Source organism: Lithobates pipiens, unplaced genomic scaffold (assembly GCF_037356315.1).
Source record: "Lithobates pipiens isolate NorthernLeopardFrog02 unplaced genomic scaffold, aLitPip1_a1.2 Scaffold_13, whole genome shotgun sequence".
Lineage (NCBI taxonomy): Eukaryota > Metazoa > Chordata > Amphibia > Anura > Ranidae > Lithobates > Lithobates pipiens.
Genome location: NW_027507718.1, coordinates 119,512,625 through 119,584,713, shown reverse-complemented (window position 1 = coordinate 119,584,713; position 72,089 = coordinate 119,512,625). Strand labels below are relative to the sequence as shown.

General features: G+C 42.5%; 3 protein-coding genes across 6 annotated transcripts in view; 2 read left to right on the top strand and 1 right to left on the bottom strand.

Moving 5' to 3' along the window:
- TMEM221 (transmembrane protein 221) overlaps positions 1-8,060 on the top strand; it is a 17,428-nt gene extending 9,368 nt beyond the window's left edge. The window contains exon 3 of the mRNA XM_077475463.1: positions 5,900-8,060. Within this exon, the coding sequence (XP_077331589.1) occupies positions 5,900-6,453 (554 nt within the window). The 3' untranslated portion in view covers positions 6,454-8,060. The remainder of the gene's footprint in view (positions 1-5,899) is intronic.
- An 11,647-nt stretch (positions 8,061-19,707) lies between these two features.
- Positions 19,708-31,630, bottom strand: BORCS8 (BLOC-1 related complex subunit 8). Its single transcript, XM_077475462.1, has 4 exons — positions 31,484-31,630; positions 27,310-27,422; positions 25,032-25,096; positions 19,708-20,685 (listed from the first exon to the last, which is right to left on the bottom strand). The coding sequence occupies exons 1-4, from the start codon at positions 31,518-31,520 to the stop codon at positions 20,574-20,576; spliced, it is 327 nt and encodes a 108-aa protein (XP_077331588.1). The 5' UTR covers positions 31,521-31,630; the 3' UTR covers positions 19,708-20,573.
- A 107-nt stretch (positions 31,631-31,737) lies between these two features.
- RFXANK (regulatory factor X associated ankyrin containing protein) lies at positions 31,738-62,664 on the top strand. 4 transcript variants are annotated; one of them, XM_077475455.1, is made up of 9 exons: positions 31,738-31,872; positions 35,391-35,519; positions 42,362-42,442; positions 47,111-47,176; positions 47,278-47,378; positions 52,525-52,650; positions 55,907-55,973; positions 57,045-57,125; positions 60,218-60,549. In XM_077475455.1, the coding sequence occupies exons 2-9, from the start codon at positions 35,393-35,395 to the stop codon at positions 60,376-60,378; spliced, it is 810 nt and encodes a 269-aa protein (XP_077331581.1). In that variant the 5' UTR covers positions 31,738-31,872; positions 35,391-35,392; the 3' UTR covers positions 60,379-60,549. The 4 variants fall into 4 exon arrangements, with proteins under 4 accessions (XP_077331581.1, XP_077331582.1, XP_077331580.1 ...); XM_077475456.1 differs by lacking the exon at positions 60,218-60,549 and adding an exon at positions 61,039-62,664 and having other exon boundaries at positions 31,798-31,928; XM_077475454.1 differs by having other exon boundaries at positions 31,798-31,928.
- Positions 62,665-72,089: the final 9,425 nt, after the last annotated feature.

Below are 72,089 nucleotides of genomic sequence, written 5' to 3'. Positions count from 1 at the left end.
GGTTTATGAGAACGGATGTGATTCGCACCGCACTGCAGTGCAAATCACATCCGATCTCTGTGCGATTCGAGTTCAGCCATACAGATAGTATGGCTGAATTCGTGTCGCACCCGCCGCAAACTCGCACGGGACCCTTTTTTTGGTCCGCAGCAGAATTGGATCGCATGGGTGTTCACACCATGCGATCCGAGTTTGCAGATCGCACTGCGATATGCGAACTGATCTGGGGGTGTCATTAACATTTCACTGACACTCCCAGCAGTTCGCATAGGGCAGTGTGAACTGCCGCCGGGAGGCATGCGATGCGGGAACCCGCCGCGGATTCGTGGCGTTCCCGCATCGCTCCAGTGTGAACCCAGCCTAATAAGCGATCATTTTTCTGATCGCTGTATTAGTGTCACAGGTGACGCTAGTTAGGCAGGTAGGTATTTAGGTTCGCCGCAGCTTTTTATAGCTCCAGGGACCCCCATATACTACCGCATAAAGCCCCCTGATTGCCCCCTAGTTAACCCTTTCACCAGTGATCACCATATAACTGTTACAGGTGACGCTGGTTGGTTAGTTATTTTTTTATAGTTTCAGGGCACCCGCCATTTATTACCTAGTCTCACTAGTGTACCCCTAAATTTAGGGGTGTCTACTTTCCAAAATGGGGTCATTTGGGGGGGGGGGTTGTGCCATCTTGGCATTTTATGGCCTTCAAAACTGTAACGCCCTTAGAAAGCCTGAAGGCGGTGCTTGGTTTTCGGGGCCCCGTACGCGGCTAGGCTCCCAAAAAGTCCCACATATGTGGTATCCCCGTACTCAGGAGAAGCAGCAGAATTTATTTTGGGGTGTCATTTCACATATGCCCATAGCATGCGTGAGCAATATATCATTTAGTGACAACTTTGTGAAAAAAAAAAAAAGTTTGTAATTTTCCCGCAACTTGTGGCAAAATATAAAATATTCCATGGACTCAACATGCCTCTCAGCAAATAGCTTGGGGTGTCTACTTTCTAAAATGGGGTCATTTGTGGGGGTTTTGTGCCATCTTGGCATTTTATGGCCTTCAAAACTGTAATAGGTAGTGAGGAGTGAAGTCAAATATTTACGCCCTTAGAAAACCTGAAGGCGGTTCTTGGTTTTCGGGGCCCCGTACGCGGCTAGGCTCCCCAAAAATCCCACACATGTGGTATCCCCGTACTCAGGAGAAGCAGCAGAATTTATTTTGGGGTGTCATTTCACATATGCCCATAGCATGTGTGAGCAATATATCATTTAGTGACAACTTTGTGAAAAAAAAATTAAAAAAAATTAAAGTTTGTAATTTTCCCGCAACTTGTGGCAAAATATAAAATATTCCATGGACTCAACATGCCTCTCAGCAAATAGCTTGGGGTGTCTACTTTCTAAAATGGGGTAATTTGTGGGGGTTTTGTGCCATCTTGGCATTTTATGGCCTTCAAAACTGTAATAGGTAGTGAGAAGTGAAATCAAAAATTTACGCCCTTAGAAAGCCTGAAGGCGGTGCTTGGTTTTCGGGGCCCCGTACGCGGCTAGGCTCCCAAAAAGTCCCACATATGTGGTATCCCCGTACTCAGGAGAAGTAGCAGAATTTATTTTGGGGTGTCATTTCACATATGCCCATAGCATGTGTGAGCAATATATCATTTAGTGACAACTTTGTGTAAAAAAAAAAAAAAAAATTTTATTTTGTCATTATTCAATCGCTTGAGGCAAAAAAATAAAATATTCAATGGGCTCAACATGCCACTTATCAATTTCCTTAGGGGGTCTACTTTCCAAAATGGGGTCATTTGGGGGGGGGGGTTTTGTACTGCCCTGCCATTTTAGCACCTCAAGAAATGAGATAGGCAGTCGTAAACTAAAAGCTGCGTAAATTCCAGAAAATGTACCTTAGTTTGTAGATGTGACAACTTTTGCGCAAACCAATAAATATACAATTATTGACTTTTTTTTTACCAAAGACATGTGGCTGAATACATTTTGGCCTAAATGTATGACTAAAATTGAGTTTATTGGATTTTTCTAATAACAAAAAGTAGAAAATATCATTTTTTTTCAAAATTTGCGGTCTTCTTACGTTTATATCGCAAAAAATAAAAATCGCAGAGGCAATCAAATACCATCAAAAGAAAGCTCTATTTGTGGGAAGAAAAGGACGCAAATTTTGTTTGGGTACAACATTGCATGACCGCGCAATTACCAGTTAAAGCAGCGCAGTGCCAAATTGTAAAAAGATCTCTGGTCATTTACCAGCAAAATGGTCCGGTCTGAAAGTGGTTAATCTGCTAATTAGAATCTTCCTGCTCATTATTTTCTAGAGCTTTCTGGTAGACATGTGCAATTCGTTTAGTTCTGAATACTTTTTTAAACAAATTTAGACAAATTTGTTAATTCGGAAATATCCGAATTTTCAAATTTTTCTGAATATTCCAAAATTCGAAACTATGGAAATTTGGAATTTGAAAATCCTAACTAATAAAAACTTAAAGAGGAAGTAAACCCTGATGAGTTTACTTCCTCTTTGATTCCTTGCAAAGGCAATGCATAATGGACTACTATGCATCGCATAGTAGTCCATTATGTGTCACTTACCTGACACAGGAGCCAGCGAAGTTACTGCTGTCCCCTGTAGTCCGGCGCATCCATCTTCTCGGTGGGGTCTCGTAGCTCCGCCGCTGTCATTCGGCGAAGCCGCCATGATGTCACTCCCGCGCGTGCGTCTTCGGGCAAATATCTCCTAAACCATGTAGGTTTAGGAGATATTTCTTGGACCTACAGGTAAGCCTTAATCTAGGCATACCTGTAGGTCAAAGTGTGTTGTAAGGGTTTATAACCACTTTAACTATTACTAACTATTAAATTATAAGTATTGGAATTTCCTTTTCAAATTTGGCTGTTAGTGTACGTAACAAATATGAATTTATCCAGTTATGAATCATCCATAATAACGAATGCCATATCTGAAGAATGGAATGTAACTAACAGAGGCGTAGCTTGAAGCTTGTGGGCCCCGATGCAAAAGTTGACCTGGGCCCACTACCAGCCACCACTTCCACCGTGGGGGCAGATACACCCACCACACGCCAAGCTACCCAAAGTGGCTTAAGAGTTTAGAGTTCCTCCTTATATTAGAGGACAGGGATCACCCCTGGAGAATCAGAGGACAGGGACCCCTGGCAGGTCATTTGGCAGAGCTCCTTTCTCATCCCAGCACTGTAAACAGCCCCCCCCCCCACCCACAATACACAGGGCCGAAATCACATTCCTTTACACACAGTCTATCAATTTTCACAGGGTGTATCTGACATTTATGTTGACGTTCTGACCTGTGAAATTCTCTGGTTGGAAGGGCAGTGTAGTTGTAGAGGGCAAATACACCCTATGCAGATCATTGCTGACTGGCTGTGTTGTAAAGGAATGTGATTTCAGCCCTGCGGAGGAGGAACAGTATAGAGTGCTGTAATGGAAAAGAAGCTCATCAGCCGGGCATTGCATCCAGGGTGGAGGGGGTGGTCAGGGGGCTTTGGGAGGGACTTATATCTGGGGGAGCAATGCCACGTGACATGAAATCTGGAGCCTACAGCCCTTCAGGGGCCCCCTCGGGAGGTGTTAAGGGATTTGTTTTAGCATTTTCTTAAGGTTTCTCTGTCAGTGTTGGCAGGTGTTGGGGGAAGGTCACCTGCGTGTCTTTTCCCCAGTTCGAAGGTCACCTGCGTGTCTTTTCCCCAGTTGTCATGGAAGTGCGGTAAGCGGACATCCTCGAGTTGGGGAGGGGAGGGTATAGAGAATCCCAGCTAGTGACTAGAAGACATTAAGCGGTGTCTTACCTTACCAGTGACATCGGTCCCATCATGGCTACAGGACGGTACTCTCCTCCTCTTAATTCGCTGAGCTCGGTTACCATTCCATGTTGCCAGCACACAGCACAGACACTTCCCCATCCTAGGTTGTTCTCATCCCATGCTCCTCTCCATTCAGGAAATGGCTAACAGCTTCTCCCCAACTAATGAGAACAGAGGAGTATGGACTGTGGAAGGCAAAGTGGAAGCCCAGTATTGGTGTGTGGCTGTGGGGCCCTAAAGCATATCGGAGCTGGACTTTGTGGAGGATATGATAATATGACAGGGAGGCTGCAGGGCCCCCCTGGAGCTAGGGGCGGGGTTGCGATTGTGACCCCTGCAACCCCTTATGCAACGCCCATGATAACGAATTAATAATAAATAACAATAATAATAATAAAAACGTATTATTATTCTTATTGCCTTGTTCCGTACCATTTGTTTAGATGCGGCATTCGTTATTTTGGATTCGTAACTTCAGATAAATTTGTATTCATTACATTCACTAACAGCCAAATCTGAAAGGAAATTCCAATACCTATAATTTAATAGTTAGTCATTGTTAGTTATTATTTAGAATTTTCATATTTTCCTTTCCTATTTTCGGATTTTAGAATTTCCGTATTTTTGAAAAAAAAAAAAAAACGAACAGATTTTTCAGTAGTGCACATGTCTACTTTCTGGACTATTTAGGGGGAAGCAGTCAATCTTGCGGCTACTGAAACCCAGAACAGAACAAACCAATCAACACAGTCACACTAGTTACAGTTAGCCAACACCAAATTTGCCTAACAACGAACAGTAGCTCCACTGGGTACAGCTAAATTCAGATTCAGCTAATCCTACCACCTATCTAGTGCAGGTCATCATAGCTCAACATGTGCGCCGTCAATAAATCTGTTTTGTTTGTTCCGTTCCGTTTCGTATTTTGTAATTCGTGTCTGAAATTCAATTTGGATTCGTACAAAATACAAATTTTCGTTAACTTTTCGTAACAATTACGAAAGTTTGTTATGATGAATTTATCATTATGAGGGGCTCCCACCATCCCTGTGCTGTGCTGACTTCCTGGGTTTTCAACTTCATCATAACGAATAATCATAATTAACGAACATTCTTATTTTGTCGGATTCTGGATTTCCCATCGACTACTAGTACCAGTCTCCCACTCCCATATTTAAGAAGGTCATTTTCCCAACCCTCACTCAGCAGCAGAAGAAAACCTCTGATTGGTCAACAAAACACCAGTCACGTTTCCGTAGCGTAATTTGGATCCGAAATTCGTAAACGAAATTTCGTATTTCGTACAAAATTCGGAAGCATAGCAATTTGTATTTCGGATCCTCCCGAATGTATGTATTTACGTAAATTCGTACAAATTTTTGGTTCGTACGAAGCTAATCGCATATGTCTACTAGGAGGGTGCTACATACTGTATGATTTATAATTATGCACAAAAAATATATTAAAGGAGAACCCAAGTCCTAAGAAAAAAAAAGCCTGTTTTATTGAAATACTCACCTTTTGGGGTTGTTACCACCACATCAGTTGAGCTATGATGACCTGCACAAATCAAAGCAGACTCAATGTCGGGGCACATAGAATATAATTGTTTTCACACCACAGTGCTGCATTAAGGTGGGTTGTTTGTTGGAAAACCATGCCAATTCATTGCAAGCTATGAAAAAAAGCTAAGTACATAAGGTTGCGTGTTCCTGGGTGTTTAGCCACACTGCAAATTCCAGCAGCAAGAATCGGCTGATTCCTGTAGGTGGTATTGACAGCTGTGTGTGGGTAGCTATGGCCGCTGACAGCCTGTTATTACACTGTACAGGTCCTCAGCAGGGACAAAGACAGCAATAAAAAAACTGAGGTTCCAACCCTTCCTAGCTTTATGCAAAAATTGCTTTTCTGCTTGAAAACGCTACGCTCAGGTGTGAATGCAGCCTTATAACCTAAATCTAGTTCATTAGTACAAACAGAACATTAATTTAGCAATCGTGCCAATTTACAGTTTTTTACTAACTTCTGTTTCCACATATTGTTTTCAGCTCTCTCACTTTACATGCTAATCTTGTTTGAAGTTGAAACGGGAATAGCCAGTTCCTGCATCCTCTGTATGGGCTCCATTTTCATGATAATCACAGTGGCCCACATGTTCAGCAAAGCCACCCAAGCTTCCTGCCACAACAATGAACAGGTCCCCAGTACACTCTATGAAAATGACTCCGCACATGAGGCAGACCTTAATGACTCCACTCCGTCGTCTGACCTGAACAATGATAAAGATATGTCTCCAGTCCGCCCGTGCCCTGAGATCCACAGAGAGTTTTCCTACCCTCCATTTCTTCATCAGCACCAGCAGAAAATGCAGCCTATTTCACCGATATTTAACAATGCACCTAATATGGTGAAACAAAGTGAAAGTATGTGCAATAGCAGCAGAGATGAGCGCTACAATATTTCCAGAATGCAACGGACGCTTTCTGTTGAATCTGGCCTCATGCAGCCTAACCCCAAGGCCTGGAATGGGGGAAATCAGGAAATGAGAACTATGGTATTAAGGAAACCAGGAGTGGTGGGAAAAGACTCAACATTAGTGTAAATACTATTACCAAATGAAAAAAAGACTAAATTCTTCAACACTTTTTTTTTTTTTTTTTTACAAAACTTACAAACATGTTTTGATACTGGTATTAAATGAAACCTTTTCCTTTGCAATGTGCAAAATCTGTTTTCATGAATCTTTTACAATATGGAAAACTGGTCATATTGATAAATACCATTTTTCATGTATGAAGGCTACTACACCTTGATTCACTACTGGAACTAAACTATATGGCCAAAAATATGTGTGCATCCCTTTAAATGAGTTCAGGTGTAAAATGCCATAAAGACATGGTTTGGTGAGTTTGGTAAGGGGGAACTGGAGTGGCCTGTGCTGTTTGAGAGCAAACTCCCTCACATACTCCAAAATCTTGTAGAAAGCCTTCCCAAAAATGTGAAGGCTGTAAGTCTCAAGAATGAGGGTGAGTGGGGCAGCATATTAATGAACATGGTTTTGGAATGGGATGTCTCACAAGCTCATTAAGATGTGAAGGTCAAGTGTTTTGGCTGAAATCTTGAAGATACCAAAGATGGCTTGTAATATCACCATCTAAATGTGTACATCACTGAATACCTTTATATTTTTTATGTTTAAAGCAGACCTTCAGTAATTTTTGAATCTTTCCATCTATTAAATCTTCTGCCCTTGTTGTTTTAACTTTGGATAGTAAAATATTTTATTTCTGCTAGTAAATACCTTCATCAGCCCACTTGCTGTTTTTTGTCTGGTCATTAGCCTAGGCTTATGACATCATGCACGTCTCTCTCTCTCTCTCTCTCTCACTCTTGTGAGAGTTTGCCAGGAAGGGAGGGGGGATGAGTCATAAGAGGGCCAATGAGAGCTGCAGAGCTGGAGGTGTGCCTCTGTGTGAATCCAGGAAGTGAGCACTCAGCAGCATCAGCTGCCCACAGTTAAAGTGGATGCAGCCAGACACAGTTTCTGTAGCATATTTGGCAAGTACAGAATTACAGTATATATAAAATAATATGCAAAGTGGTTGGAGGGAAGCTTCGGAATGGCAAAGATGTTTTTTATTACAAATTATGTGAGCAGACTGCAGTTCCTCTAAGAATTTTTAGCAATGCTTAAGCAAAATACATGTTTTCTATTGCTGGATTTTTAAATATTTGCTCAGGTTATGTTTGTGCATTTTAGTGCTCCATTAACTCGTGCATATTTTAGAAGTGTTTCAGACATTTATCTATATTGTAAAAAACACCAATAAATGAAAAAATGCATATGAACAAGCCAGAAATACAGCAAATGTAGCAGCAAATGTGCTTCCACACACCTGTAAATGTAATCATATACTAATAGACTGCGGGAGAGTACACAAAGGCACTTCTGTTTTGTGAATGAGACGTATACATAAAAGCATGTACAAATTTCCATTTTCAAAATGTTTTATATTTTTAAGGATGTTAGCCTGAGAGCTCAAATTTATAAAGGAAAATTTACTATTGAATGTTGCCTTGAGGTAAAAATTCCCAGAAGGCAGTGAAATATCTTTGAGAGGGCTGAAAAGTACCAGTTATGAAAAAAACAAAAATCCAAATGTGTGTGTTTTAGTATTTTGAATAAACCTGAATAGATATGTGTTGGAACATTGTGGCAAAAACCATGTTAACTTTTTAATGTGTGTTGTTCTTAGTCCATATTCAAACCACATGACATAGTATTTTTATTTGGAGAACTGTAATGGACACACTGGTAGGGTGGTAATAAGATATCTTCTGTGACGTACACACGACTGGACTTTCCGGCAGCCTAGGTCCGACAGTCTTCCCAATGGACTTTCGATGGAGTTCCTATGGACTTTCTGACTGAACTGACTTGCCCACACACAAACGGACTAGGTCTGTTCGAAAGTCCGTTCATTTTAAACGTGATGACATAAGACGGGACTAAAAAAGGAAGTTCAATTGCCATTAGCCAATAGCTTCCCTTGTGTGGTATTTGGTCCGTCGGACCAGCATACAGACAAACGGTTTTCCCGATAGGAATTGAGTCCGTCGGACAGATTTGAAACATGTTCTATTTCTAGGTCCGTCAGATTTTTTAAACGAAAAAGATCGGATTAGCCCACACACGATCGAATTGTCCGATGGACTGATTCCGTTGGACCTAGTCTGCCAGAAAGTCCGGTCATGTGTACGCGGCATAAGAAGCACAATCTATAACAGGGGTAGGCAACCCCCGACATGCGAAGCCTCTTTTGCGGGCACTCGCCTCCCACCCCATTAGCAGAGCATAGCAGGAAAGTGTCAGTGAAACAGTAATGCATTCCCATCTCAGAATTCCCCATGCCACACCTGCACTGAGGGGGGAGGCTCTGCCCCCCCACATATTGTAAAAGATGGGAAACATTGTTTGGTTCTCTAACTTTTCTGTAGCTGTGATCATCAGCTTTTGTGATGGGGAAGAGATTGGGAGCAGTTCTGCTGGAGGGGGTGGTGGTTCTTGTATACAGGAGGGGGGAGACTGTCATGGCTACTGCTAAAGCCAATCACAGTCCTGCTAGCCCCGTCCACCATCTGGAGGAAGATGACTTGCTTGTTTGCCACTAAGGATGAGCTTCGAGTCGAACATTGCCTGTTCAGCGAACAGTGAACAATTTGGGCTGTTCGCGGTAAATTTGAAAAGCCAGGAACACCCTGTACAAGTCTATGGGAGAAATCTAAAGTGCTAATTTTAAAGGCTAATATGCAAGTTATTGTCCTAAAAAGTGTTTGGGGACCTGGGTCCTGCCCCAGGGGACATGGATCAATGCAAAAAAAAGTTTTAAAAACTGCAGTTTTTTCGGGAGCAGTGATTTTAATAATGATTAAAGTGAAACAATAAAAGTGTAATATTCCTTTAAATTTCGTACCTGGGGGGTGTCTATAGTATGCCTGGGAAGGGGCGCATATTTACTGTGCTTAGAACTGTCCCTGCACAAAGTGTCATTTCTGCAGGAAAAAAAGTCTTTTAAAATCACTCGCGGCTATAATGAATTGTCGGCTCCCGTAATACAGAGAACACTCATTGAAAGTCATTGATAAAAAAAAAAAATTACGTGGGAGTCCCCCTAAAAATCCATACCAGACCCTTTATCCGAGCGCGCAACCTGGCAGGCCGCAGGAAAAGAGGGGGGGCGAGAGAGTGCCCCCCCTCCTGAACCATACCAGGCCACATGCCCTCAACATTGGGAGGATGCTTTGGGGGTCTGTGACCCCTCAAAGCACCATGTCTCCATGTTGATGGGGACAAGGGCCTCATCCCCACAACCCTGGCCGGTGGTTGTGGGGGTCTGCGGGCGGGGGGCTTATCAGAATCTGGAAGCCCCCTTTAACAAGGGGAACCCTCAGATACTGCCCCCCCTGTTTGAAAGTACCCCTACCATTTCACAAAGAAAGTGTAAAAAATAGTTAAATAAGACAAACACACTTTTGAAAAATTTCTTTATAAAAAAAAAAAAAGATTCCAGCGGTGGTAATCCACTCTTGCTATCCAGCGACGGATGATCATCTCTCCGGGGTCCAGCGATGGCTGATCTGATCCAGCGACGGGTGATTTTCAGTCCAGTGCAGTCCATCCATGCATCCATCTTCTGTCTCCACTGTCGGAGACACTGTGGGATGCCGGCGCCTGACGTTTCTTATATTAGGAGGGCGGGGCCACCCGTCACCTGATCCCGCCCCCTCTGACGCTAGTAAGGGAAGCTAGGGCTTCCCCAATGACGTATGGGTGACCCCGCCCCCTCTGATGTAATGCAGGTTTCCGTTACATCAGAGGGGGGTGGGGTCACCCATATGTACTACCCATACTTTTCATTTGCAGGCTTTGCAGGGAGCAAAAGAGGAAGTAAAACCCATCAGGGTTTACTTCCTCTTTAAGCCAGAGCTAGTATTCAGCACAATAAAAATCACACCCAATCACTTTTTCTCAGCTGTGGGGGCCAAACTTATGATCCTGCACACAGGCCCACTGCTTTCAGAAAATGCCCCTGACCGGAGCTCATCATTGTGCATCCATTCCAGATGCTTGTATGTGACATCACATACAAGCACGTGGGCTGGATGCGAGAGTTGGATCAGCAGGATGAGTGTTCCAGGACAGGTAGATGTATCCCATCTCTGCTTCCTTTCACCACTCTCCATATCACACATATTATAGATGAGAAGAGGGTACAGTGGTGGAGCAGATGAGCAGGAGGGTACAGCAGTGGGGAAAATGAGCAAAAGGGGGCAGATGTGCGGGTAGGTACAGTGGTGGAAGAGATGAGAAGGGGGTTCAACAGTGGGACAGAAGAGCAGGGGGGTACAGTGATGGGTCAGATGAGCAGGGGGGGTTCAGTGTTGGGGCAAAAAAGCAGGGGGTGGGGCAGATGTGAAAGGAGGTGTATTGGTGGGGCAGGAGCGCAGGGGGTACAAAGGTGAGACAGATGTGCAGGAGGTACATTGGTGAGGCAGATGAGAAAGCGGGTTACAGTGGTGCAGCAGATAGGTAAAGTGTTAGGACAGATGAGAAGTTGATTCAGTAGTGAGACAGAAGAGCATGGGGATACGGCGTGGAGCAGATGTGCAGGGAGGTACAGTGGTGGGGCAGATGAGAAAAGGGGTACATTGATGGGGCAGATAAGCAGGGGGTTACATTGGTGAGGCAGAAAAGCAGGGGGAACAGAGGTGGGACAGATGTGCAGGAGGTACAGTCTTGGGGCAGATGAGTAGATAAGTTCAGTGTTAAGAGAGATGAGAAGATGGTTCAGTGGTGGAGCAGATGTGCATGGAGATACAGCGGTGGGGCAGATAAGAAAGGGGGAACATTGGTGGGGAAGACAATCAGGGGGTTACAGTGGTGGGACAGAAGAGCAGGGTGGTACAGATGTATAGGGGGTTACAGTGGTGGGACAGATGAGCAGGGGGGTACAGAGGTGGGACAGATGTGCAGGCTAGTACAGTGGTGGGGCAGAGGTGTAGGGGGTTTACATTAGTGGGGCAAATGAGAAAGGGGGTACATTGGTGGGGCAAATGAGCGGGGGGTTATAGTGGTGGGGCAGATGAGCAGTGAGGTTACAGTGGTGGGGCAGATGTGCAGGGGGGTTCAGTGGTGAAACATATTTGCAGGGGGGCAGTGTTCTGAGGTGTGAAGGTGCATGAATTGGGGCTCATCTGAGGTGTGAGAGTGCAGGATGTTAATTTCTCACTACTAAAGTAGTTTACAGCATTTACTTTATAGAAAATCCTTTTCATGATTCAGAGTGTGAAGTTAACATTTTTTTGTTATAAAATTGTCACCCTCAATTTCTTTGAAAACATTTTTCGGCACACTGTGCTCAAAAGGTTGCCTACACCTGAGCAATAGCATGCATGAATTTTGGGTTGCACTGTAGAACACACCAGCACATGTGTGAATTCCTTCATTTCCAAACGCCGGAAAGCATTTTAAAGAGCAGAGGCATATTTGAAAATATATTACCTGGGGAGATATTTACTCTTTACGTTCATCACTGTCTCTTATTGTTAGTCTTGACATCATTGTAGCTGTATCTTTTATTTATTTATTTCTCTCTTTTTTATAATTTTTTTACATTTTATATATGAATTTATTTCTTTTTCATTAAAAATTTTGAAATAGTTTCTTCATACTCCCGTTATAATTATTTTAACCCCTTCCCTTCCCCTCCACCCTAACCCCATCATGTCAGTAGTATTCCTCTCCCGGATATCTTCCTCTTATAAAAGTCTTTATGGTCTTAATTGTGCTATGTAGCTCCATTCTCGCTTAAAAACTTTCCAGCCTCTCCATTTTTTTTATAAATACTGCTCTTTCACCTTCATCTCCCATACTTAGGCTTTCCATATTGAATATTTCCTCCACCGCATCTACCCACTCCCATGTCGTTGGGCATTCAACCTCCTGCCATTTCCTGGGGATCAGTTTTTTCGCTGCATTAAGAAGATATGGGATGATTGTGTCTTGATATTGTTTAACCCCTCCCTCATGCTGCAAGTTTATGCTCCTCCTGCCCCGCCGTGATTCCTTTTATTTCTGGGTTGTTTCTGATCGTCGAGAGTAGAGGTTCCAGCGACAGCACAAAAAGAAGGGGCGATAATGGACAGCCCTGTCTAGTCCCTTTTTCCATCTCAAAAGGAGGGGAGGGTAACCCGTTGATGTTTATGGTTGCTGTAGGATGATGATACAATATTTTAATCCATTTGGCCATCCTTGGACCAAAACCCATTTTATCAAGTGTCTGAAACATAAATCCCCAGTCGACCCTGTCGAAGGCCTTTTGGGTATCTGTCGACAATAATAAGGCCAGGGGTTCCGTCCCCTCCCTTTGAGATAGCAACAGTAAGGTTCTAACCCCATTATCTTTTCCCTCCCTGCCGGGAACGAACCCTACCTGGTCCGGATGTACCAGTGAGTTCATTACTGTCTTCATTCTGTTTGCCAATACCTTGGCAAATAATTTAGTATCTGCATTCAGAAGTGATATTGGTCTATAGCTGGCACATCTAGTCTCATCTTTTCCTTCCTTTCCTATGACGGTAATTGAGGCAGACAGTGCCTCTTTACTCAGTTCATATTCTGTCCCGATTCCATTCATGTACTTACAAAGTCTCGGTATCAGAATCTCCTTGAACCTTTTATAATAACTAATTGTCAATCCGTCAGGTTCGGGGCTTTTCCCAGGAGCTGAATCCATTAACGCCTTATTTATTTCTGCTTCCGTTATGGGGTTTTCTAAGTTATCTTTATCGATTTCATCAATCTTAGGGAGTCTAGCATTGTTTAAATATTCATCTATTTCTTTTGTTTTCCCTCCTGTGCTCTTCATCTTGTTTTTTACTGCATATAATCTCCCATAATATGTTTTGAAGGATTCTGCTATTTCTTTTGAAGTATACACCATATCCCCATGTTCTGTTTGTATTTTCTCTATATAGTTGGTAGCTTTTTTCTTTTGGAGCATATTAGCTAAGTATTTAGTGGGTTTATTCCCGTCTTGATATCTTACTTTCATTAATTGATTATAATATTTTTTGGTTTCTTGTTCCATTAACCCACGTAGTTCTTCTCTTCTAGATAATAATTTCTGATATATCTTTTTATCTACAATACCCAGTTTATGTTGTTGTTCTGTACTAAGAATTTCCTCCCTTAATTTGTTGATCCTTTTGGCCCGTTCTTTTTTTTTCTGCGAACCCCGGGCGATCAGGATCCCGCGAATATACGTCTTGTGGGCGTCCCACAGGACTTGCCCGGAAATCTCCTCAGTCTCATTCATTAAAAAATACTTTTCTAATTCTCTACTTACTACTTCGCCACCCTCCTTGTCTTGGATTAATTCTTAATTTAACCGCCACCTAGGAGCTTGTTTGCTATATCCAGGGATCTGCATTTTCATGTTTATAGGAGCGTAATGAATGTTCATTGTTGACATTCACCAATATCTGGTGGATAAAATGTACCGAAAGAGGAAGTAAACTCATGTGCATAATTTGTACCTATACTGTAGGTAACCCTATAATAAGGCTTACCTATAGGTACTGTAAATATAACCTAAACGTACACCGTTTAGGAGATATTTACATTATATGCAGCCAATGACATCATCGGCACATGGGCTCTGAAGGAACGGCTACCTGTGCCGTTCCTTCAGAGACGTGTGCAGTGAATGATGGCTCCCCTGCGCATGTGTGGGAATGACATCACCATGGCGGACCTGGAAGATAGACCGGGTGAAACCATTAACTCAGCAGATCTAACATCAATATTACAGGGCATCTTTAAAGTAGTTGTAAACCCTTACAAACCACTTTGACCTACAGGTAAGCCTAGATTAAGGCTTACCTGTAGGTCCAAGAAATATCTCCTAAACCTACACGGTTTAGGAGATATTTGCCCGAAGACAGGCACCGCTGTCTACGGCGCATGCGCCGTAGACAGCGGTGCGCAGGCGCACTGAGCGCGGCATTTCCAACAACGGAGCTGGCGCGCCTGTCGGCTCCCGTGCGCATGCGCGGAAGTGACGTCATCACGGCTCTGCCGAATGACAGTGGCGGAGCTGCGAGACCCCACCGAAAAGATGGATGCGCCGGACTAAAGGGGACAGCGGTGACATCGCCGGCTCCTGTGTCAGGTAAGTGACACATAATGGGCTACTATGCAATGCATAGTAGTCCATTATGCTTTCCCTTTGCAGGGAATGAAAGAGGAAGTAAACCCATCAGGGTTTACGTCCTCTTTAATACCCTATTACAAAACTTCCCTACAACAGAGATAATAATTGATCATGCTCATGGATCTGGAGGGCCTAGAAGGACAGACCCAACAAGACCAAGTGATGTAATTTGTAGAATACACTGTTTTCAAATAAAAGAAAAAATAACGTTAGTGGCTCGGCAATGTAAAACTGTAAACTTTGAAGGGGTTCAGTTGATATTGTTCCATGACATTTCTAGACACGCTGGTTTTAAGAAAAGCTATGAAACCTATCTTGGAGCTTCTTCAGGAAAGAGACATTTAGTATAGATGGAGATTTCCATTTCAATTGCAGGTGTAACAAAGGCATAAAAGCCACATTTTGTGGTATAGAAGATTTTCCTGGATCTTTTAAAACTCTCCAAATCCCTGAAATAGAACTACCTCAGTGGCCTAGAATCTACACAGAGTCAAGACTTATACCAGCGCCCATATTAAGGAGAAAAATTCAAGATCCAGATCACCCCAATAATTAGAGGAGAAACGTTTAAAAAGGAAAATAAACAAAAAGAAAGAACTTGGGAGAGAATTATAGCTGGAAATAAGGTAGGACTTTGGGTGCGGGATGGAGGGGAGGGAATAAGGGAATGGGGATGAGGGTTGAAATTCTTTTTGTTTTTTTTCTTCCACTAGGGATATATAACTCAATAGATGTATTAATATGTACACTCTAAAGCACATTTGTGATTAATAGGGGCATCACAGTAGAAGAGATATAACAATATACATATGGTCTATATAGTTTATAGACCACTGATAATACAAGAGCACCGTTTCACATATAGAAGGGGACAGAAACAAACTTTTTTTCTTTCTCCAAAATCCTTATATAAATATCCATACATTGTTATTACATGTCACATACACCAAATGGAATTAATAAGTAGGACATGGGGGAATGGAAAGAAGATTAGGAAGTAAACACACCTAGTTTTATTTATGCACTTTACAGTACATCACATATAATAAGGTTTTTTTTTTTTATCCTCTGCTTTATCCCCCTGTGTCCCTGGGATTGATCTGCATGTTCATAATAAAACTTGATATGTTTAGATAAGGAAATGGTTTAGGGTGTGATATAAATGGAGATGTATGTTTTAGAATAAGAGTGTTGCTGCAGTGGGAAGGGAGAGGGCGACACATATGAAGAAGTGGTTGCCCTTTGTCCTCCATAAGATATTCCCTGATTTATAGTAACTTTATTGTTTTTTGATAGAGTCCCTCTTTTCTGGGGGAGGGGTGGGGAGAGTGGAGACAACACATACATGAGATGTGGCAGTCTCTCTCTCCTTCCACAGACCCCTTCTTTAGGGAATGGAGACTGAGATGGGAATACTCATTCAGACCACATTCCCGATATATGTAATAGACAGTATCCAACATTGATCCATGATTCATTCCTATATTCTAAATCTCAAGGAGTTTCCATTGCAATCCATAAAACCTTACCCCATCAAGTTCTACAAACATGGAAGGGTAGAGATGGAAGATTTTTAATCTTAAAAATCTCATCATATGGAAAGATCTTTACAGTCATTAATCATTACTTGCCAAATTATGATGAGATTAAGACTGGAATACAGGTTTATATGAAGGCAATGGAAAAAGCAGAATGAATGGTAGCTATTGAAGGTGACCTCAATTTTGTAATGGATTCAAAATTAGATACAACATGGACTCGTCCACATAAAAATAGTGGCCAACTAAAAGAGTTTAAACAGATATTTGAAAAACACCAATTGGTGGACCTATGGAGGATTCAACATCAGAGAAAAATTATTCTTATTACTTGACTATACATAACACATACCATAGATTAGATTATTTCTTTATTAGCCAATTAGGAATGATGATGACTCTTTCCTTTAAAATTGGGAGTGTCCTGTGGTCAGATCATGCTCTGATAATCATGGATTCGGCGGTGACTGACTATAGGAAACCGCAAGGATCATGGAGGTTAAATGATAACCTAGTACATAGTACATAGTTTGCATCAGCATTGCTTTTCACACAACACAAGTCAATGGGAATGTAAATGCAGCTTGGTGCAATTTAGAATTCGGTCAGAAGCACATCTTAAAGGAACTTGAAAGAATCTTAAAGCACCCCAAAAAGATATACAAGCTAAGTGACCCTGAATGCACATCCCATTTGCCTAAAAATCTCTTTATTTGTATTGCAAAATGTATTTAAAAGAAGGAAACATGGACTTTAGAAGCACATCTGTAGCATTGAAATACAAAATAAACTTTTATTAATCTTTAAAATTTACATTATTGACATGACATTTAAAAACAAAACATGGCGTTTGGTCTAAACAACGCTCACACCACCTAACACAACCAACTATTACTATAGTGGAACAGATCGATCAATAATGATTAAAAATGAGATGATGTCAAATGGTGGTAGAGACATAGTGAAGAAACCTCTACATGTTGCACGCCCTTAAGCGCTTCTTCAGGAGCTTGCAGTGGTGCATAATATACTAAACAATATACGGAGGCAAACCTGGCAGGATCATCCACCGATCAGCGGTTTCTCATGCATGCAGCAATATAGAGCTTGATGAGTCCTTAAGACTTTTGTGGGACAGGGGTAATCCTCGACAGCCAAACCAGGGAAATTTGTACCAGGCACTAGTACCATACGGAAAGGGGAAGCCCAATATGGCTATTCCTATGTAAAGTCCACTTTAAGTGTAGGGGGTCAGTAGAGCTTCAACAATGTTAAGGCCAGAGCCAGTAAATGTAACAAAGATTCACCGTCCGTATCTCTCGGTGGGTGTTTGTTACATGTACTGGCTCTGGCCTTAACACTGTTGGAGCTCTACTGGCCCCCTACATTTAAAGTGGACTTTACAAAGGAATAGCCAATTTGGGCTTCCCCTTTCTATGTACATGGTACTAGCGCCTGGTTCAAAGTTCCCTAGTTTGGCTGTTGCGTATATGGTTATTACCCCCATCCCACAAAAGTTATAAGGACCCTTTGAGTTCTATATTGCTTAAAGGGGTTGTAAAGGTAAATGTTTTTTTCACCTTAATGCATTCTATGCATTAAGGTGAAAAAACATCTGACAGTGCCTGCACCCCCAGCCCCCCCCCGTGTTACTTACCTGACCCTTCGAAAGTCCCGCGCTCGTCCCCCAACGTCCAGCCTGGCCGCTGGAGTGGATGGATGGAAAGCAGCGTAGCCATTGGCTCGTGCTGCTGTATATCACATCCACTGACGCGGAGCGCCTGGGCCGTGTGATACAGCCGGTGGCTATAGCCGCTCGCTGTATCACGGGAGCGTGCCCGCAGATGCTTCTCACCATGCGAGAAGCACCTGCGGGAGGAAGCAGAGACAGCAGCCGAGGGACCCCAGAAGACCAGGTTCGGGGCCACTCTGTGCAAAACGAGCTGCAACATGTTTGTTATTTAAAAAAAAATAAAAAATCACTTTACAATCCCTTTAAGGAATGAGAAACCGCTGATTGGTTGATGATCCCGACAGGTTTGCCTGTGTATATTGTTTTGTATATTATGCACCACTGCAATCTCCTGAAAAAGCGCTTAAGGGCGTGTAACATGTAGAGTTTTCTTCACTAAGTCTCTACCACCAACTAGCTGCTCCTTCCATTTGACATCATCTCATTTTGAATCATTATTGATCGATCTGTTCCACTGTGGTAATGGTGGAGTTAGATGGTGTTGTTTAGATCAAACAGCATGTTTTGTTTTTAACATCAATAATGTGAATTTTAAAGAATAAAAATGTATTTTGTATTACAACGCTATAGCTGTGCCTCTAGAGTCCACATTTCCTTCTTTTGAATACATTTTGCAATATATTTAGGATGTTGGCACACTCATATATCTGTATCCACAATGCCATCTTCTGGAGATACAAATTTAAGAGAAATTTTAATTTAACTGTATGTCAGTCTTAAAAAGTTATACAATAGGTTTCAAAATTGTAAAATGAATAGGTCACAATATAAAAGTTTAATGACAGTAGATACATAAATTAGATTTCACACACATTTTTTAAAACACAAATTTAACTTATTTATACAATGAAACCAAGTGCATTTAAGGTTATTAAAACATTGACAACTGACATTGTTTTATTTGAAAATGTATCAAGATATATTATCGCTATTTTACATTACATCTTGCTCTCTACAATTAAAAAAACATACAGTTCAAAAAATACCAGAAAGGCAATAGAAATGTGAATATAGTTAAAAGCTAAAACACCTGGAGAAATATTAAGACACAAATAAATGCAGAGCTGTATTCATTAATACAGCTTTAAAAAAATGTTTTTTAATGCAAAACAGTTGAAGTAACTGAATTTGAACATCAGCCTCTACTATTTCTTGTACAGCAAAACTCATACTAGGGACAAATAAGCAGCAAAAGGAGAATCAGTTGTGCTGATAAGAAAATTCAATACTTTGAGTCACTAGAACAAACATTAAGGGGAAATCACTTTTACTGGTGTGCTGACAGTGTATAAACCTTTCAAACTCACACCTACCTTTCTTCTATTACCAAAATGAAAAAAATAAGTTGGGGTTTATGTATACTTTAACCTTTGTAATTGTGAATTTTTACAGATCAGTTTTTTTTTCCATTCTGCATTAAGATACATCTCTCTTGTGCTTTTAAAAGGCTGCATCAAAGTTAAAAATGGGGAAAAAAAGCAGCCTCACGCACCATAAAAGAACATAATCTTAAAAAGGAGTTATGGTATGCTACTACCTTTTCTGTACTCCTGTGAATTCAAGCGGACTGAATTATGCAGAACCTATGGTGTCTTTAAATCACTGACCTGGAAGTATACAGATCAGGAACATAAAAAAAAGCATAAGAAGCCTTCCTATGCAAGCTTGTTCCAGGTCATAGACTTAAGATATTAAAGGAAGGGGGCTGAACATGATAGCCAGGGAACTAGCTCTTAGCAACGCAAAACAGTCAGACAAGTTTCTAGTTTTTTTTTTTTTTTTTTTAGAAGTCAGTCATACGCCATCTATTCTATTCATTTACTACCTAAAGAATCACTGACCATGAATAAACAAGCATCCAACCACATCTGGGTCTGTGTCCCACTAAGTAAAAATGCCACATGATCATCATGACTGCCCAAAAAAAGAACTTCATTATGAGTTAAAAAAAAAAAGAAAACTAGTGGCGATATTGTCATCATGACAGCTTAAAACTGTATACCATATATTGTACTAGAAGAATCAGACCCATTCCTTTCAAAGAAATACAGTAAAGGTTCATGTTGCCATTAAGTTGCGTACTTGTTTAAATAGCATGCTTAGTGCTGATCTAGATCTAAACAAGCATACTTAAAACACAAGAAGTGCTAAATAGAGTTTGTATTTTACAATGCCAGCCTGGAGTGCCTGCTTACAAACCAGTAAGCTACGACAATCTAGCATTCTACGCTGAGAAAGGTAAGGTTTATCTGTGTATGAGTGCATTATACTACCGTAAGAGTGTATATGGGGACTTACATAAAGAACACAAAGTAAAGAATGCTTGAAGAGCACGTTTTCCAAACCTCACAGTTTTAAGAGTATATAATAATGTTACGCAATACAGTTTGATTTATTTTCATGTAAGCCATTACTTTAACATAGCACTTCCTTCGGTTTTCTTACAAGTTCCCCTGTTACTTCAGATACCATTCACATTGTATACAGTGAATATCAGCATACAAGTTTTTGTAAAAAAAAAAAAAAAAAAAAAAGCCCCAAGCAGAAATTCACAAAATGCTGCCAGTATTGTTAAGCAGGAAAATTGTCTTTGCTCCTTGTTTCTTCTTCTTTATATGTGAAGGCTGAGCTGGAAAATGAAAACCTTTCCAGCGAACTACCTGCGATTTTGGACTGTGTTCAGCTGGTGCTTCAAGTTTATTGCTTGCTTCAGTAGACTGTCAATGCTCTTAAAGTGCACGCTGCTGAACGTCATACTTTTTACAGCACTGTGTTAAAAAAAAAAAAAAAAAATAGTAGGTAGTAGGATTAATACAAGTCACTATTCACAATCCCAGCTATTTGACTCTTAGCAGATACATATTGCTTATAAAATAATCATGGAAGCTTAAGATACATGGTCTAATACACATCTGCTATGAGCCAGGTTCAAACAATTGATGTAAAGGGCTTTCAGCTGCCTGGCACAAGGTTTTTCCTTTCTTGTTCATTGAAGGGCAAAGTATTCATAAACAGACTGGTTAAACAATGACTGGCCTGGCAGTTTTTTTTTCCGTTTTGCTAGTGGCTTATTTGGACAGACACCTTTTCTCTACTGAGAAAAGTTTAACAATTTTTACTAGCCATTTTGTTTCTCAAGAAAATGGTTTCTTCAAACAAGACTCCTCTACAAGCTGCTTGGGCTGGTCAATCTGGCAGCTATCCAGATTGTAGTATCCACTAGCTTTAGGACAGACCTGGACCCTGCTTTACTATTATATTGCAGGGAACGTGACCTTCGGGCACGGAGCTCTGCTTGTGGTGCTTTCCAGACCTCTGTGCACAGGATTAGTCACAGAATGCTTTCCAGGTACACAGCCATAGCATAGGCTCTGGTGTGACCCAGTCTTTAACCACTTAAAGAGGAAGTAAACCCCGATGAGTTTACTTCCTCTTTCATTCCCTGCAAAGGCAAAGCATAATGGACTACTATGCATCGCATAGTAGCCCATTATGTGTCACTTACCTGACACAGGAGCCAGCGAAGTCACCGCTGTACCCTGCAGCTCCGAGCATCCATCTTCTTGGTGGGTCTCTGTGAGTCTCGCTGCTCCGGTGCTGTGATTCGCCGGAGCAGCGATGACGTCACTCCCGTGCATGCGCATGGGAGCGGAGACTCGCGGCATTGCTGTCATCGACAATGCCCCGCTCAGTGCGCCTGCGCGCCGCTGTCTATGGCGCATGCGCCGTAGATAGCGGTGCCAGTCTTCGGGCAAATATCTCCTAAACCGTATAGGTTTGGGAGATATTTCTTGGACCTACAGGTAAGCCTTAATCTAGGCTTACCTGTAGGTCAAAGTGGTTTGTAAGGGTTTACAACCACTTTAAGGACTAGGCCTCTTTTTCAGACTCAGTGTTTTTTGTTTTTTTTTGCTAGAAAATTACTTAGAACCCCAAACATTTTATATATTTTAGAGAATAAAATGGCGGTCATTGCAATACTTTTTTTCACACCGTATTTGCGCAGCGGTCTTACAAGTGTACTTTTTTGGGGGAAAAATTCACTTTTTTTGAATAAAAAAAAAAAAAGACAACAGTAAAATTAGCCCAATCTTTTTTAAAATATTGTGACAGATAATGTTACGCCGAGTCACGCTTCAAAATTGCGCCCGATCGTGGAATGGCGTCAAACTTTTAGCCTCAAAAATCTCCATATGCGACATTTAAAAAATCCTACAGGTTGCATTTTTTGTGCTACAGAGGAAATCTAGGGCTAGAATTATTGCTCTCGCTCTACCAATCGCGACGATACCTCACATGTGTGGTTTGACTACCATTTTCATATTGCGGGCACTACTCACGTATGCGCTCGCTTCTGCGCGCGAGCTCATCGTGACGGGGTGTTTTTAAAAACCTTTTTTTTTTATTTTAATTGATTTTATTTTTACACTGTTTAAAAAATAAAAAAAAATGGATCACTTTTATTCCTATTACAAGGAATGTAAACATCCCTTGTAATAGAAAAAAAAAAAAAAAAGCATTACAGGTCCTCTTAAATATGAGATCTGGGGTCAAAAAGTCCTCAGATCTCATATTTGGACTTAAATGCAATAAAATAAAAAAAAAGATGTCATTTGAAATGAATGACATAAAAAAAAAAAAAAAAAAAAAAAAAAAAAAAAAGATACCTTTAAGAGGTATGGGCGGAAGTGACATTTTGACGTCGCTCCTATGGTATAGAGACGAGTGGGGGCCATCTTAGTCTCACTAGTCTCTATACCCAGCCATAGGACCCGATCGCCTCCGCTGCTACCGCCAGCTCCGGTAAGTGGTGTGGGGTGCGGGAGAGCGGCAGGAGGGGGTGACACCTCTCCCGCCGCCGATAGTGGTGATCTTGTGCCGAACCCGCCGCAGAGACCACCGTTATCGCACACACGACCGGCGCCTGGAGAGATGGATATCTGGTTGTGGCAGCAGCTGCTGCCATTACCGAGATATCCCTCTTCAAAAATAGGACATACATTGGCGTGCGCTGGTCGTTAAGTGGATAAAGATTCATTTATGAGTAAGCCATGTAGGCTAAGCATGGGGGGGGGCACAATATTTAAATCATTAGGTGCCATTATTATCCCTTTTTTCTGTTGGGCTTCACAGAAAGGGTCTAAATTCTGCGGAATTGAGTGCTGCATCAATAGGTCAAGTCTGTGGCTTGAACTGGTGCCGTTATTAGTCTGGGATCTCCGACTGGCCCTAATGCCTTGTACACATGGTTGGAAATTCCGACGGAAAAGGTCCGATCGGATTATATTGTCGGAAAATCAGAACGTGTGTGGGCTCTATCAGACTTTTTCCGTCGCAACTGGATTTAATCTTTTCTTCCTCCAAGACTTCTGCCTTTTCTCTGCAGACTTAAGATATAGCTCCAGACTGGCCCAGGTGGTTGTATTACACTGACCGGGCTACACACCTGGCAGACATCTTCTGGGCTCTTCCAGATCATCTGGATCTTCTATCCCAAGGGCTGGGGTTTCACAGCTGCTGCCATAGTAATTTTTGCATTTCCCCCCCCCCCACACGTTAATAATGCACATTTTAGTTCCTCACCCAGCAGAACCTACCTAGGACTTCTACCATCTGCTGAACATTTGATGTCAGTTTCTGTTCCTATTGCTCCCTGAGCAGCATTTCACTCAGGTATCCCACAACATGAGTCCCCAAAAATTTCAGAACCAGACACAAAACCTTGGTAAACACCCTTGGTGCCAAAGACAGACTGAAAGACAACTTCGCAAATTGGCAGTGGCAATCCTCCACTGCAAAGAGCAATCACCCCTCGAGACAACAGTCCTTCCAGGGCCTTAAACAAAAAAACTCTCTTCGTTGATGTGAAGATACATTTGAGCACATAAAGAGTGGATGAGGAAAGCAGCAAAACTCCAGTTTGTAGCCTTTGGATACCAGGCTGCAGACCCAGCTGTTTTTCTATAAACTGAGGAATGCTGGAAGTGGGAGGCATTAGATCAGGTTGATGTATGATGGCCAGTCTGCTGAGTCCCAGGTTCATTATTTTGAAGTATGCCCAATGGTTAGATCCTGTTTTAAAGAGGAAGTAAACCCTGATGGGTTTACGTCTTCTTTTTCTCCCTTCAAAAGGTAAAGCATAATGGGCTACTATGCATCGCATAGTAGCCCATTATGTGTCCCTTACCTGACACAGGAGCCAGCGATGCCACCGCTGTCCCCTGTAGCACGGAGTGTCCATCTTCTTCCGGGTATCGGTACTCCGGCCACTCACAGCGCTGATGCGCATGGAAGCCGCCACTAACGGCATATCGCCATAGCAGCGGCATGCTGCTAACGGCGATAGTGCATGCGCCGTAAACAGCGGCGACTGTCTTTTAGTAAATATCTCCTAAACAGTGTCTTTCCAGTGATCACGTGACTCCAGGCTCTATGCTACTCTCCTCCCTGGCTGATGTCAGCAGGGGAATCTTGGCCGCGCCCACTGGAGATATCAGACAGAGAGAGCCGAGAGCCTGGAGTCATCTTATCGCTGGAAGACACTGTTAAAACCGGTAGAATTCTTTTTTTTTTTTTTTTTTTTTATATATAAAGCACAGGCACTAGGGTGCGGCCTTTTATCTGACAGAGGGGATGATATAAAGATGAGATAGTGGCTTAACAACCACTTTAATATATTAATTAAAAAATATATATATATTTTAGGTATTGTTTGTGTGATGACATTTCTTTCAGAGATCTTACACCTAAAAAGTCCAGCATTATTCGGCTTTTACCAGGAAGCTAGCAATTGGTATGATGCTTTCAAATTCGAAATACTTACATTTTCTGGTAATGTTGATTCCGATTATTAACAAAAAGTTATTTTGCCAGAAGGATTACAGACCAGCATCTGACTTAAATAAGATAACCATCATGTCCAGAAATGAATGCATCCTAGGCCCCAACTTGCCAAGGTGCAGATTACTTTCTTTTATGGAACAACATGTTACCGGACTTATTCAAAGTGCCTCTTTACTCCCAGATTAGACCTACTGGATCAGAAATTCTATATGAATTGTCTCACCTTCCATTACTCTCTATTTGTTTTATGGTGATAAATGAACAGCTGTACCTGCAAGCATACTCCACTGTGTAAATTGATCCTTGGCTTTGCTCTTCCCAGTTCTGCATATCAGCCTGTAATATCAATATCAGAAGGAATGTGAAATTATCATGGTAAAGCATACAACCAGACTAATGTAATCAACTGAAAAAGGTCTAAAGTCAACAGCACTTCAGACTTGCTTGTATGCCCACCTTGGTAGCTCGGCACCAACATCTATACAATCCTATCTTAATGTTTTAAATGTAACTATCAGAGCAGATTACCAATGAAGGAATACAGAGGTGTGGCTTTGTTCACAATAACAGGGGAGAACTTAATAGAATTGCCATACTAAGGGGTTGTGTTAATGCTGCAGGGTTCATTGAATGGACACTGACATAAAAAAAGCAGTGTGTCTGCATTTTTATGCAATGCAGCACCCAAAATGTTAGAATGCATGGCAGAATGTCACAACATGCTGTTGTAAAGAGTTAAGTGTGTGTGTGTTTTATTTTTTTTTAACAAAAATTTTAATAAATTTTTAATAACATTTTTTTTTAAATTTTAAATAAAACAAAAACCCCTGAACATTGCAATGTGTTGTTATAACGCACTGCAGATGCACATTGGGGGTTATTTACTAGAATTCAAGAGTGCAAAATCGGCTGTAGCTCTGTATAGAAACCAATCAACTTCCACGTTTTACTGCTAAAGCTTAACTGAACAAGCTGAAGTTAGAAGCCGATTGGCTCCCGTGCAAAGCTGCACCAAATTTCGAGTGCTCCAGTTTTAGTAAATATACCCCAATGTAAACAAGCAGACATACATTATAAGCATCATAATGTGTGCTGCTGGTGTATATGGGTCCTTTGAAATAATTTGTAAAAAAATTAAAAAAGAAGGCATACACTAAGGAGGGTAAAGAAACAGTCTAGGAAGTAGAAAAAGGCAGGCTAGTTCACTTCAAGAGTAAGTAAAGTGCAAGCAGTGAATTTAACATTTTATGATAAAGGTTTTCACATTCTGGACACCGATTTCTGATGGGGTTGGAGTTTCTTTGCTGCTTTCCTACTGACCAGCGTGACATGGCATCACCTGGTGGTAAGATGTAATGATATACTCCAACACTACCCAGAAGCATTGGAGTTTTTCTTGACAAAGCAGCTCAGGATGTAGCTGTAACAGCAGGGTATAAGAGGCTGTACCACTTATTGTGTTAAAGTGTGATCACATTTGCACCACTATGGAAAAAAAAAAAGTCTAGCCACACAAGCAAATATGACAAATCCATATATCAATATCATACCATGTGTTAATACTACAGTAGTTAAAGAGGTTCTTCAGGTGCCCCCCCCCCCCCCCTTTCAAAAAATAAAAAAATAACAGTCAGCAGCTACAAATGCTGCAGCTGCTGACTTTTACTGAAAGGACACTCACCTGTCCAGGGATCCAGTGCTGTCCTCACTTGGGCTAACTGTGGGAAATGCTGTAGCGGCTAACCTTTACTGAAAGGAAACTCACCCATCCAGGGATCCAGTGGTGTTTTCACCCGGCTAACTGTGGGAAGCTGGGTGTGATTGCTTGCGGCTTAACAGCTGGCTCCCTACTGTGCATGCGTGAGCCACGCTGCATCCTGCGAATGGTCACGCAGGCTCCTGGGACCTGACATTTCCCAAGTAGCTGAGGGGGAGGGGTGGAGATTTTGAATTTCCTGCTCAGATCGCCTAAGTGATCCAGGTGCAAGTGGGAGCAGGTACCCACACTCCCTCCCCCCCCCCCCCCCCAGAAAAAGTATTCAAACATTGAAGAGGAAGGGGGTAGGAGGCAGAAAAGCAGAACTTTCCATTAGGGGTAAAGTTACACTTTAAGTTATATATTCAAGCACTCAACCCATGGTCACATCTCTTATAGCGAGGAACCTATTCTGAATAAAGAGGTTAAACTTGATTGTTTTCCAGTATAAAATGCCCTTCTTGATCTGTTGCAAAAGAATTATACAAAACTCCTTTAGGTGCAGCAGCATTGCATGGCCAAATAATTGTCAAAGTATCATAGCACTGGAAACCAAAAAATGACCTGGTAATGAAGGGACATTTTTGACTACTATGCAAGTGGTTAAAGTGAAAACACTTCTGCTTTTTTTAAATTTGAGGTTCTGATACTATGTCCTCTGGATTTATGCTTGTAACTATGCCATTCCATACTAAAATGATAAACCCTCTGAAAAAGTCAAAATTTTGTTTTACATCAGGGTTGTCTGAACACAAATGGACTAACACAGCAGATAAAGGAAAAGCACTCTCACCTTGTGCTGGGCCAGCTCCGGCAATGATCTACGCACATGTTCCTGCAGGCGATACAAAGCTACTGAAGGCTCATTGGCGAGGACATACATACTCTCCGTGAACTTGTCTGTGACTGAAATGAACAAAGCGTACATAGTGTGACTTACGAGGAAAAGCAATGCCCAACATTAGGTGAATCCCCTTTCTTTCTGTATATTATGTTTATTTTTACATCTATGCATACTAATGCTAATGTTCAGACTGAATCTTGGAAGGCCAAGAAACCAACAGAAGTCAATAAAATCTACCCAGTGCTTATATGGGTTGGCATGAACGCTGTGGATGCATATGTGCGGCGGCAACTTGGTGTTAAGACCCACATCTGCTGCTGCTGCATATGTGTTTTGCACAGTTGGAGTGAGGTTAAGCCCTGGTTCACACTGGTGCGCTTTAACCTGTAAAATCGCATGTCAAATCGGTGGCAATTGCCGGCAATGAGACCCTCCCAATATAAAAAGTTGTTTCTGTACTAATTTTTGCAATTTCAAATTGACATCTGTGCATAAACCCACACAGATGTCTGTGAAATCGCCGCTGAAATCTGGACTGACATGCGGGAGTGCGAGTTCAGCTGAACTCGCACGGCTGCATTCCCTCAGCTCAGTGTGAACCTGGGCTAAAGGAGAAGTACAACTAAAGCTCATTTGGCTGTACTTCTCCTATGGATCACAGGAGTGCAGTTTGTTCTGCACCCCTATGACCTGTTTTCAGCAGACAACAGGCTGGAGCCCACTGTCAGCTGACGTCGCAGAGCCGGTCCAGGCTCGGGCAAGATCACGGCAATGGAGTTGGGATCCACCCACATGCCTGGACCCACACCTGGCTTAGCCTCTCAGCGAGCCCCCGAGTGCCTAAGCTGTCACCTATGTATAACTGGATAGGTAGTATAGCAGAAAGTAAAAAGATTATAAAGATTGTCGTTTTTTTTTGTTTATAGCACAAAAAATATAAAAAACGCAGAGGTGATCAAATACCACCTAAAGAAAGCTCAATTTGTGGGGAAAAAAAAGTAATCAATTTTATTTGGGTACAGTGTTGCACGACCACATAATTGTTAGTTAAAGCGACGCAGTGCTGGATCGCAAAAAATGGCCTGGTCATTAAGGGGTAAATCCTTCCGGTCCTTGGTTCTAAAGCCTTAAAGTTTTACATTAATGCACTCCATGCATTATAATAAAAAACCCTCTGTGTCCAGGATCACTCCCCAAACCCCCCCTTATACTTACCTGAGCCCATTCTCAATCCAATGTTGTGCATGAGAGCAGCAGCTCTCTCCCTCCTCACTGGGCAGATTGATAGCACAGGGAGCCCTTGGCTCCTGCTGCTGTCAATCAAATTCTATGAAGAGGGTGCAGGGGGATAAAGACCGCTGTCTGTGTCTATGGACACAGGCAGTGGGGCTTGAGATTGAGCCTTCAGGAGTACCCCCCAGCAAGCTGCTTGCTATGTGGGTACTCGAAAGGAAGGAGGAACCAGAAGCACCAGTGGGGGAACCCAGAAGAGGAGGATCAGGGCTGCTCTGTACAAAATCATTGCACAGAGCAGGCAAGTATAACATGTTATGAAAAAAAAAATAAAGGTTTAGAATCAAGCTGAATTCTGTGTCTCCTATCACTTTATTTATTTTACCATGTTATTCGGCCAATGTAGTATACTGTAGTAGCATCAGCTATATACAGTAAGCTATGCCGTGTTCCAGCAGTAGTACGGGTGACTTCCTGCCTGATGACGAAACAAAACTGAGTCGGCCTGAATGCTTCTATGCCATTCAGAAGAAGCCTTGTTTTTTTTTTTTATCAATGAATATGAGGCTTCCTCTGATTAGCCCAGGTGGAAATTGTGATACCATCTGCCCACCTTGGCCAATCAAGGGAAGAGGTTATAACCCATCGGCTTTTTTTTTGTTGCCCTCTGTGCCCCATTGAGGTGATTTCCCTTCACTTCGTGCCCCATAGCCTCAAAAAGAATGAAGAGGAAACCCCTGGCAGTCACCATGGTCAGCAGTACTAATGTCCTCATTTCCCTTCTATTAAAGCGGTTCTTCACCCTAAAGAGGAAGTTCCGCTAATCTGATCCCTCCCCCCCTCCGGTGCCACAATCGGCACCTTTCAGGGGGGAGGGGGGGGGTGCAGTTACCTGGATAATCCAGGTATCTGCACCCACTTCCGGGCAGACCGCCGCAGACGCCCCGCCCCCCGTTGTGTTCTGGGAAACACACAGTTCCCAGAGACACAGCGGGGGACCATAAGAGATGCGCAGCGCGACTCGCGCATGCGCAGTAGGGAACCGGGCAGTGAAGCTGTAATGCTTCACTTCCCGATTCCCTGACAGAGGATGGCGGCGGGGGCAGCAGCGAGACGAGCAATCGCTCGTCATCTGCCGCCGACATCGCTGGACCCTGGGACAGGCAAGTGTGATTTTATTAAAAGTCAGCAGCTGCAATATAAGTAGCTGCTGGCTTTTAATATTTATTTATTTTTTTATTATTTTTTTTTTAGGTGCAGAACCGCTTTAATGTTCTGGTTTCAACCCAAAATTTGGAATTTTCTTTTACTTTCACTTTTGATAGCAACTCTTATATTGTAAGCTCTAACAAGCAGGGCCCTCTGATGCCTACTGTATTGTAACTATACTGTCTGCAACTCATGTTTTGAAGTTCTGCATAAACTGTTGGCGCTATATAAATCCTGTATAATAATAACCATAAACAGGCCTATTTGAAGCGTGAATCCTCCTAACAGGGGTCACAGACAGCAATGACAACTGACAGGTGATCTAATCCCTCTCCACTCTATCCAAGAAAAAAAAAAAAAGTTTTGCCTGCAGTTAAAAGTATATATTTTTTCAATTTTACATTTGGAAGGGTTAGAACACCTGTCAGGCTTTTATTGCTGTCTATGTACCCATTGGGGAAATTCACCCTCTCTTGACTTGTTCTGGTGACTATTGGCATCAGTACTGAAAGTAAGAGGAAAAATCCAAAATGTAAGCGTTGTCACCAGAACAGGGAATCTTCCAATGGGAAAACCCGTTCCTGTGACAACTATCTAATGGCCCATGCACTTGATCAGAAAATCTTACAAAAAACACACTCGTAAAATAATCTGATCGTTGGTACACAGCTTTCCAGAGCCGATCACATGTGAAATTACATGAAGCCACAAGCAACCAAAATTTTTTTTGTGCGATACTAGATCGTATGATATTTAAAGCAGTTGTAAACCCTCATGTTTTTTCACCCTATGCATTAATTTGAAAAAACTTCTGTCAGTCAACGGCCCCCCAGGCTTTTACTTACCTGAGCCCTGTATTTCGCTTGGCGGAGACGCGCTGTCCCTCTCTGCATGGGGTCCGGCTCTTGGTTGAATAGATCGATAGCAGCACAGGCACTGGCTTCCGCTGCTGTCAATCAAATCCAATGACGCAGGCGGCAGGGCAGAGTCCGGCATTCATGTCTATGGACGCCGAATGCTGGACTCAAGAGCACACCCGCAAGGTAAACCCCCGGGAGAGTGCTGCTCCTGGGGGGGGGTTCTGATAAGAGGAGGAGCCCCGGGGGACCCCAGAAGTCGAGCATTGGGGCCACTCTGTGCAAAACGAGCTGCACAGTAGAGGCAAGTATGATGTTTGTTTTTTTTTTAATAAAATATTAATAATAAAAAAAACCTTTACAATCACTTTAATCAGTATAGTTGTCGTTCAAAAAATACACTTAATCACTTCCGATTTTTTTTTCGAAAAAAAAAAAAAAAAAAAAGATAAAACAAAAAGGAAAAAAAAAAAAAGAAAACTACACACGGACGATCATTCACCCGATAATCTTATTGTGTGTTCCAGACATAAGAGAGGATTTACCCTCATATTGGAAAGACATCCATTCACTTCCTGTTGTGTTTCTAGAAAAGGGGTACAGATGGAAAAAATAAAAACCGATACGGATTAATACCAGTCCAATGGAAAGTTTGGGCTTTGGTTACACTTTAAATGCCATTACCGTGTGTAGTGAGCAGAAGACTCATATGAATAATCGATAGAATAAAGGAAACAATACTAAGAGCAGCTCTCATATCACTTACTTCTTTGAATGATCGGCCCTGCCATCGCTTTACCCCCTCCAAAACACCACCGGCTCACCTTTTTTCACCTTAATCTGCATCTCCTGCTCCTCCATGGCTTGAAGTTAACCAGTGCACCGCCTCTACACGTCCGGGTGAGCATGGTCCGTCACGGACAACTGTCCGGGTGCACAGGCACTGAAGGTTCCGCCTGTAGTGCGATGCTCAGCAAGACTGTCGTGTAGAGCAGAGTCTCCTGGCTGTGCTAGTCTGCGCTGTTCATCTTTTCAGTCATAGGAAGAGCCCGGTAACAGGTCGGTACTACAAGTTCCAGCATGAAGAACTACACACACATCAACTGACGGTCAACAAAGCAGGCAGAGACAGAATCCACCAATCGGAGGAGGAGGAAGCCTGCGACCAATCAGGAATCCTCTTACATCCAGCTTCCAGGAAGTGTCTGAAGAGGTACCTGGTACGAAGAAGAAGGAGTAGAGGGGGGACAGCAGGAGGTCTTTGCACGGGTGGGTGACTCGATTCTATGGGAATGCATCTATGGGCTGGCACTGACATAGGAAGGGGAACACAAGCTCTTGTAATGACAACTTTACTGCAATCATCTTCAATGGAATTTACTAAGACTGGAGCAGCTGTGCATGGCACCCAATCAGCTTCTAGCTTTCATCTTTAAAGTGGAGTTCCAGTCATTTGCGTGTTTATTAAAAGTCAGCAGCTACAAAAACTGTGGCTGCTGACTTTTAATAAACACGCTTACCTGACCCACGGTTCAGTATTCACCTCAGCAGTTTTCTTCCTCTCTCCTGCCTTGACGGCATCTCTACTATGGGCACCCGGATGTGACAGCTTGCGGCTTCACAGCTGGGTGTCCGACTAGGTTTGCCACCTCATCCCTTTCTAAAACTGAACACATAATAATCACACAGGTTATGTGGCTGATTAAGGTGGTAATTAAACCCACTTGATGCCTTATCTGCATTAAAGTGACCTCAGAACCTGTGTATTTCATATGTGTTCAGGTTTAAAGGGATGAGGTGGAAACCCTACGTGGGGCACAGCAGGGGGACTGGTGCGTCCCTGTTCTCTGTTTCAGATACGAATAAGGTCCGAATTTTTTCCTGAAACTGAGCCAAAGACACACAGGACCCTTCTGCTCTGCGCTCCGTGGCTGCTCCGGAGATGTGTGAACCAGCACCATTGAGAGCTGGTCACAGTCTCCTGTCATGCGAATTGGATGTGGAGAAACCTGCATCCAATTCACATCAGTGTGAACATTGCTTTGTGGCAAGAAAAAAAACTGCCAGATGCCCCAGGAGCAATAAAAAAAAAAAACATCCAGTGTGCATGATGCCTAAGGCCCCTTTCACATGGGCGCCTCCAGCTGACGGACTCCACTTTCTCAGCGGGGGATTGCTCCACTGATCCTCGCTGAGAGAGCAGATGACAGGTCCGTCTCCACCCCTCTGTGCCGAACGGACACAGTCCCGCACTTCCCTATGGGGAAATCGGGTGAAAACAGACCGCTTGTCCCTTTTCATGTCATCCGCCAGATGGATGGAAAATAGGACCACCATCCGTCTGGATTTGGCAGACAGGATCGGATAGCGGCAGATGTCAGCGGACAGGTGACCACTGACATCCACTCCATAGATGAAAGTGCAAGGTCCGATCAGGTCCGCCTGAAAAACTGACATGCCAACCTGATCAGACAGCACATGTGAAAGGGGCCTTAAAGTGGTTGTAAACCCATTACAACCACTTTAACCTACAGGTAAGCCTAGATTAAGGCTTACCTGTAGGTGCAAGAAATATCTCCCAAACCTAAATGGTTTAGGAGATGTTTGCAGAAATAGCAGCACCGATGTAGACATCGGGCGCAGACGCACTGTGCATGCCGTTTCTAACGCGATCATGCCATTAGTGGCGGCACCAGCGTGCATGCAGGGGAGTGACGTCATCTCTGCTCCAGCCAGTCACAGCGCTGGAGCAGCGATACCCGGAAGACACTCCGAGTCAACATGTCAGCGACAGAGGAGGTGAACGAGGGTCGCTTAGGGGGCTTCGATCTCAGGTAAGTAATTCATAATGAGCTAGTATTCTATGCATACTAGCTCATTATGCCTTTGTTCTGCAGGGTTTTTTTTTTTTTTTTTTTTTAAAGAGAGGGACTTTCTCTTTAAGCTTAAGGGATACACTTACCTTTGGGAACATGTTCCATGCTTCACGCGTTTTTAGGCTGGAGCATGTAATATGTGTCCCAATGCTGCAGCCGCAGCCCAATTTTCAGAGAAGCCCCTCGTACTAGCCATCACTTTTTGAAATCAGCTCCACCTACACAGCACATCATTCATTCACACAACTCTGTTTGTGAATAAACTACAAGTGTTAACCTCCTTTGCAGCTGTCAGTTTGTAGTTCTGAACTACCATGACACTGTGGAGTGGCGTGTTAGTTCATTAATTCTACCTGTCAGATTGTACCTGCTTGCCCGTACAGGCACACTGACACAAGGACAGGTCTGCATAGCCTGCCTGGTGCAATGCTTTACGGGCTGCTTTATCTGCACATGTATTTTTCCTAAAAGTGAAATTTAATATGGAAGTTCACCCTTAAATGAAAAGTCTCTCCTGTCCACCCCTCTTCCTGAATATTGGCTTTTTTTTCAGAAAAAGAGTTTCGGTCCTGCCTCCAATACATGTTATTTGCTTAGTCCAATTAGAGGTACTGTGTCTGCTGTGCCCCCTGGGATATGTGCATCACAGGAGGCCTTAGTGTTTATTCACAAGGGGGGGGGGGTGTCATTGGGGGCTCTCCACCTGAGTCCTGAAGAGCTGGTGGGCTTTGTGATGACGTCAGATACAAACATGGTGGCAAGGAACCTGAGCATCTAAACTGTGGATAACCCGCCACAGTTTATGCAGAGGTTACAAAAAAAACGACGGGATGAGAAGGTGAAGATCTGCTTTAACGTGGTTGTTCCTTACATATACCCAGTGAAGTGACTGGCCTCAGGTGATACATAGAGATGAAACAAATCCTCCTACATAGTTTGTATCTGTTTATCTGCAGTCTTTCCTCTCTACAGTTGCTCAAATTCCAGCATTTATAAAGCTTGTCTGAGCTGTCAGAACACGGGCCAGAGAGCTGAAGATGCACTCTGCAGAACTCAGTGAGGAGAGGTCCAAGAGCAGATTGGAGAGAAGGGACCACACACACACACACACACACACACACACACACACACACACACACACACACACACACACACACACACACACACACACACACACACACACACCTGAAACTGGAGATCCCTCTCATGTCACCATTTTTTTCTTGGTGTCAGGGAAAACTTGTCAGAAGTAATTCATGCTGATAGCAGAGGAACAAAGCAACATGCAAAAAATGACACTTGGTGCTCTGGATTGAGACACACGATAGAGGGATATTATTTGTTCACATTTCTTGTCTGAGATTTACAACCACTTTAAGCTGTTCCCCCATCCACCTTGTTTGTATGGATGAAGGAATGTGTTTGTTTTTTGTTCAGCCCACTGGCTAAACAATGGTCACCAGGTCAAATAAATTGGGATGGATGTTTCCGGAAGGTAATCAAGCAGCAAAACCTGTCAGTGGTTCTAATCCTTCCCTACTCTATTCAAAACTAAAAAAAAGAGTTTGGTCATTCATATGATAATACTAGATATCATCATGAGCTGAACAAGAGAAATTAATTTGATTCTCCAATCCATGTGAAACAGCATGGATATATTTATCTCCGCTGCCAGAAGGAATTAACCAAAATTTGAATGATCTATGTTCTAATATATATATATATGTCATTGCTAAGCGTTAAAAATATAATATTTAAAATATCTTTGGTTCTAAAGAACGTGCTGTTATTTTTTTTGTTCTATGTGCGTACAATTATAACACATTATTTATTAAACTCTCTATTCTTATCCTAGAAATGGCAGATCCTATGGCGGACGCCACAGGCTTTCCAATTACTACTGATGAGAACACCGTCATCTTACATCTTTACCCAGCAAATCAGAGTGGCTCAGACACGGAGGAAGAGATGACTCATATGAATGGTATGGATTTAAAAGAACTGTGATCCTGTGGAGAGGTTAGCCTAGAAGGAACTGTCCAGATGGCCACTAGGCTACCTGAGAGTGTAAGTGCAGCTGCCTTAGTCGTGGGGCCACCATATCAAGTGAATTAGAGGATAGAACCTCCTCTCCCCTCTTCATCAGCAATTTGCAATATTCTGTAAACATCCTACATTAGGAAATGTTGTTAGTGTGCCACTTACTGCCAAGTGCTGTAGGAGATGATGTCATCATAGTTGGGGAAGCAATGAGAAGTGAGAAATCCTTGTAATGGCCCTAATTTATAATTGCCTTAAAGTGGTTGTAAAGGCTCAAGTTTTTTCTTATCGTACATCATGGGACACAGAGCCATAGTAGTTACTATGTGGGTTATAGGCCACCTTCAGGTGATGGACAATCGCACACCCTAAGACAGGAAGTCCACTCCCTATATAACCCCTCCCACTACTGGGAGTTCCTCAGTCTTTTCGCCAGTTTCTAAGGTGTTGGTCATGAGTGAAGATGTGATGTGATGTGCTCCATTGGAGCAATCCTTGCTGGGGCTATCTATGCAGCCGGATCCATTCAAAGTGTCTTTTTGGGCCAAATTGAATGATTACCGGGCCTCGTGTCTGAAGAAACAAGGTTTTGCCTGTAACGCTTCTCTTTTTTGAGAGCTGGACCCCGGGCTCCAGTATTTTAAGCAATAGAATTTTACTGGTGGGGTGCTATTACAGTTCCAGGATTGTGGGTTCCCCGAGGTTTCCCAGTTCCTGAAGGTTTGTTAACGGAACCCACCGTGAAGGGTGAAGATTGGGTCTGATACCACAGAAAACCCTGCGGCGGGAAAGGTAAGTGGAGTTTTTCTAAAGAATTTTTAAACTTTCTTATGAAATGTCTCCTTTAAAAAAGCAAATGTTGTCATGCCACTGGGGGCTGTATGGACCACTGGGGGCTGTATGGAGCACGTACCTTCTCATGCTTTCCTCAGAGATCACGCTGTGTCACAGAAGCAGCAGGCTTTTTTCCTCCGGCTAGTAGGCAGACCACCGGTAAGTTTGGGGGGGTTTTGCTTCCACCAGACACCCTCCACACCTAGGCTGAGCTCTGCCCCTCTTCACGAGGCTGAGCGTTAGGGGAGAGCTAAAAAACAAATGGCGATGATGTTTTCTTTCATCGGGGGGAGCGATGCGACGGAGGGGGTGGGACTTAGCTTGGCATTGGCATCCTCTAATGCTGGCCTGGGAGTGTGTTGTAAAAACTCCATTTGTGCTGGCTGCAAGTTGTCGGAGGGACACAAGCTAAAAGGGCCATGAAGGAGGTTTGGTGACACAGGCATTTCCTATTTGACACATTTACTATTTGCATCAGACCGAGCATTAATTGCAGCGGCAGTTGCTGAACTATTGCTCAAGCAGTGGATGCGATTTCTTCTGGTCGTACCTCTGCTTTTGTGCATTTGGCTAAGGTCAGAAGGGGGGTTGAAACACCCACAAAAAAGGGCTAAAAGGGTCTCCCTCAAGCTCTGGAATGCCTACTCATCTCTACAATGGCATCCTCCCCTGAGAGGGGGTAGCTGGTCAGAGTGAGCATCAGGGCCATGAAATGTTTGCAACTGTTTTCAACACTGCAGCCCCTGTTTATGTTGCTAAAAAAGTATTTTTTCCACAGCCATGATAGGATTGAAGGAAAAAAAAAGAAAAAGGTTAGTGGCTTTAATCGCATCCCAGTGTGGGATACGATTAATCTTCCATCTTCCATTACCCAGGACCCTCAAACTGAGGAACTAGGGGCAGGAGGAGATGAATTCCCTCAGGGGACCGTGGTGAGGCTAATGACTCCTCTTCTGAGGTGTCAAATGTGGGTGGATTAACTTTCACAATCTGTAAGATTGATGGTGCAATTTCTTGCTGAATGGTCCGCTCGACATTTATGTATCCTTAACTGAGTATTTGGATTCCGCCTCCTCAAGCTGTGCATGCCTTTCCTGTCCATTCATTCCTGGAAAAGCTTTTTTGTATCTGAGTGGATCACCCAGATAAGCATTTTTTTCTCTCCTAAAAAGTTTTTTCACGCTTTATCCTATGGTGGAGAAAATTCACTAAAAGAGGGGAATACCAGCAATTAACACTGCTATATCCTCTGGGAATAAGAGTTTGACTTGTCTGGCAGACAATGCTCAAATGCTTAGGGATCCAATGGATAAAAAGTTGGAATTCCTATTATTAAAAAAAAACACTTTTTTTTCTCTGGCAGATTGAGTGTCTCAACCTGCACTAATAGTAATTGGTTAATTGTTGAGAGACCAGATTAAACAGGTGTTTAAGGTTATCCTGCTCAGCAGGCTCAGGATCTGACAAGCTACTAGCAGCTTTATGTTTGCAATAGTTGCTATGAGAGATTCTATCCTTCAGGCCTTGCGGCCCTTGCTAAGCTCCTGGCTAGTCTTCCTTTTGTGGTAGCTATTTGGGGATGATTTGGGTAATACATCCAAAGAAATTCTAGTGAAAAAAGTACCCCTTTGCCATTTAAGAAAAGGAGTAAATGTATTTTAATTTTAACAAGCTCCTTCTCCTGTGCCAGGGGCATCAGCCTCCAGGCAGTCACAACGACCTTCAACATCAAGTTCAAAAGGTAATCCTCAGGGACAAAAGATGTCTTGGGGGAGGGAACCTACAAAATACTGAAGCCTCCTTATGAGGAGGCGCCCTTGCTTACTCCAGTAGGGGCAGGAAGAGTGTCGAGACAGATGGGGGACTTCCTCAATATCTCCAAGGTACAAAGTGGAGTTCTGAGAGTTCCTGTCTCCTCGTTTTCTCAGATCAAACGTTCCTAAGGATCCAGAGAAAGGTCTTTCTCTCAAGCATGGACCATCTTTTGCCAAAAAATTATCATGGGGGTCCCCATGTAAGAGCAGAGGTTGGGGTTTGGTTCAAACCTTTTTTTTTTTTTTCAAAACCGAATGAACATTCTGGATCTCAAAAATCTAAATTAAATTCCTTAATATAACCACTCTTTTTTGCATGGAGTCAAGTCAATCAGTTATCTCCATCCTACAATGAGGAGAACTTCTGGCGTCAATCGACATCAAAGATGCATACCTCCATGTGCGTATTTCCTCGCTCACTAGTAATATCTACTTTTCAAGGTGAAAAAAACTATTTTCAGTGTGTAGCTCTGCTTTTCGGTCTAGCTACTGCACCTTGAGTGTTTACAAAGGTTCTGTCCCCTCTTCTAGCCAGATTAAGGGCCCAAGGTTAATGATTATGGTTTACCTAGATGATCTGTTCTTGATAAACCATTCGGTAGCCCGCTTAGACCAAAGTATGGTCACCACATTCAACTACCTGGAATATCTAGGTCGGATTCTCAACATAGAAGAAATCTTCTTTAAAACCATGAAGAAGGCTAAAATACTTCGGTCTGATCATAGATACACCCAGTAAAGGGTATTCTTGCCCCAGGCAAAAATTAGAGCCATAAAGGAACTGATTCAGGTAGTTGAAGCAAGATGAACTCTTCTATTCAGCTTAGCTTTGTTGGGAAAGATGGGGGCTTCATTCGTTTCATTCGAGACTGCTGCAAGAGTTCAAGCTCTAGATTTCCAATGTGTCTGACTCCAAAGCCTATGGCCACATCACCCTGAAAGCGCCCGATCTCATCGGCTCTTGGGGGCTAAGCAGGATCAGGCCTGGTTATTGCCTGGATGGGAGACTGCCTGGAAATACCAGGTGCTGTAGGCTCGGTGTGCTGGAGCCTCAGTTAATAGTTCATAACCAAAAATCTGCAAAGGGGACAATCCTTCTTTCAGTTATCTGGGAAGCTGTAACAACAAATGTCAACCTTTTTTGGGTTGGGGAGCAGTCCTGGAAGAGGCAACTGTCCAAGAGAAGTAGCCCAGATCAGAAATGGCTTTGCCCATTAACATTCTAGAAATTCAGGCAGAGCACTTGGTCCTGAGGGCCTGAACGTTCAGTTTACGGAATTGTTCTGCCAGGATTCAATCTGATAATGCCACAGCAATGGTCTATATTAATCACCAAGGGGGCACAAGAAGTTTTTCAGCCCAGAGAAAGGATATGATTCACCTATCTTGGACAGAAAACAATGTACTATTCCTATTGGCAGTCTTCATTCTAGAAATAGAAAATTGTCAGGTGGACTACATGAGTCGCCAGCAGTTGTTCCTGGGAGATTGGGTACTTCACCCCGATATCTGGATCCCAGACGTATATCCGTTTGCGTCCAGGTTTAACAAAGAAATCAACAACTTTGTGTCAAGAACAAAGGATCCTCTAGCATGAGGAACAGATGCCTTGCTATTCCCGTGGAATCAGTTCTCACTGATTTATACATTCCCTCCTATTCTGCCTTCGTCCTCGACTTCTTCGCAGGATCAAGCAGGAAGGGAAGTTGTGATTCTTGTGGCCCCCAGCATGGCCCAGGAAATCTTGGTATGCAGAGATCGTAAAGATGGCGGTAGGGGACCCATGGACCCTACCGCCACGGCCAGACCTTCTCTAGCAAGTTCCGGTATTCCATCCTACTTTACAAACGCTAAATTTAACGGTTTGGCTATTGAAACCCACATTCTGGAGAAGCGTGGGCTGTCAGGTTCAGTGACGTCTACTCTGGTTAATGCAAGGAACCCGGCCTCCAGAGACATATATTATAGAATCTGGAAGGCATATGTCTCCTGGTGTGAATCCAGGGGTTGGCACCCCAGGAAATATATCATAGGTAGAATCCTTGACTTTCTACAGATGGGATCAGAAATAAAGCCGGTCTTGAGTACTATCAAGTACCAGGTTTCGGCCTTATCTGTATTTTTTTCAGCAACCACTTGCTTCACACTCTTTGGTTCATAGCTTTATTCACGGGTTATTTAAAAGTAAAGTACTAATGCGCCACTAAACGTGTAAACAATATAAGCAGTAAAGTGCCCAGGTGCAACAGATAAATTATAAAGTAGCCGACTTCTGAAGTGTTGCCAGCACCAAAGGTATATGTGATTTGTTGTGAAGCAGTGCTAAATTCCTGTACAAAAAATACAAAATAAGGATTGCTAATTATAAAGTGCTAATACTGTTCTCGGGTATCTCTAGACCAATCTTACTGTTGAAAATGCTAATAATAAAGTGCTTATATCAATCTCACTTCTCAATAATGCAATAATAGTGACATCAAAACGATATATATAAAATTCACAGAGATGACTAATGTAACTTCAAATGCTAAGCAATAGTCTCTATGGGAGTAAATGCAGCAAAGAAAGGAAAAAGTCCAAATGCAGATAGTATAATAACTTGTAGAAATCATTTTCCAGTCCACACCCTCTGCGTGCTAGCCTCTCACCTCAAAGGAAGACCCCAGATGGGTCTAGTCATACATCAACAAATGTACACCACCGATGTGTCCTTTTCCTCCTCTTTGGGTATATCCTAGACGGATGGTCACTGCAGTCTCAAGGCTATTTCTCCACAGACACCGAGTTCCACGACCAGCTCCTTTAAAAAATTGTCTCCAGGGATAAAGGATAGAAGAGCCTCCATAGTGTAGTAGTAAAAAACTTGCATTTTATAAACACAGGGACTTCTGGTAGTGGCCGTAACCGGAAGTGACACCACCAAGCTTCTCCCTACGTAATACGTCATGCCACACGGGACTTTTTCAAGGGTATTATACCCTTGAAAGGGCATACCAAGATTATACCCTTGAAAAAGTCATGTGTGGTGTGACGTAATGCGCAGGGAGGAGCTTGGTGACGTCACTTCAGTTTACAGCCGTTATGATAGTTCTTATCGTGCACAGAATCGCCGGCTTGAAAAAAATTATATCTGAATGATGCCTGCAGCTGCAGGCATCATTCAGATATCCCCATTGATATGGTTAAGGAGGAAAGTTCCACCTTTTCATATTAAAACACACCCTGCTAGTGCTGTTAGTGTTTCGTGGGGGTGCATCACCAAGTTTTCATGGTTCATATCTGCAAGGCCTTCAAATTGGTCTTCAGTCCATACATTTACCAGATTTTATCAGGTGAATGTAAAAAGGCATGAGGATAACGCCTTTTAGGGGCAGTGTGCTGCTGAAAGCAGTATAACTCCTCTAGTCTAATGTTGCCCTAATTCTGTTGTGTCTCCCTCCCCTCAGTTGGCATTGCTATGGGACATCCCACATAGTAACTACTATGGCTCTGTGTCCCCTGATGTATGATAAGAAAATAGGATTTTTATAATAGCTTACCTGTAAAATCCTTTTCTTTGAAGTACATCACGGGACACAGAGGTTCCTCCCTTCTTTCTGGTATACATGTGTATTGCCTTGCTTCAAAAACGGAGGTACTTCCAGTAGTGGGAGGGGTTATATAAAGAGTGGACTTCTTGTCTTAGGGTGTGCCAGTGTCCATCACCTGAAGGGGGCCTATAACCCACATAGGAACTACTATGGCGCTGTGTCCCATGATGTACTTCAAAGAAAAGGATTTTACAGGTAAGCTGTTATAAAAATCCTATTTTTTACCATTATACATTCTATTCCGCTCTGGGGCTTGTATTGGTAATAGCAGATCTCATATACTTCTAATGATACTGCCAGATCAGTAGTGGCTGCTGCCAGCTGCCTTTTCATGCTGCAAATGTATGAAACTGAAAGATATGCTAAATTAGTTTACAGGGAAGTACATATTAGATATAAGTCCTTTTGATCGTGCCTAGGAGAATGAGCATGGATGGACCCAGAGATCCATTGGCTAGGAAGTAGTGTGCTAGTCTAGAGGATTGTGGAACATTTTTTTTTGATTTTCACTAATATTTACATTAAAGCTTTCTCTCTCTTCTGTACAGTTGGCCCATTGAAATACTCAACTACTCTAACCAATCGGCAGCGTGGAAATATGGTCTCTGTATTGCCAGCCACACTGGACTGTGAGTACATGGAGAATTGCAGTGTCTCTTAGTGTAACACCTCACACAGATTTATACAGAGAGGATTCTTTAACTACATCTTAGGCTGAGCTGTGTAAACATGAATGATTTTATACTTATACACCAAAATTCACCAGTAACAAACAGGGTCCATGGGACCTTGGGTCCCTGTTGTACTAACAGAAACTCATCAATGTTTTCTGTATTTACTACATTACACTATTTTCTAGTGTATAGATTACCATGACCATAAATATGTAGTTACTGTACGATTGCTGTTTTTCTACCTAATACATGTTGACATTTGATGTAATTGTCCAATATGGTGCTCTGTATTTACTCCCTATGGTGTCCATACACACAGTAATTGCCTGGCAAATTCAACCATCAGCCATATTCAGGATTCATTTACACCATACCTGCAGATTCCTGCACAGAAAAAATCCACACATTGTGATTTCAACAGGGCACATAGAAAACCATTGCTTTCTTTGAGCCCTTGCAGAATGCGTACAGAAAAACTGATTTCTCTGCACCATGGTGTGAATGAGGCCTCAAATTGCAAAAGTAACTGAATGGATTGAGGTAATCTGCCACCAACAGTCTATATACAGTATTTATATCTATATAGCAGGGATAGTGTTAGGTTACATTAATGTGTATGTAAACTCTAAGGCTGGGTTCACACTGCTGCGATGTGGGAACGCTGCGAATCCACTGTGGGTTCCCGCATCGCATGTCTCCCGGCGGCCGTTCACACTGCCCTATGCGAACTGCTGGGAGTGTCAGTGAAAAGTTAATGACACCCCCAGATCATTTCGCATATCGCAGTGCGATCTGCAAACTCGGACAGGAATCGGATCACATGGTGTGAACACCCATGCGATCCGATTCTGCTGCGGACCAAAAAAAAAGGTCCTGTGCGAGTTTGGGTCGGATGCGATGTGAATTCAGCCATACTATCTGTATGGCTGAACTCGCATCGCACAGAGATCAGATGTGATTTGCACTGCAGTGCGGTGCGAATCACATCTGATCTTGTCACTGCAGCAGTGTGAACCCAGCCTTAGTGCTACGTCACACCAGATGCAGTTCCGTTCGCTTTTTTTTTCTGCGCCAAAAATGCATGCAGTGTTTTTCATGTATTCCAATGGCTCTAGTTTACACTAGTGCAGTCAGTTTCTGGTGTAGAAAAAAAAACTGGAACCTAGCAAATTGTATCAAAAATGCACTGAAACTGAGTGAGGTGTGAACTGTAAGCAAAAACTGATCTGGAACGTATCCGGAGTGCATTTTTGTGGCGGGAACTGGCCCTAAATATGCAAGCACAGTGTTTTCCATGTATTCCAATGGCTCTAGTTCACACCAGTGCAGTCTTTGTGTTTTTGATACAATTTGCTAGGTTCCAGTACAATTCTGTGTGGGGAAAAATGCAGCATGCTCTACTTTTTTATTTTTTATTTTTTTTCTGCACCGGAAACTGATTGCACTGGTGTAAACTAGAACCATTGGAATACACGGGAAAACACTGTGCATGCATTTTTAGTTCAGAAAAAAGTGCACCTGGTATGAATTAGCAGGTTAAGAAAGAAAGGGGGAAAAAAAATGCACTGGACTACATCAAAAACACGTCAAAAACAGGCATGCAGAAAAGCATCGGGAACGCACCTGTACTGTGTTTCTATGGTGTGAACTGGCCTAATCTAATAAATCCAAAAGCATTGTGTTACTCCTATATTTATTGTACAAGTGCAAAAAAATTAAATAAAAAAATGTATTTTAGTATCTGTTCATCCAGCCAGAAATCCTTTAAACCAGCAATTTCCTGTACTTTCTGCCTCTGGACTGTTAATAGCTAGGATTGCTCCCTGCTATCTCTGTGGACTACAAACCACCACCTATTATGGAGAAGAGAGGGAGGGGTTATGTAGTCCTAACTAGGGTTGCACTGATACTAGTATTGGTGCCGATACCGAGTACTTGCTTCGATACCTTTGTATGATCGGTGAGGCGGTGGGAGCTGTTACAAGCACTGATCTCCCTGCATAGATTTCAGTAAAGCAGCTGGCATTGGCTTCTCCTGCGGCTTTCATTTATTAAAATGTATACAGGAAGATCAGTGCTTGTAACTCCCCTCACTGCTGCACCGATCGTCCAAGACTGTCCGCTGTGTCCTCCTCCATGCCCCTAAGGTCCCCCTCCATGTCCTCCTCCGCTCTTCCTTCCGCCTTTTCTCCGCTCCCCCAGTGTCCTTCTCCACTCCCCCTCTGTGTCCTCCTCCGTTCCACCCCTGTGCATTCATAACTGAGCATTGTGAACTGTGTTTACAATACTTAAAGGGGTTGTAAAGTAAAATTTTTTATTTTTTTAAAATAACAAACATGTCATACTTACCTCCACTGTGCAGCTCGTTTTGCACAGAGTGGCCCCGAACCTGCTCTTCTGGGGTCCCTCGGCGGCTGTCTCTGCTTCCTCCCGCAGGTGCTTCTCACGTTAATGCGAGCTCCCTCGCATTGGTGAGAAGCACTGCGGGCGCGCTCCCATGATACAGCCGGCGGCTATAGCCGCTCGCTGTATCACAAGGCCCCGCCCCCCGGCGCGCTGCGTCATTGGATGTGATTGACAGCAGCGCGAGCCAATGGCTGCGCTGCTTTCAATCCATCCACTCCAGCCAATCAGCAGCCAGGCTGAGCGGCGAAGAGGACGGCGGGGGCGAGCGCGGGATTTTCGAGGGGTCAGGTAAGTAAAACGGGGGGACTGGGGGTGCCGGCAGTGTGAGATGTTTTTTCACCTTAATGCATAGAATGCATTAAGGTGAAAAAACATTTACCTTTACAACCCCTTTAAGTTTCTGAATGGAGAGGAGCCTCTGTCTCCTCTGCATTCATCTTCAGTACAGCTGAGGCTGCAGAGAAAGGGACTGGAGAATCTGTGTCCTTGGTCCCTTTCTCTGTCTCAAAAGGGAGATGTCAGGGGTTTATTTTAGACCCCTGATATCTCACCAAAGCCCCCCCTCCCCCCCCAACAGGGTTGATTACAGAAAAAAAAGGAAAAATTGTGATAAGTAAATATTTAAATGTAAAAATAATAAATTACTGACACGCCTCAGTGCCACCTATCAGTGCTACTGTCATGTGACAAAACAAAAAGTATCGGTATTTGTACTCGGTCTTTAAAAAAAAAAAAAGGATATCGGTGCAACCCTAGTCCTAACACAATGTTACGTAGTTACTCCCATTTTTAGGGTTACAATGCTTCTTAGTACTGTTGTCACCCTAGACAGGAAGTTGGGTAATACCAGCATTACGAAGTTAAAATAAAGAAAAAATGTTTTAAATTAATTTAAAATAATGCAGCTACCACATCTAAGGACAGGTAAGCTTGCAGTACTATCTATTTTTGTTCTTAGATTTAGATACACTTTAATCGGTCCAGTCCTCTTTGTGATCAGTAGCTGGTTAAAACTGCAAAAACTTGTTGTGTATGGCCAGCAATAAAGCTGAGCCATACTGCTCCATGTTCAAACAAACGTTAACTAAAATGCCTGATCATGTTAGTTTTGGTTCTCTTGCATTGCTGTCCTGGATAGGAAGATAACATTACCCAAGTCACAGCTACTGCATGAGCTTCTATGTTTATAAGTACCTAGATACACTGAGCTGCATTTAAAGCATTGCCATAGCAGCTAATGAGATTTTTTTCCTTTCATAATCTGCAGTAGAAAAAGTGTGAATCTGATTCGTAAATAGTTCTACTGAAGACAGCTCATTAGTGACAATACTCAAAGGGGGTCTATTAAAAAAATGCATAGTAGGTTATCCAGTAAAAGTGCATGTACATTTATTCTGTGCAAATGAGGGAAAATTAATATTATTAGGCTAATTCCTGTTCCGGGCAAAAGTTTTCCATTGATGTAAAATGGAAAATACTGCATTTGGCTAAATGTGGTATTTTCTGTTTTTAAATCCATTAAAAACATTCAGCCAGCACAGGTAATTGCCTAATAACATTTGCTTTTTTGCTCCCTTTTGCACAGTACTAATGTACATGTACTTGCTCTGGGCAAATTGCTATGTAATTCTTGTACAAATAGGCTCCTAGGTGTCCAGTTCCAGCTGATGCTTCAATGGTGTGTAAACCACAGCACTGAACTACTATTTGCTCCTTTTCTGTGCAGGTAAATATACAATCAAAAAGGTTTTGTCCAGTGCTACTCTGTTCATTCTACACTAAAATCTCAGACACTGTTATCGGTATGCTCCTGTGAAGTACAAAACACCTCCCTTCTATGGTATGGACATAGGACGCGATGGAGGTGTTCTTTAGTCCAAATTAGGAGAGAGCAGCCTTGGGTGACAATACTTCATCTTTAAAGACAGTGAGTGTTGTCACTGTAGTACAGAAAGTGTGTTGCTGGCAAATGAAAATAAAAGGGGAGAAAAGCCTGAAAGTAAACTATTGCAGTGGCTGTGGTACTGGGACGCTGCAATTCTTGGATTTAGATACAGATTCACCACTTCGCATGAGCCAAGTTCAAATTAAATGTAGGTGAGCATGCAAGCCTATTATAAGTCCCTTATGCTTAATTTCAGAGGGTCAATATTTTATTAATAGAAAGATCAGCTTTTTAAATGAGTATTGGGTTGATTGTTTGTCCCTTTTTACCAGCCCTATCTGTACATCAGGTTGCAGCCCAGGGGGAGCTGACTCAGCTTAAGGAATATCTACAGAAAGGTATTTTCCTCTCATTTTACACAATTGTTAACACTGTGTGTGCTATGGTGTGGGCAAGTCTACTGTTTCTTTAAACTTTGTTTTTTTCCCCCCCCCCCAAGATGACACTCTAATAAATCGACCAGATGAGCGAGGTTTTACTCCTCTAATGTGGGCTGCTGCTTTTGGAGAAATTGAAACTGTTCGTTATCTCTTGGAAATGGTAGGGTTTTTGTTTGTAGCTATTGAAGAATGGCCTTATATTTAAATGTGGATTTAAACAACTTTAAATTAATTCAACCTGTACCCAAATGATGCACACTTTAGTATTTACATATTCTGAAAGAGCACTTGAAAACAAACCTGTGTTCACCGTTAATCTCTGTAACTATTAACATTATGAAGGAATTCATCTTTAACCACTTGACCTCCAGAAGATTTACTCCCCTTTATGACCAGGCCATTTTTTTGTGATATGGCACTGCATTACGTTAAAGTGGATGTAAACCCACTCTCATCCTTTCTAAACTACTGCAATATTGGTTATCTAGAAGGATATACATGCCTCCTGCATGTATACTTATCTGTCAAATGTCTCCCCTCTGTCTGCTATGAGGCCCGAAAAACTGCAGAGTTTGTGGGTGGGTCTGTTTTCCAGGGCCCAGTGGTTGGAGTCGTGATGTCAGTAGACTCCCCGCCCACCTCTACACTCCCCTTATCAACATGCATTTTCTCCTGTGTATTTCTTACACTGAACTGCTATGATCACTCACAACCAGTCAAAACCCAGAAAAGTCCTCACATGACTTCAGCATGCCCAATCATGCTGAGGTGTGGAACAGCCAATCCTTGCAGAGCTGCTGAAGAAAGGAGTGGGGGTGGGAATTAAAAAATAATGCGTTTCTTAGGCTAGTGCATGAGATAAGTAAATCACCTGTCACTCACAGCAAGGGGGAGGAACGGACAACGTTTTCACAGTTTGTCTGTTTTATTTCACTGAAAAAAGATATGAGGATTGCTCAGAGCTGGATTAACTCTTTGTGGCAAGACTGGGCACAGCTGATCTGAAATCCCATACTCTATATTGTGCCAGACAAAAAAAAATACAATTTCGGGTTTACATCCACTTTAACTGACATTTGAGCGATCATGCATCGCTGTACCTAAATAAAATGTATATCATGTTGTTCCCCCAAATAGAGCTTTCTTTGGTGGTATTTGATCACCGCCTGTATTTTTTGCATTTATAAACAAAATAAATAAATATATAATATATTTTTTTTACTTTCTTCTATAAAACAGATCCAATAAAAAAATCAAATTCATATATTTAGGCATATTTTTGGTAAAAAAAAATCCCAATAAGTGTATATTGATTGGTTTGTGCAAAAGTTATAGTGTCTACAAACTATGGTGTGTATATGTACTGGAATTTTTATTCATTTTAATTTGTTTATACCAGTAATTATGGCGAGCAGCGACTTATAGCAGTACTGCAATATTGCAGCAGATAGTCAGACGTTAACTGGCACTTTTGACACTTTGTGGGAACCAGTGACACTAATAAAATGATCAGTGCTAAATATATGCACTGTTCCTGTACTATTGACACTGGCAAGAAAAGGGTAAACCATCTAGGACAATCAAAGGGTTAATTGTGAGCCTAGCCAGTGTTTTAATGTACTATGTCTGCTGCTTTTACTCAGGGAAGTGATGCATTTTATTCCCTGCTTTACAGGGACACAAAATCTATCCCTTTCTCCCCCTGTCAGAACAGAGATCTGCCTTGTTTACATAGGCAGAGCTCTGTTCTGTGTCTCCACCTGATGATTGGTGGGTCCTGGCAGACATCCTGTGCCTGGCACACGCAGATCTGCTTCTGCTGTTACAGCAGAAGCAGGCTGCCAGCGGCTTGCACCCACCCTTCAGGTGGAAGTGCAGAATTTCGTGTGTGCGCGCGCGTGTGTGCGCGTGTGTGTGCGCGTGTGTGCGCGTGTGTGCGCGTGTGTGTGTGTGTGTGTGTGTGTGTGTTTCTGTACAGAAGAGCTGCCCTGTAGAAGTGTACGGGTGATCCTTAAGTGATTAAAGCTCACATCAGCGGCACAGATGGCAGCCTTGTAAGCTGTTAGAAATTGACTGATATTGGACTTTAGAGTCTTTGATATATTCTATTTAGATCTTTTAGAATAATTCACTTCACAGTACAAACCGTTTTAAAGCCCATTTGTTTCTCATTCATTGAAGGAGTGCTGCCTACAGATGGATTGGCAGCTCAGTATATACTCCCAACATTCCTCATTCTTTTTTTGCTAGTGTCCTAGAAGGGCAGACACCTTTTCTTCCTGTTCAGCTCAGCAGTCTAACCTTTTTGCTAGGTACCATTTTTTTTTCCTTAATCAAGTTTCTGACTTCATCGCTGCTGAGCTGAATAATAAACACAGCTATCTAGGTCAGCCTTTCCTCAGTTTGACTTTGCTTTGCCATACCTGGACCTCACTAGACTGAACATTGCGGGGCTACCAAGGAGTGACCTTTAAACACTGGACTCTGAATTGGGGCATTTGTAAAAGTTAGCTGCACTCTCCAGGTCCAGAGCTGTGGCACATCCCCAGGTATGACCTTGTCTGAAGACTTACTTTGTGAGTAGATTTTTATCAGCTGTTTGGGCTTCATCGGTACCCAAGACCTTGGTTTGCATCCTGAGTTTTAGGTTGCCTTACTGCTTTGAGTAATCCCAGCTCAAACTCTAATGGCTCCAAGACTGTTGTTCACAAGCCGACGTCTGCAACCTAGAGTTTATTCCATCATCGGTGACCTCTTTAGCTGTATGTAGCGTGACTGGTTGCTTTTCCCTTTCAGCTGCGGCTTTCACTACAGTCATGTAAAACGTTATGTTCAAAGTCACCTAATTATTCGCAAAGGCCACAACGCACTCTAGCCCCTTCCTCAACAAAGTCTGTAATATGATTTACCCACAAAGACTTTGACTCAGAATCACTCTGATCAGAGATTGAAAACACCCTTACAAGCTATGTGCCCCCCCCCCCCATTGTTTATTAACCTTGTGAACTTTTGGAATATGATTTTGCTCAAAAGTGAATTATTCCCAGTTTGAATCTGGCAGTGTCCCACCTTAAAAAAAGCAAGCACTATACCAGTGACAGATGTACCTGTCATTAAAGCAGATTTTCCTCTTCCTCCACCTAATAAACCTGACTGCCTAAAATCCCTAAAAACATTCTACTAACTAAAACGAACAAAGTTAGTAGTACCAGCCTGCTACTGCCTCCCATGGACTCCTGAGTCTCTCAGCACTTGTGTCCCTCGCTGATCATCAACTCATGCTGTCTTTAAAATAAAACACGAAAACCATTTGGTATGGTGCATGCACAAGCTGAGGCAGGTGACATTATTGTTAGGTTGAAAATAGGTTTATTTTAAGTTCATCACAAACCAGAGCTTGTCGAGAGGGGAGCAGTAAAAATGAACAGCATAAGTAAACACATGAGTCCCTGAGAATCTTTGACAACATTTTCTAAAACAACATAGACATCTGTGCTGACATCTATTTTTTTTAAACAGATGTGTGAAATGAGGCTCATGAGCTCATGCGCTTCACATCATGCATGCATATAAAAATTAAGCTAGCCTGCAAAAACACTTTTTTTTTTTTTTTTTCTTCAGATATCACAAGGTAGGAAAGGGACTCCCCTATAGGCACTGGTGGGTGACATTGCCTTCCCAGGGGACATCTGTCAGACCAGGGCTATGTCAGTCTTGCCTTCAGGTAAACCAGGAAGTGCACAAATAAAAAAAACATGTTGGATGATTTTACACCAGTATGCAGAGCTGCACGCTTGTGTGAATTTTATTGAAAGGGGGAAAGGTTTGCTTTAAAAAACCTAAACAATACGCTGTTCATTTTTAGAACACTGTTCTTGCTGATGGGCCCTGCTCCTCACCTCACATCTTGGTTGTGACTTTTTCCTTTGCCAGGCTGTGGCTAACTGGTTGAAATTCCTAAAAAGGATCCTATCACTGGTGCAGTTAATCCTGTGGACACTTCCCTTCCATATGGGTCTAATGTAAGGACACATGTTTAGAACTTGGCCAAAGTACTGGACTGCAGAACCCGCATCTGGTTTGAATGGGCCTTGGAGAGACAGCGTCTCTTCGAATCTGCTCAATACCAATATCAATGATGCTACTGGTGACAGCAGGAAAAGCCGAAGGAACAGACTGTCTTTTCCCTCATTATCAGTTAGGAATCCACTCTCGTTTCTTCACTCCAGCAGCCTTCAAGTTGAGACCCTTCCTAGCTTTATTCCTTGTCTAGCAGCAAGGTCAGGTGGCTGAAAGTCCACCAAGTTTTTAGACAAGCCTCTTTCCACACGAAGGTGCATCAGTCATATCGTGCATCTCAATGCTCTGAATCTTGTTTTTATAAACCTAAAATCCTATTTTGATAAACATTTGTTCCACGTGGGACACACAATTCCAACATCAACACCTTGACTCTACCATTTGCTGGCCTTTGAAAATATGAATGATTTTTAGTTCATTTATGAACTTGTTTTATGCATGTGAGAGAAAGCAGAAGAAAAAAAGGATTTGGCCACCCAAGATACAAAATGGGAGGAAGGGCCTGGTAGGTTTTCACTTTCAGCAAAAGATTAGCCGACTTCTTCTTTCCTTTATGGATGTCCACTGTAGATTCCCCCCTTGTGTTCTGCTAGCTAACTCCAGCCCAGAGTAATTTCATAGAGAGACAGTTCAATGCCTGCTGCTGTATGGGAGACCATCTCTGAACCTTACACAGTGACTATTCTTGTGGCTACCCTGACCTTGCCTAGTCCATCCACAACATTAAAAACATGCACACAAAGCAGGTCCACTAGGGTATCCTGCATTAGTTGTTTAATGATGAGCAGGAAGCGTAAGGTTACGTTTTTTGTTGGCTAATAGAATACCAGTAGTATATTGTATGCCTGCAGCAAACAGTGCATCATTTTTTTTCCTTACAGTAGCTCAAGAAAGTGCTAAATATTTCAACTGCTGGAGAATTATTCAAGTGGTAGGTTCTTAGTTCTACAGTGCATAAGCCCTGTTAGTCAGTTTCTGTTACTACATCGGGTAGTGCTTTAATCTTAGTTGCAGGAAACTGATAACAGATACATAAGGACCATGTATATCTTTAAAACAAAGAAATACAGGTATATCAACCACATTAGGGGATCTGATTACACCATATGGTATTGATAGTGAATGAAATATAATGACATGCTAATTAGACTTTTTTTGTACAAAAATACATTTAAAATCCAGACCTGCTGCACAAAATGCTCAACAATACTAATTTCTTTTTGAAGGGTGCTGACCCTCATATACTGGCCAAAGAACGAGAAAGTGCCTTGTCCTTGGCCAGCACTGGAGGATATTCTGATATTGTGACCCTGCTCCTAAACCAGAAGGTAGACATTAACATCTATGATTGGGTAAGTGAATATATGGCACAATAACTATAATGAGAATGAGGTAAAAAAAAAAAAAGTGTGGTAATTTTCCGCTTGAGTTCAAACTTAAATACAAGTGAAAAGGTATGGCACAGATAGCACTGAAAGTCTAGTTATACAAAGTAATGCCTCAAAGGAAAACGAGGCTGCTTTTGCTGTGCTGTCTTTTTAGCCAAACAGCTGTCCTCTGGGAATCCCTTCTTAAGTTTTAAATGTGTCTAAATAAAGATTGTATAGCTTAAAATATATATAGAAATGTTTTTAATTTTTTTTTTTTATTCAAAAGATTTTAAATTGAACTTTCAGAAACAGACGACAAACCAGACTATAAAACAATTTCATGATTTCTAATCTTGTTTACATAAAATTGACTCAGTTTCCTTGCAGATTTTTAGTTTAATGTCAATTTAATAATAAACAAAAAAGCCAAAAAAAATTTCAAATATCAAATATAGTAATATGGGAATGTACCTTCACAAAGAAGTTGAAGAAACCTATATCGCGTAGATTTTTAAGGCACCCACAAAACATATGTTAAAAATTGTATTTTATTTATAGTAGTAAAAGTAACCTAAATTAAAAACCAAAGCATGTTTTTATGTAATGATGCATATAATCAAGGTTCATTCAAAGGGTATGTCATATCCTGAGTATATGTAAACATGGGCAATTCGATATAGTCACAGTAGGGAATTGAGGGGGATTCATAGAGCTGCATATGGGTTTCTTCAGCTTTTATTTATTTATTTATATATTATATATTATGTGTGTATATGTTTGTTTCCAGTTATGTGGAATGTACCTTCAGAATTTTTAAATATGAACAGGAAGGGGAGGACAATGTTACTATCGGACTGATTCTAACAAGAACTCAGAGCAATGTGGGAGCATCGGTTTAATGATATAGCTGTAGCTTGTACATGACATAGAAATTAAATCATAAAGATAGGGGAAAAAGGAAAAGGGGAAAGAATGAGCGGGGTTTGGGTGGGGTAGAATAAATGCAGAGAAGAGATAAATAACTGTGGAAAAAGGAACGGTGGTCAATCTTAAAACTCTTCAGACTGTTGAAAGATCAAGTGAATGTATGCCTAAATAATCAGTTGGGGAAGGTATCTGTTAGCCAATGTCTAGGAATAACCACACATGCAGCAGCAAGGACTTTTTTTATTTTTTTTATTTAATGAATGTAATTGCCCCAGGAATAAAGGACAAACCAGGTGGTCATGGGAGTATTTGGTATCATAGTACATGTTACCCTAGCATCAATGTGTAGGATCAAGGCTCAAAACAGCCTTCCACCATATATATAGGTCATGTTACCAACTGCGGTATTGCATTACCAACAACTGTCAGGCACAGAGGGTTAAAAACTATGAAAGACAGCTGGGCATCTATACCAATGAGTAAGGATTTTGCAATTTTTCTCTTGCGCTTTGCAGGAGAAAGAATCAACATTTTTTTCTCAGTCCTCTGGATCTATTGCGATCCTAATGTCACCTTCCAAACCAAGGTATATACTGTATAAGTTGGCCATTGTGGGTCTTCTGTATTAAGATAATGTATAATTGCGAAACTATGTGAGTAAGAGGGGATTCTTGTACAAGATGACTTTTAAGAGGTGTAGGGGTGAGGTCAGTTAGAATCTGTCAGAAAGAAGGTGTAAGAACAATGTAAACTGTTGGCAGGTAACCAATTAGGCAGTTGATAGGAGTTTGTGGCATGGAAAATGCCACACTGTAAGGCTTGCACTCAGTCTATGGGAAGATTTGTGCAAATACAGATGTTTGCATTGCTAAAGAGGAAACAGGATGATCCCTAATAGTCAATATTTTTTCCGTTAAGGGGCATATCCTTCTGCAATTTTGAATCAATCCATAACATAGCCCATAAGTCAACTTGGTGGAGGATTTGTTTAAGTGCCACTCAGAGTTTAGTATCATGAGGGTGCATCCAGTCTGCTACTCTAGTTGGTACAGAAGCCTTAAAATAGAGAGCCATGTATGGAGTGCTGCACCCAACTCTAGATTTGGACTGAGATAGTGTTTTATGATCTAAAATGTTTTGACCCCCAGATGAGTTTTGTGTATAGACATTGTAGTTTTTTGGAGAAACGAGTGCAGGATTGTGATAGGAACAGTTTGAAATGGGTATAGGAATCCAGGGGTGACGTCCATTTTCAAAATATTAATTACACCAAAAAAAGAGAACTTTTTTGTTTTATAGATTTAAAGATCTGTTACTGATTTCCAAAGTAAAAGTTGGAATTTTAACAAGAATAGTTGAGATAAGCCAGAAGGAATATGGATCCCGTGGCATTTTGCTGATTGACGGCATCATTTGAAAGGGAAACTGCACTTGTTGAGGCCTGAGGGATACATTCAGGATTTCTGATTTTGATCAATTAACCTTCAAATGACTGTTTGTTTTATTTTTATAATTCTTCAATACCGGGCATTTTTACCCCTTTCCTGCCCAGGCCAATTTTCAGCTTTTAGCGCTGTCACACTTTTTTTTTTGTCAGTTTTTTGGAAAATGAATAAATGTAAAAAAAAAAGGGGCATGTATATCTTTAAAACAATACAGTACAGTGTTGTCACTGGTGTAGTGGTGATTAGAGACACTGACTGGTGACCTTATGTAAAAATATACAAAAATAAATAGTTTTTTGTTTTTATTTATTTTTAAACACACTGTGACCAGAGCAATACAGTGTTATCATAGTAACACTGTACTACTCTGGGGAAGTGATCATGATTTTTTTCACACATTGTAATTCCTTATGCTAGTTAATTTCATTAGTGCAAGCAACCATTTTTACTGAATAAAACTGATTCATTCAGTATCTTGTTAGTAATTAGCTGTGATTGGCCAAAGCTAATGGCATGGTACAGACCAATCACAGTTAGCAACACAATTGTATACAATGAAAGTAAGCCATCCATTGTGACAATTGTCATATGATCTACTGTAATTGGTCACAGCAATCACTTATTGGAGGCAGTGGGCTGGTATAGTGATCAATCATCGAGTGTGTCCGGTGGTGGCTGTGCGGCCCCACGCGTGGCATGTTCTTGGAGGACAACATATGATGTCCACCCAGAACAACAAAAGTCCCACCCGGCCCTCATTTTGCTATAGGCTAGGTGGGAACTGGTTACCACAACTGAGCTAGTTATTTTGACACAAATATGCACACACTGCAAGTTTCTTACCTAAACCATCTTTTTTGTTGCAGAATGGAGGGACACCATTACTGTATGCTGTAAGAGGGAATCATGTGAAATGTGTGGAGGTGTTGTTGGGTAATATTTTGAAAACCTTTTTTCCCTAGCTGAAATATTCTGTCAGTGAAGTGGTCTAGATTGTTTTGGAGAAGGCAAGGGTGCATGTGAAGGAATACATAAAAGCATTCTTTTCTACATCATGACACTTCTGTTTTAAGGTTTCCTAAACAAATGTAGAGGAAAGCAACAAATCGTATTGTAACACTGTAATGCACTAGTAGCTAGCAAATTATAGTGTGAGATTATATATATATATATATATATATATATATATATATATTATACGAAGCACATAATACATTGAGGGGCTGTGATTTGTGGTTGTTAAAAAATATGTTTTTTTTTTTTTTTTGTTAAACCCATCATGCTTACCTAGGTGGATGCTGCATCTGTCCCCCGGCGTCTGCACTCGCTGATGGCTCTGTTCTCTCAGCTCCCCGAGCGGAGAGCTGCTGCCTGTCAGTCAGCAGCTTTGCACTCTGCTCCTCCACGCTCACTGGAGCGCTGAGTCCAGGCACCTGGCAGATCCAAACTTTATTGTCATGATGACTGGACTGTTCTGTGTGATGTCAGCAGAGAGCGGAGTTCAGACCGCTCTCTGCTGAAAATGGGTCACGGGGGGGGCAAAACCAATTGCACTCTTATGACCTATAGGAGAAGCCCAGCCAAATGAGCTCCTTTAACAGTAAGTGCCGGTTCACACTGGATGTCCGACTCTGAAGCCACCCCACACAGCACGACCTGACCACCTCTTGCAAACAAATTCTTTAATAGAAGTCAATGCAAGCTGTTCCGAAGTTGCCCCAAAGTAGTACAGGAACCTTTTTCTAAGTCGGAGCGACTTGAGTCGCTCCTATTAGAATGGTTCCATTGAACTGCATGGAGCGCGACTTGTCAGACAGCTAAGTCGCAAGACAGGTTGCCACAGTGTGAACCGGCACTAAGGGGGGTTATGAATGTGCAACATGTGGTCCTTTTTATAAAGTCAGCCTCACTGATAGATTTTTGAATTACGAGTGTGTTTTTGTACATTTTGAAACTTTTTATTTATTTATTTTTATTTTAAACATGCTTATTTTATACCAACAGAGAGAGGATCTGACATAACTATGGAGGCAGATTCTGGATATACCCCAATGGATCTTGCTGTGGCACTGGGTCATAAAAAAGGTATATGAAATATGATTTCACTGAACACAGAAGCTGTGCTTATAATTATCAGCATTCATATTACAAAACTTCAACATTCACCTTTTATAACGTTAACATGCTGGTCATGGGGTAGTACGTAGTGTATATTAGTTATAGATAACTGAATAATGGCCCTATAATTATTGCTTTAACTTCGATGCATGCAGCAATCTGTAACGTGTAGCCATCAACATTTTCATACTTGGGCAGTCCCGACATGTTTACATTTTGTATGTATGTAGGGATGGGGGAGACCGCACTACTGGGGGTCTGTGGAAGCAGCTAGGAGTGTCTGTAAAACACCCCTGCTGCTGCAGGCATATTTCATATGCTGGCAGTGAAAGAGAAAAAGCATCTTTCAGTTTTAGGAGTGTAGACATAGATATTAATAGGAGTTTAAATTAAAGGGCAAGTTCACCTTTACAGAAAAATCTGTAAGGTGAACTTACACTGGACCCCCTTCCCCATCCCCTCTGGTCCCACTGACCTGGAGTCCGGCGACCACCCACTCTGACACATTGGACAGCCGCTTCACCGGTCTGGAGACTAAAAATCCCCTTGGCTTAATCTCCTAAAGGTAAAGAAGGCATTCTATTTGATCGGCGCCGTCGACCAATCAGAACCCGCCTAGCCTGTCCTGTCTGCACTGGAGAAGAGCAGAGAAAGCCACGGGGATTTTAAATCCCAGGACCGGTAAATCGGCTATCTGATGTGTCAGAGCAGGTGATCACTGGACTCCAGGTTAGCAGGGAGGGGGTCCAGCGTAAGTTCACCTTACACTTTAACTACTTGTAGGCTTTCAACAAACTTCAAGTTGTGCTGAACCTAACTTAAGCCTGCTTGTAGCCAGCATTCTTATTAAAATCTGTTTAACCATCCCATAGTGGAGCTAAATTAGGCTTTAACCCTTTTGCTACCAGAGCTGCATATTTTTAAATTTTTTTCCACACATGTTAAAATACACATTTTAGAGCTGAAGATTACCTCAAATCTCCCAACACATTTATATACAAAATTTGGTCAAACCAGAGACCTTGGTAAATTTAAATGTTGGTAGTTTTATTAGTATTTATTTTTCTGTAACGCGATTATGCACAACTGTTCATCAAACCCATATTTTCAGTAAAAAAATAATAATAATTTATTAAAGTTGATTTTAGTGAACACAAAGGCAATATCTTGCCCATTTTTTGTGAAGTATAGAGAAATTTGAGGTTGCTTTGAGTAAATACCAAACATGTCAATCCTTAAAACTGCATGGGCCTGTGAAATTATTACTCTAAAGCTGGCTACACATTTTTCTTGTACAATTTTCCTTTAGATTTACCAAAACCATATGATATGAGGTCACACCTGAACACTTTTAAATTGGGATATAATTGTGAAGTGGAAGGAAAATGATTTTCAAATATTTTTTTACAAATATCTGAAAAGTGTGGCGTGCATTTGTATTCAGTACTTTGTAGAACCACCTTTTGCTGCAATTACAACTGCAAGCCTTTCTGGGGATGTCTCTACCAGCTTTGCACATCTAGAGGGTGACATTTTTACCCATTCTTCTTTGCAAAATAGCTCAAGCTCTGTCAGGTTGGATGGAGAGCGTCTGTGAACAGCAATTTTCAAGTCTTGTCACAGATTCTCAATTGGATTTAGGTCTGGACTTTGACTGGGCCATTCTAACACATGAATATGCTTTGATCTAAACCATTCCATTGTGGCTCTGGCTGTATGTTTAGGGTTGTTGTCCTGCTGGAAGGTGAACCTCCGCCCCAGCCTCAAGACTTTTGCAGACTCTAACAGGTTTTCTTTTAATATTGGCCAGTATTTAGCTCCATCCATCTTCCCATCAACTCTGATCAACTTTCCTGTCCCTGCTGAAGAAAAGCATCCCTACAATATGCTGCTACCACGTTTCACAGTGGGGGTTATTTACGAAAGGCAAATCCACTTTGCACTACAAGTGCAGTCGCTGTAAATCTGAGGGGTGGATCTGAAATAAGGGGAAGCTCTGCTGATTTTATCGTCCAATTATGTAGAAACTAAAATGCTGTTTATTTTCCTTGCATGTCCCCCTCGGATCTACAGCGACTGCACTTCCAAGTGCACTTGCAGTGAAAAGTGAATTTGCCTTTTGTAAATAACCCCCATAGGAGTGCACGACTAATAGTTGTGTTGTGGACAGATTCTCCCGCCTGAGCTATAGATCTCTGTAGCTCCTCCAGAGTTACCATGGGCCCCTTGGCTGCTTCTCTGATTAATGCTCTCCTTGCCCAGCCTGTCAATTTTGGTGGACGGTCATGTCTTGGTAGGTTTGCAGTTGTGCCATACCCTTTCCATTTTCGGATGATGGATTGAACAGTGCTCTGTGAGATGTTCAAAGCTTGGGCTATATATAATTTTTTTTTGTAACCCTGCTTTAAACTTCTCCACAACTTTATCCCTGGTCTGTCTGGTGTGTTCCTCGGCCTTCATGGTGCTGTTTGTTCACTAAGGTTCTCTATCAAACCTCTGAGGGCTTCACATAACAGCTGTAGTTATACTGAGATTACATTACACACAGGTGGACTCTATTTACTAATTAGGTGACTTCTGAAAGCAATTGGTTCCACTAGACTTTAGTTAGGGGTATTCGAGTGAAGGGGGTTGAATACAAATGCATGCCACACTTTTCAGATATTTATTTGTAAAAAAAAGTTTGAAAACCATTTATCATTTTCCTTCCACTTCACAATTACGGGCCACTTTGTGTTGGTCTATCACATAAAATCCCAATAAAATACATACGTTTTTGGTTGTAACATGATAAAATGTGGAAAATCTCAAGGGGTATGAATACTTTTTCAAAGCACTGTAATGTTTAATGGCACACCATAAATACATAAAGTCCAAATGAATGACAATTCATTAACCGTTCTGCATCTGACTCCGTGCTCCACCCAAAACGTGTCGGTGAGATTGTCTGAATCTTATGCGGTTTCCCCGCACTTCTCCTGTCATAGTAGGCTTGTCATAGTAATTTTGAGCCAAAGCGCTGTCCATGTGACGGTGCTGACTAATTAGAATCCCTGTAGTCTGTACTTTCAGGCTGGGGGGAGAGAGCTGCAGGAGATGCGGGGAACAAGCCATGGAGGAGGCAGGAGGACCCAACCCGCAGCCGCCCACATTTGGATCTGGAGCTGGTGGAACCTGTCATGGAGGGGAGGTGTCCCGCTGTGTTCCTGTGAGACCTTAGGCTCAAAATTACTATGAGAAGAAAAGAATGGCTGCACACCAAAGGAACATTCCAACAAGTTCAGGTTTGAAGAAGCACTGAGGAAAGTGTGATACACGCCACCTCCTGGGTTCGGGCACTCTGTCTTGTTGGCTGTCATTTGTTTATTTGCAATAAACTTGTTGGAATGTTCCTGTGTTGGTGTGCAGCCATTCTTTTCTTCTCATTGATTATCGGTGGCAAGCCATGGCTTGCATCCAGACTGCAGTGATTGCTCACCTGGAGCAGTGTATTCCTTGTTTAAACAATTTTGCATAGTTTAGTACAGAAGTAGATGACTTTGACACTCCAGCCGAGGTTAAACAAATCCCATCATGCCTGTGATGGTCTATTTCTTGCAATGCCTCATGGAACTTGTAGTTTCACAACAGCTGAAGTGACCAAATTGCCTACCGGTTATAGTATATAGATACGGGGCATGTTCTATTATTGCTACTTGCATTAAAGAAAACGGGTCTGTGCTGTAACTATAACATGGTTTCTGTGCTGAAGGTATATTTAATACTGTTGACACAAAGAAGATAGACATAACCCTGGAAGCCAATATAGAGTTAGAAAACAGAGAGATAATGGACCTGAGATTGTTTTTTGTCAAGCTTATGGCGTTACAATTTTCTCTAGTCCAACAGGTCATTGAACATCACATCCTGAAATTGTTTCAGAGCCAAGTGTGACACAGTTGAGAGAAATAAGTAGAGAGATGTATGAGCTCATCTTCATCTGCTGAGACATCTGACAGAGGTCATGGACAAGATGAAACCCAACATACTAAGCAAGCTGGCATTTCTTTTGTAAAGGAAAAGACTTTATTGAAGCACTTGACAGAAGAATGCACATTCAGAATAGGAATATCTTTAATCAATGTATCCAACACAGTATATTGAAGGAAAAATTCCATGGCTTGTGTTGGGCAGCAGGAATGACACTTTAAATGTTGGCTGCTGCCCTTGGTAAAAGTGCCTTGCCCAGCCATGATAATGGAGGGCCTGTGTAGGTGGCATTTTAGCATATCGTCTTCTGGAACTCCAGCATTGATCAGCAACATTGAAAACATTATCATGGTAAAACAGGTCATCCTTCATTTTAGGTGGAAGGTTTATTTGATCTAGAGCCCTTTAAACCCTGGAGATATCTAGTATATTTTCATTAAGTTAAAGCTGCGTATCTACATCGCACTGCTTTATTTACATAAAAATATATACGTGCTTCAATCAGGTATAATGTTGGCCATATGCATGCAGAAGTTTGGCAATGTAACAGAAAAGAAATTCCAGAATTTATCAAAGGTCTCAAAAAAAGACATATGACATGGGCTCTGGATTGATTCTGAATAACGATTTTATGGGGTCTACATAAAGCCATCATTTTGTTGGGTTTCATTGGGAACTGTTTTTTAAAAAAAACACAAATAATGGATTATTAGGCACAGTGGTGACTGAGAGCAACTGGGTGGGCAGTCGGCAACAAGTTGTGCAACAATCTCAAACCCAAAAAATCTCCTCTCCTGTGTTAGAATAATGCCATCTTACTTCTCAGGAAGCTTTGCCCTGTGCGCTCTTCCTTTCAGAGCAGAAGTGTCAAAAAGAAAGAAAGGAAAAAAAAAAAAAGTGAGTGTTCAGAAACTCATAAAGGCAAGTAAGAAGCCAAGGCGGGCTGTGCATTAGGTTTTATGCAGGATTGAAGCCTCTTGTGCAGGCCACAAGTTTTTGTATGCAGGGTTTTTCTAGGTTTTAATGAGCCGAATGGCAGCTCCTCACTTGGGATTGGATGGAGAAAGATATACTGAGAGCTGGAGCGGAGCTTTGCATTATTCTGGTTAAAGGTGAATGAGAGCTGTAGGGATGCACTAGTGCTGTAGTGGCTGGCAAAGAAACCAATGTTATGCTAGAACAGATTTCAGATTGGGGTCAACAGCAGCAAGACTGGCAAGTATGAGTAATGGTCTTCTACAGGGTGGCTTATTTAAATTTTAGTCACTTTCATTTAATATTACACAGGGCTTTACAGAGTGTGTAGAAGCATTAATTTCTTGAACAGTGCTGAGCAGCAAAAAAATAAATCAGACTGTTTAGCCCCAATAGGCAGTGGAATACTACTTAATATACAAGTGGATACATAACAGTGGGCAGAAATCACAATTTGAACTTGTAAAGAAAAGCACAAGTGTCTGCTATTTCAGTATTGTCACTTAGGCATTTATGTATAACTTGATTTGGTTCATCATATTACAATATTTTTTATAAACTAGAGAGGATTTGTTTGTTTTTAAGTGTGGCTTATACAGTGGGTATAGAAAAAATAAAATCGCCCTCCTTTTTAAAATAAAATAATCACATCTTCTTGTTTTGCTGCCTAAAAGGAAGACGGACGTGTTTTTTTTTGTTTTATCCGGCAGTATTTACTCAGTGCAACTTATAACATCCAAGTGAAATACCTAATACAAACATGGCAGGGAAAAAAAAAAAAAAAATACAAAACAGAATTACTGAGTTGGAAAAAGGATCACACCCCCCTCCTAACAATACCTTGTCAACGCAAGTGTAGCCGATCACCTTCTCAATGGCACTCAACTGATCAGCTGTGTTTAGTTAGATTAGCTCAGCATGAAAAGAGCTTTCCTGGACCAGTAGCCACTGAAGCAAACCATCATGACACTTTTTGGGGACCAGTGACTATATTAGTGATCAGTACTTAAAAAAAAAAAAACACAGATCAATGTATAAATGACACTGGAAGGGGTTAACTGTGTTCCCTGGGTGTGTTCTATGGGGTTCCTGGACACCAGGGATCCGCCTTGTTTACATAGGCAGTTTCCCATTCTGCCTCTCTGTGCAGCGATCGGGCATGCATCCACAGTATCTATTGCATGAAATTACATACAGGTATGTTGTTTCGTGCAATAGAGCTGCCCTGCTGCAGTATATGTTCTGTGGGCGGTCCTTTAAGTGGTTAAAGATCCCGAGGCCACATGGAAAAAGCCGTTATGGTCAGATGAGACTAAAATTTAAATTTGGCCTCAACACCAACTGATATGTCTAGCGGAAATCCCATACAGCTCTCCAGTCAAATAACACCATTCCTACAGTAAAGCATGGAGGTGGTGATAACCTGTTATGGGGGAGTTTCTCTGCAGCCAGGCACTGTAGCTCTTGTCAAAATAGAAGAAAAATTGATAGGGCAAAATATTAGCAAATTCTTGAGGAAAATCTGCTGCCCTTTGCCATAAAGTTGTCAATAGGAAGTAGGTTTACCTTTCAACATGAAAATGACCCAAAGCACACAGCAAAAATGAACACAGTAGCTGAAGGAGAAAAAGGTGAATTTCCTTGCATGGCCTAGTCAGAGCCCAGACTTAAGCTGGATGCCCACTATACAATTTTATGTAGCTCTTTTCATTCAGATTTACCAAAACCATATATGAGGTCATACCTTAAGGCTACTTTCACACTGGGGCAGGTGTCAGCGGTAAAGTGCCGCTGATTCTACCAGTGCTTTCTGTCATTTTAGCGGTGCTATTCGGTCGCCTTTAACCCCCGCTACTGGCTGAAAAAGGGTTAAAATCGCCCACAAAGCACCGCTGCCCCATTGATTTCAATATACACTGCTCCTACGGCGCTGCAAAGATGCTGCTTGCAGGACTATATTTACCGTCCTGCAAGCACACCACTTCAGAGTGAGAGGCCTTGGGCTTTCACACTGGAGACACAGGAGAGGCTCTTTACAGGCGCTATTTTTAGCGCAGTAGCACCTGTAACGCACCTCAGTGTGAAAGTAGCCTAATGCCGCGTACACACGACTAGACTTTCTGGCAGACTAGGTCCGACGGAATCAGTCAGTCAGACAATCCAATCGTGTGTGGGCTAATCCGATCATTTTTCACATAAAAAATAAATAAAAAATCAGACGGGCCTAGAAATAGAACATGTTTCAAATCTGAGTCTGAGGGACTCAATTCCTATCAGGAAAACCGTTTGTATGCTGGTCCGACGGACCAAAAAAACGACGCAAGGGAAGCTATTGGCTACTGAACTTCCTTTTTTTAGTCCTGTCTTATGTCATCACGTTCAAAACTAACGGACTTTCTAATGGACTTAGTCCGTTCCTGTGTAGGCAAGTCCATTTGGAAGGTCTGTCGGAACTCTGCCGAAAGTCCATCGGGAAGACCATCAGACCTAGTCTGCTGGAAAGTCTGGTTGTGTGTACGCGGCTTAAGAGTCATTTTTTTATGCAATCAGGCAAGCCCTTGCACTACATGGTTTTGGTAAATCTAAAGGAAAATCGGACAACAAAAGTATAGTGTGTATGGGGTCTTATACCCCATTGACAATCTGTGAAATGACTTGCAGTCCACAAACTATCAGCATCAAATTTTATTAAATTTTTTTGGGGAAAAAACAACTTTATTGGGCGTATGCAATTACAAACACAGTTTGCGTCAAATGTTTGTACATATGAATCATGGTACAATAGAAACATATTTAATATTCTATACCATTCACATTACCCAATCAACCCCTTATTCTGCAGTATAACAGGGGATAGTATAATCGTTATTCCGTTCCCCCCCCCCCCCCCAGCAGGTCTTTCCCATGTTCCTTTGTCCTCAGCTGGCTTATCTGAACAGTTCAACAGTTCTGCATGTGAACCGCTATATTTACCCATCTTTATGTACATGTTTCCCCATCTCCCATCCATCTATCCCAATCTTTGGTATATTTTTGTATACACCCCCTATGTTGATCAGTTTTTTAAACGGTAGGGTATTATTTATATCTTTTCCATTCACCAATGGTCGGGGGAGATCCTCATCCACATTCGAGCTACGGCCTTCCTGGCTTCAAACAGGGTTTCGTGCATAAATGTAGCTTGATGTCTGTCAATTTCAACATCGGGCAGCAGTCCCAATATACATAGTTTTGGGTCTGGAGTCACTGGCGAACCCATAACATCATGTAGAAATTGAACCACTTGCAGCCAGTACGGCCATAGATTACCACATTCCCAAATTAGGTGAAAGAATGTACCAGGGTCGTGACCACATGCGGGACAGTTAGGAGATTGATTTGGTCTAAATTTGGCCAGTCTTCGAGGCATCAGGTATGCTCAGTGGATAATGTAAAGTTGCGTCAACCTATCCGAGAGCCTGGGTGACATCTTGGATACATTATCTAGAACTTCATCCCAATCAGTGTCGGTAATGTCGCCCAGGTCGGACTCCCATTCTGGCTTGGCTTTCTGGATTACCGCTACCGTCTTGGGAAGGCGGAGTGTAGAATATATATTGGATATTAGTTTTTTGGAATCAACATCCAGAATTAGGTCTGTGATTGGAGGGTGGGTTAAGGAGAGCTCCGTAGGCCTAAATTGGGCTTTTAGTGCATGACGCAATTGGAGGTAGCCAAAACGTAGTTGATGCGGCAGCACAAATTCCTCCTGGAGGGAGCGAAACGGTCTGGGTCCCAATTCCGTCATGACTTGGTAGAGATATACCACCCCGTAGGAGGCCCACAGTCCTGAATCTGGCAGGTGCTGCAGCTCTGCCAAATGACTGTTAGCCCAGAGTGGTGTGTGTGTGAGTAAATGTGCCCTATGTGTAGTTTCCTTAAGGCCGTATCCCAGGTTTCTTGGTGATGCGCAAGCACGCCATCATTGTAGCTGCGGGTCCTCCTATGTACCTGTCCTCCCCTGAAAATGGCCTACAGTGGAGTCACTATGGAGTTTCCCGGGTTGTCCATTACCAGGGCTCGATACCTCGGTGCCTCTGTTGTGTGAAAATAGTGTAAATGGGTCAGCTGTGCTCCAAGATAATATTCCTGCAGGTCAGGAAGCGAGGCTCCCCCCATAGTGGTGGGGTTTTTAAGAGTTATCCAGGCCAATTTTTGTCGACCATGTCCCCAAACGAAATTGTTTATTATGCTTTCCATTTTTTTGAATACTCTAAGTGGAATACACAGAGGGGCGTGCCAGACCATGTATAGAATTTTGGGCAAGAGCACCATTTTTCACTAAATTAGTTCTGCCCATTACCCCGAGTGGCAATTTGGCCCAGGCCTGCGTCTTGAGTTTAAGCAGCATAAATAGAGGCTCTATATTAAGTAAACAGTAGTCCCTCAAATCTCTAGTGATCTGCACCCCCAGGTATTTGATTACCCCCACCCTGATCAGTGGAAGCTCCGGGGTATTCTGAGGCGGTGGAAAATGGTCCACCGGGAGGATTTGGGACTTGTCCCAGTTCATGCATAGTCCCGAGTAATCTCCCATTCGCTCAATAATGTTCAGTGCTGCCTAAAGAGACGGCCCCTGATCTGCCAAATACAATAGCGTGTCGTCTGCGTACAGCTCTATTTTATCCAGGGCGTTACCAATACGTAGACCCTCTACGTCCGGGGATGCCCTGATTACTATAGCTAAAGGCTCCGCTGCCAGGGCATACAAAAGAGGGCACAGGGGGCACCCCTGTCTGGTTCCCCTCTCTAGTGGAAACTGTTCCGATAGCCAGCCATTAACAAAAACTCTGGCCTTCAGCGATTGGTACATGATGCGTATCCACTTTCGGAAATTGGGCCCAAACCCCATAGCTCCTCAGGCACTCCCATAGATAGGGCCATTTCACCGAGTCAAATGCCTTTGCTGTGTCTAACGCTACTATGACTCGCGATCCCGAGTTGTCATGGCGTGCCTGTATATTCATGAACAACCACCTAATGTTCATGGCCGTATTTTTCCCCGGCATAAACCCGGTTTGGTCGGGGTGAATGAGAGACAGTATAACATGATTCAGTCTAGTGGCCAAGACTTTCGCCAGGATCTTGATATCCACTTGTAAATGGGAGATAGGTCTGTAAGACTCTGGGAAACCCGTATCTTTCCCTGGTTTAGGGAGTACTATAATTTGCACCTCCTGCATGGACGGGGGCAGGGTCCCTTCACTAAATATATTGTGGTAGAGTTTCGTCAAGGTAGGGGTAAGTGCTTCATAAAAAGTTGAGTAAAATTCTAGGGGTAGGCCATCTAGACCTGGGGCCTTGGACCTGGCCAGCTGTGACACCGCCTCAGCTACCTCCTCGTTAGTTATAGGGGCTTCCAACATTTTCATTTGATCAGCATTGAGCCTTGGGAAGTCTATTGTATGTAATTCTTCCTGTATGTCTCGACTTGTGTGTGTGAGGTGGGTTTTATACAGCTCCCGGTAGAAGTTCCTGAACATATCCGCCACCGAGGCAGGGTCCGTGACCCTCTTGCCCCGTGACGTCTTTAAGGACACAACCACCAGGGGTCTGTCATTCAGGTTTGTAAGGTACGCCAGTAGTTTTCCGGCCCTCTCCCCGTGTTCAAACACCCGTTGTCTACTGAAGAATGTGTGTTGTTTAGCTTTTTCCAGAAGCAGCTGGGAGACCAGTCTGGACTGTAACTTAACCTGCCTTAAATTGTCAGTGCTATGGTCAGTATTATAGGCCAATTCCAGCTCCTGCAGTTTGGTCGTTGAGAGCTGTAGAGCAAGGCCAGATGACCGTTTTAGCCGGTCGATTTTCCTGCACAGCAACCCACAGGCATGGTCTTTAAACCCATCCCATTCCGACGGATTAGTGTAGTTAGTTCCGGACTCACAGAATACATGGCGCAGCTCACCCGCTATGGCCTCCATATCGGGCAGACTGGAGAGCCAGAATGGGTTTAGCCTCCAGCCCTGTTTGGATACCGACCCCGGGGCCGAAATAATCACCCAACATGGGGAGTGATCTGAAAGGGCCCGCGGCGCAAACCCCGAACCCCTCACCCTGGGCAGTAGTATGTTTGAAATTAAAATAAGGTCTATCCTAGACATCGTGTCGTGACTGGTAGAGTGGCAGGTGCACTCTCTTGTGTTCGGGCGTTGGTGGCGCCAGACATCTGTCAATGCAAATTCTGTCACCAGTCTTCCGAATCGGGTGAGATTTCGACCGTCATCTTGTTGTGTCTCCCCTCCCGGTCTATCCAGAACCGGATGCATAGTCATGTTGAAATCCCCCATCCACACCGCCGGCACCGAGGGGTTCTGCGCCATAAACGCCAACCCTCTCGTAATCACCTCAAACGTGAATGGAGGAGGAACATAGCATGCCAGGATTAGAAGCGGGCTCCCTCCCACCAGGGCATGCATAAACACAAACCTACCCTGCTGGTCCGATTCCATTGCTATCAGTTCAAAGGGGGTCCTCTTAGCTACCAGCACCGAGACTCCCCTGGATTGGTTAGTGTGGGTGCTGTGAAACACCCATCCCACCCACCTGGAGGTGCCCTGTGATACGAGTCTCCACCAGGGCAGTAATATCAGCTTTTTGGGACTTGAGGAAGTTCAGGGCTGTGGTTCTTTTAATATTGTTACACATCCCCCTGATATTCCAAGTTAAAAACTTCACGGATGCCATATCCCTCTCCAGCATATACAAAGGGGACTGAAGCGGTACCAAGGCGGCCAGCCCGAGAGTAGCGCAAAACGCTCACCACTCCCCGGTCGTGCGCACCAATGGCCCAACCCCTCTCCCACAGGTTATTCACACTTTAACCAGCATACATTAAATTGGTATTTCCCTTGAAAACTACAACAAAACAGTTGAACCAGTCCCCTCCCACCCAGCTCTACACCTCCCCAACATGGTGAAAGCATTCCTTCCCCAACCATAACCCCAGCACTCATCATCCAGTTTGGGAACATAACTGTAGGTACATCATACATGACATTACTGTGCATAACACACCAGGGTAAGAACAGTCCTCTGGAGGCAACTCTACACACTGTCAATCAGCGGAGCCCCACGGTGCGGTGGGGGTCTAGTAAAACTTATGATCCCACCGCGTGAGCTCCCCTCGCATTTCTCAAAGTTCGGTTGCAAGACAGTTGTGGGTCCAACTGCTCTACCCATCCTAGTACATCCCTTCCTCTAGCAGTAGTCATCAAGAACAGAAACGGGGAAAGTTTGTAGGAGTCATCGGTTAACGCTTCAGTTCTCAACTCCTTCATGGGAAAGAGTGTGTCACAGTCGTTTTCCTATGCCAGTGGGGGGGGGGGGGGGGGGGGGGTCTCCCCGAACCCCAATAGTAAAATTTGAGGCTTGCACATTAGAGAGTATATGTATTCAAAGGGCAAGCATACTCACGGGACCTCCGGTAGCACGGGTACTAGACAGGCCTACCCCGCTGGTCCAGCCAGGCCGTCACCACCGCCGGATCCTCAAAAACTGGGCACGGCCGTCCTCTTCCACTCGCAGTCTGGCAGGGAACAGCATGGCGTACTTGAGGTGCTATGCTCGGAGACGCCGCTTGACTTCCTGGAAGAGAGACCTCTTCCTTTGCACCTCGCTAGAGAAATCCGGGAATACTGCTACTCTGGCATTGCCTTTTTCTCTGGCGAGCCTCAGGATTTTGTCCCGGTCACGAAAATTCAAGAACTTCGCTATGAAGGTGCGGGGAGGTGCTCCGGGCTTCATGGAGATACGGTACGCACGTTCCACCTCAAACATCATGAAGAACTCTTCTCTTCCATACGTTTTCACAAGTAGAGACTCCAGGTATTCAGCACGATCCGTGCCCTCTATTTTTTCCAGGAGGCCGATGAACCGGAAGTTGCACCTCCTCAGGCGGTTCTCCATGTCGTCCTGATGGGAATGCAACATGTGTATCTGCCGTTGCATGTCTTCGGCGGCGTGTCTCAGTGGGGGAAGGACATCCTCCGCCGCCTCTATCCTCGTTTCTGCCTCGGTGACCCTGTCCCGCAGCTTTGACAGATCTTGCCAGAGAAGGGATATGTCGGTCTTGACGTCATCTATTTTGGCCGTCAATATCCCCTGGAGTCCCGCTATTGCGTCTAATACTTTGGCCGTGTCCGAGGCCTGGCGCTCTGTGCCCGCACCATCTTCAGCCTGCCTGTCCGAACCCGGCCGGCGAAATTGCGCTAGCTTGTCCGCGGCCCCAGGGTTGCGTTTGGATGGTGACATCTCTCCCAGGCACTCCGCTGAGGTGCGAGCAGTCGCCCTGTGATTTCAGGCTAAAAGTCTATGCAGAGGATGAAAATAGGAGTATCGGCACTCGGGAGCTCACCTACACCGTGTCCTACTCCATTGCTTGCCAGGCCACGCCCCATCAGCATCAAATTTAACTGAACTTGGGCAGTTTTGCAAAGAAGAGTAAGCAAATATTGCAACGTCTAGATGTGAAAAGAGACATATCCCAGCAGACTAAAAGCTGTAATTAAAGCAAAAGGTTCAACAAAATCCAGACACAGGAGGATCCCTTTTTCAACTCCAAGATTCTGTTTGTGATTTTTTTTTTTTATGACATGTTGGTATTATATGTTAGTAAATACAGCTGGATAAAACAAAAAAATGTGCGTTTTTCATTTCAGGCTGCAAAGCAACAAAATGTGATTATTTTAAGGGGGGGTGATTCTTTTCTATACCCACCGTATTTAAATCTGAGTAAACAAAAGGGCTGTGAAAAAAACATATATAAAATTGTAGTCATAATATCATCTTGCTTGGAGTAAGAGAATGCAACTAGAACAGAACAATCTTCCTCATTTGTAATATACTATTTAAACAAACAGTGAGAAATAAAGATACAAAGTATTTCTCCCTCAGCGCTCATGCAAAAAATTCTAAAAGTATTAAAGCTGCTATTATTAAAAAATAAATAAAAATGAACTGTATCAAAAAATATGTTTAAAAAATAAGTCTTTCAAACATTAGTAGCACTTAAGAAGTTCATATGTGAATAAAGATCAAAAGTTCCACTTGTGTTTTAACCACTTAACCACTGGGCACTTAAACACCCTTAATAACCAGACCAATTTTCAGCTTTTGGTGCTCTCACATTTTGAATGACAATTACTCAGTCATGCAACACTGGACCTATATGAAATTTTTGTCCTTTTTTTCACACAAATAGAGCTTTCTTTTGGTGGTATTTAAATCACCTCTCAGTTTTTTATTTTTTGTGCTATAAAAGAAAAAAGACCGAAAATTCTGCGAAAAAATGAAATTTTCTTAGTTTCCGTTATAAAATTTAGCAGATTAGCAATTTTTTCTTCATAAATTTTGGCCAAAATTTATACTGCTGCATATCTTAAAAATAAAAATAAGTACAAATTGGTGTATATTATTTGGTCTTTGTGAAAGTTATAGAGTCCACAAGCTATGGTGCCAATATCTGAAAAATTGATCACACCTGAAGGACTGATGGCCTATTTCAATTCTTGAGACCCTAACATGGCAGAAAAGTACAAATACCCCCCAAATGACCCCTTTTTGGAAAGAAGACATTCCAAGGTATTTAGTAAGAGGCATGATGAGTTTTTTGAAGTTATCATTTTTTCCCACAATTCTTTGCAAAATCAAGATTTTTTTTCCTTTTTTTTTTTTCCACAAAATTGTCATTATCAGGTTATTTCTCACACACAGCATATGCATACCACAAATTACACCCCAAAACACATTCTGCTATTACTCCCGAGTATGGTGATACCACATGTGTGAGACTTTTACACAGTGTGGCCACATACAGAGGCCCAAAATGCAGGGAGCGCCATCAGGCGTTCTGGAGCACCCAGGACAATTCTGACATTTCTCTCCTACATTATATATATTTTTTTTAGTAAAGACCCTGGAGAATACAATGGTGGTCGTTGAGATAAAAAA

Excerpts from the sequence above, each read along its gene's own strand:
- BORCS8 (XM_077475462.1), bottom strand. The coding sequence starts at position 31,520 with ATGGAGGAGCAGGAGATGCAGATTAAGGTGAAAAAAG. Across the intron at positions 27,423-31,483 it reads GCAGATTAAGGTGAAAAAAG|TCACAGACAAGTTCACGGAG; the intron begins GTGAGCCGGTGG and ends TGTTCATTTCAG. Across the intron at positions 25,097-27,309 it reads CGGAGCTGGCCCAGCACAAG|GCTGATATGCAGAACTGGGA; the intron begins GTGAGAGTGCTT and ends TTGATATTACAG.
- RFXANK (XM_077475455.1), top strand. The coding sequence starts at position 35,393 with ATGGCAGATCCTATGGCGGACGCCACAGGCTTTCCAATTACTACTGAT. Across the intron at positions 35,520-42,361 it reads AGAGATGACTCATATGAATG|TTGGCCCATTGAAATACTCA; the intron begins GTATGGATTTAA and ends TCTTCTGTACAG. Across the intron at positions 55,974-57,044 it reads ATGTGTGGAGGTGTTGTTGG|AGAGAGGATCTGACATAACT; the intron begins GTAATATTTTGA and ends TTATACCAACAG.